Here is a 72,089-nt window from a genome sequence, read left to right on the forward strand (position 1 = left end):
TTCAACTGTTTAAAATTTCAGCATGACAGGTCTACCAACAAACCAATATTAATTACCACTTAAGCAAGTTGCAGGGCTCATGAGTGAGGTGACTTTTAGAAACAGCAGAAGATGCTGTTCGAATTTAATTAGCTATTTGACCTTTTTAGAGCAAGCAAAAGGGGGGAATACCTTGTTAAAAATATCAAAACATTTGAATGATTTTCTAATTCTAAGAAATGAATAAATAGTAAATAAAATAAATGTCCTGCACTACCTGAACAGCTGATGAAAAGAATAGAATAAATAAATAAAGGTCTTACTGTAAATTTTGAATTCATTATAGCTCTACCTGATGTTTTTGACAGACCCTAACTTGTAAATAAATCAAGCTTTTATTGATTGGGGCATAGAGGGTGGACTTATAAACAATTTGAGTTACGAACTGAGTTTGTGTCCCACGGAGGACTTATAAACAATTTGAGTTACGAAGTGACTTCGTGTCCCAACTGTGAGTGTAAGCTGGCTTCCAAGTGCACTCATTTACATGTTTTTAGCGGTGTTTACATGTCCAAGGGGCCAAAATGATTCTCCCAGCAGCCGAGTTGCAGCCCAGATGAGTGTCTGGGCACACAGCATCAAAGCAGCTCTGTAAGGACGGTTATTTGGAAGTAAAGAACACGAAATGCTGTCCCTGTAAAACTGACCTTGCTGTGTTTGAATGAGGTTACAGCTCCCAACATGCGCATACACTCTCCCCAAAAGGCTCGCCTGGCCCAGCCAGCCATATGTGGGACTCACGCTTTGCTTCATAAAGCTGCCTTGTTTATTAGTCAAAGGGATTTGCTCCAAATTGAGTACATTTGCCTGGGTTGATTTTGCGAGACTAATTCTGAGCAGATAATTCCGTAAAAAATAGAGCGTAAACCTAAGATATCGCTGGGGCAAGCATGTGCTCTTTTTGCCTCTCTGCCATGTTGTGTTCATGCTGAAAGCGACCCACTGGGCACCCAGAACAGCCCTGGGAGTGGCTCCTGCCGCTCGTGCCCTCTGTCCCGTGCGCACAGAAATTCCAGAGTAGCCCAAACGAGTTTCTCACAGGGCTCTTTATTGCCTCCGTTTCCTGCAAACACAAACAGCATTGAAAGTAGCGGAACAAAACGGTTTTGTGTTGCAGGTTAAAATTAGCAGCGGCCTAGTCGTCTGCCGCCCCCAGCCCATGCCCTCGCGGGGTCATACTGGCCACACCATCCACTGGGACATCAGATATGACTGAATTTCACTTCAGAATGCCGTAGGTTCACCTCTTAGGGCTTCCATGATTGTTTTCTCCTTCTGCTTTGTGCTCTTAAAACCATGTGAGTTAGCTGCATTTGGGTCAGATAAAGTCTCTGAAAATCAACAGCTCGAAAGGGCTATACAGAAATATAATGGCTAATACAAATACTTTTTGTATTTCAGATCTGTATAACATTTGAATTGTAAAACAAATAATTTACCTTCATAGTCTATTCTGAGAAACTGGAACAAAGCCAGCTTTATGTTTAAAAAATATTTTGTGAGGTTTTTACAGAACTTATCCCCTTAAAACTGGACAGATTATGTATTATTCAGCTCTTCTTCATTGCAAGTTACGGGTAAAAATGGCTTCTGAATTATGAACAAATCATGACACAAGCAGATTTCTAGTCTTCATTTGTTCATAAGTTCAGGAACCAGTGTACTTACATGCTTCTGTAAGATTTCCTTTACCTCCATCTCAGCCTCCAGCTCTACTTTGCTGGTCTTGTCTGACTTATACAACTTCTCTGGGTATCAGAGTCTTCATACAAATATTTGACTCTCCCGTTTCCTTTTTCGAACTGTACCTTCAGTCACATGTGGGTTCAAAAGGAAGAAGTGCCTTCCTCAATGTAGGGTGATGCAGGGATGTGAAGAGTGCTCATACAGACTTGGCTATTGCAGAACCATTGTCTTGGTCTGTCTGTTGTTCAGTTTGTTGCCATGGATATGTATGTTAATAATATCAAAGTCATATTGTGGGGCAAAAACTAAACAAGGGCAAAAATTTATACTTTCTAATGCATTGCATGTACACAGCAATCATGTTCTGTTTTATTTTTTTTTTTAATATATTGTCCAAGAAATGGGGGGTGCGGTGGTGCAGTGGGTTGGACCAGGTGCTGCTCTCCAGTGGGTCTGGGGTTTGAGTTCCGCTTGGGGTGCCTTGCGACAGACTGGCGTCCTGTCCTGGGTGTGTCCCCTCTCCCCCTCCAGCCTTACGCCCTGTGTTGCCTGACCCCGAATGGGAAAAGCGGTTCAGAAAGTGTGTGTGTGTGTGTGTCTGTGTGTGTGTGTGTGTGTGTGTGTATGTGTGTCCAAGAAATTACCTGCTATGAAATTGTACTGTAATTTACATCTTGTTTTGTGTAATTCAGCTTTAAGTAGTAAGGAAGCATTGAATTCATTGAAGTGAAAACATCAAAAATCATAAAATTTTGTAATTCTGAACTCCTTTCAAGGCCACAGAAAAATTATTGTAAACATACTGCAACGTTTTTTGTGTGAGGAAAAAAAAAAAAAAATTGCAGGTGTGCTTTAAAACTGATAAATGTTTAGAGGCTGCTGAAGATTACCTTTTTAAGGCTCAGCACATTTAGTGAGGGGCCGTCAGGGAGCCAGAGCAGTTTGACGAAACGCAAAGCAGCACAAAAAACGTCACCGGGCCCTTGAACGGCCATGTTTAGGAAAATGTATGTTTGCAGCCAAAAATGGAGGGGGCTGGGAATTTTGATCAAATTTGTTACTTGCTTAAAGATTGCCAAGTTTCAGAGAAATGACATTACATGGAGTGATAAACTGGCCAAAACAGCCTGACCGTTCATCTGGAGCATTGTGGGGAACTCGTGCTCTAGATTCTACTACATAGTGTATGTGAAACGCAGTATGCATGTTATCTACCACTTTTAGAGAGAAGGATTTTAGTACACACGTGCATGTACATACATGTATTCATTTAGCACATGTATATCTATTTCATTTTGTCCAAAGCAAGAAAAATCTCAGAGAACAACACAGAGTGCATTATATAGCTTGTCTGTCCGGTGGTGAGCATTGTGGGAATAAACACCATATTGGTTCAATATGTTTCCTTTAGGTGGTTATTGTGCTGTGTACTGTGATTATTTACTCTTAAATATGACACTAATCTGAATTGTTCACTCGGCCGCTCACCTCCTTGCCTCTGTTTTAAATAACTAACTAGTTAATTGCTTTTTATGTTTAGGATAGTTTATTAATATTGTTAAAATTGTACATATGTGTACATTTTGTATTGCATGTATTTATATACATGTGTGTTTATGCTTAAGAAAAAGGAAAGAAATATTAAACAAAAAAATGTTAAAAATATAAAAGATTGTTCTTATTTAATCATAAATTATGCTTGGAAAGAGTCAGAATTTTCCCCATAAGAAATAATGGTATTTGCCACTTTGTTTTTCAGTTTTTAAAAATTATTTCAGCACTACCTGGATAGAGATGAGTGGCCCTCCTCTGCAGATACATGAAAAAATGCCAGCACACTGAGTAAGCTGCCAAAGAAATCTGGAAAAAACCTAATGACAGAATATAGTTTAATTGAATTTGGGGGAAAAAGATGACTGTGGTTTAGAGTTTGATGTGATGGTTTACAGAATGTATGGAGGATGATAATTATGATGATTTGAAAAGCACTCAAAACATTCAACAAATGCCACATTGTTGCCCACCGCAGTGGCATCAAAACATATTCTATCCATCTTTATTTACATGAACTTCTGAGGAAGCCGAAATGTGGAGTCGGGTGATGCGAGGGTCGTCAGCAAAGTAATGTGAGAAAAGCGCATGCATCTGTGTCGCGGGCTCACTGCCATGCCCATGTATCTGCAATGTTAACCATCTACGAGACGGTCTTGGTGATGGCCAGGGAATGCAGTTGTTATGGATTTTGAGGCTCTCGTGTGTACAGCCCAGAGAGCTCAGCTTGCACGCTCAAAGTTCGATTGGTTTAGACGTGAGCATTATACAAATGTCAGCTCTTTCGTTAGCAAAGGAATTTTGTTAGTGTTCTTCATCAGGAGGATTTAAAATGGTCAGAGGCAAGAGCCAGGGAAATTCCCATTTGCATTGTGTCACATGGCTGCTTTCATTCCTGTTCATTTAACATATCTAATTTCCTCATTATTTCACATTTTACTCTTGTGAATACATGCTTTATATATGAAGAAAATCTCTGACCTTAGATAAAGTAGTGTTGCACCTTCAGACTTTACTTGTTTACTCGTAGCTCTGCTGATATTGAGAGTACAGACATTAGAGACCAAAATCAGGCTATTCATGAACAAAAGATACTGATGGATTTAAAAAAAAGATAATCCAATGTCATCATTCATAACACGTAAGATAATAAGGAATTTTGCAGCGCACTAGTGACTGTCCAGTCAGTGTGCAAAGGCACTTGGTAACATGCTAACAGTATTGCAAGTCATCCGATAAGGTGTATGTACTGTATCTCTTCAAATTTCAAACAAATTGCGAAAAAAATATATAGAAAACAGATTGTTTAAAAATTTCAACCTCATTATAATGTAAATATATTGGAGTTGATGGTTATTAGGTATAGTCAAATGCTGCTAAAAGCCTGCATCAACCACTCTGTCATAAATGATGATGCGGGGAAGCAGTGCGTATTTAGCAGATGGGCTGATCTTCATCTAACATTTTCTTTGAGATGGGTCAATTTGGCTTGACAGATAATATGTGGACTCCTTTGTCCAACTCAAATTTGTGTAAACATGATTAGCGTTTCTGCGATGATCTTGGCTTTTAAGATGAAGCAGCTCGAACTGTGAAGCACTTTTGTATGGCCTGTAGTTCTCTGTTCAACGCATGGGCCTCTCCTCTCAGCCACATACTGCTTGTTTCCGTCTCTTTGTTCTCTGGGTGCAGTTCATAATTAGATGATTAATCATTCGCTATGAATTGAGATGAATAAGGACTGAAAGAGAACAGGGCTGCACACTGGTTTTGTATGTCTAGTACCAGGACTTTTACATTGTTTTTTCCCCCATGTTGATGATCATTCTGTCAGCGTAGTTAACAGTGCAGAAGAATTTTCCTTAGTCTTTTTACCTGGTTTTTGAGGTTGAAGGTTGTCGAGAGCCTGTCCTTGAGTCATACAGCTATACATATATTCACGTGGTTGTGCAACTTTTTAAGGAAGATCATCTACTTAACTTTCAAATGGGGCTAATGTTTTTACTGCTGTTGCACTGGGATTTTTGCTGTCTGTCACTACAACCTATGGGTGTCACCCAGAGCACCGTCAAACATTTTTGTTTCAAGTTTGCTGCACACTGAAAATCCCAGGGTTTATCCCTTAAAGTATGTTGGCATCTTTAGGGAATGAAACTTTACACCGACTGAAGAGGAATTAAATGGAAATAGATCAGCTCCATCGGCTGAGAGAGAATAATTCATCTCCAAAGCATCTGGTAATATTTATATTACATAGCCAGCGTGCTTTGCTAAAATTTGGAAAAAACCACAATACCGTAGTTGTATTTGTATATTCATAAATAGATTTAAGAATTCCTGAACACCTTCTAAATAAAGGGTGATCTGGTCTGACCATTGCTGTGAATAACACAAATGGAGAAAATCTCCAATAATTTACTATAACAAAGTGAAAAAATGAGCAATAAGGTAAAAGTAATAAGGATGTGACACAATTTGGAAATGGTGGTGAAACATAGGGACCATAAAGCACTGTATGTTACACTCGGAGAAGTAATTGCACTGTCATGTGCAGTTTGCATTGGGTTGGAGGGACACGTTTTTGACGCTGTAATGATACTCCAAGATAAGCAACCGGTTTTTAGCTTCCCCAGAGACGAGCAATTTCAGATTAGTGTATAAGCGTGACTGGGCGAGTCATTCCATTGCGGCTCTTTAGTGGGAACGCTGCGAGGAAGCGCGGCGCATGTTCCTCAAGATGAACAGTTGACTTTGCTGAATCTGCGGCTTTCTGAATATATAGCTTTGCTCAGTCATGAGGTGGAACTTTGTCAGCAAGTCAACAGCATGTTGAACAACATTGAAGAACTGAATCTTGAAAGATTTGGGAAGTTCTTCTCATGTTCTTCCCCTTTGCAGACATTCAGTTGTTCCTCTCATTTTCTGGGAAAATAATCAACCATATAAAAAGATCAGACTTTGAAGCGAAAGGTTCTCGTTCATGTGTGACACTGGTTTAATCTGCATCTTGTGATTTTTCTAAAGCATTGCAGCATTTGCATGCATGCACACAAGAGCCACGGTGGGGGGAGAGTGTGCTTGAAAATCGCAAGGAGCCAGATGATATCTCAGTCAGCCTCCGTGTCTGTGAGCTCCCGCAATGAATCACGCTGCTAAGACGACTGGAGTTCATTGTCTCCTCTTTTTATAGCTTATCTGAGGGGTTTCACAAAGTCTGTCTTTTCCATATATTCTCCAGCACACATCGTTTAAAACTAACTCCACAATGCCCCCCCAGACCCGTGATGTTTTCCGCTCTGCTCCGATAGGTCATTTTGTGCCATAGAGGATATGCAGGGTTTCGGGACACTTACTTCACATGCTTATGTCAGTACCGGTCGTGTCCAGGGGTGACGTATACATGGAAGACACAATAGAGAACTGAGTGGAAACAGTTGCCGTGGCCCAGCCACTCTCCTCCCTGGAGTGTTTGGGCCAAAAAGTTCAAACCCTTGAGCAGCTATTGGCTGGCAGCATTGGCAGCATCTCCTCAGACAGTTCAGAAGACAGGAAACAGCTTGAGACAATCTCAGCGGTCAAGGCCACAAACACGGTGGGCGAAGAGACGGATTTCCTCACGAGTCACCAGTCTCTTCCACCAAAATGTGCCTCTTCTTCATCATGTAAGCTGCCCTTTGACCAAATGCTCATCTTAGGGGTCTCTGTCTGGTCGACTTTGATCATGACGAGACACAGTCCTAGCCTTATCCTGTCCATATTTTTATTACGTCACGTCCACTTTGACATGAGATGTGCCTCACGGCTGTGTTTAATGACAGCACCTGCAGCGGGACAAGTAGCAGCCTGGACGTTTTCTTAAAAGACTGACAGCGTTTGCAAAGTAAGACTTGTCTCCTGTCTCATCTACACTCTTCTTATTGAGGTAGCAAAGCAGAAGACACGTTTATAGACCCATGGCAGAAAGACTGCAGAGGGGAAAGGGTGGCATGTCCCAGCATTCCTGAAACTGCACTAAACCAGTTTCATGCCCAGGGGGCAAACAGTGTCACACTGCTTGGCTTTTGCCGTGGTATTTAGTTTTGTCTGAAGATCACGGGAAACCTTCAAAGGCTAATAGACAGACAGTAGCCCTGGTTGTGCTTATTGAGATGTCCTTCAATACCACTGCATCTTTGTACTTCTACTCACTACACACACTTAACATTACAGTAAACACACACTGCAAGTATACACAGTGCCAGGCTTCTTCAAAGTCAATGATAGCAGTTATGCACAGCAGTGATGCACAGTGGTGATGCACAGCAGTGATGCACAGTGGTGATGCACAGCAATGACACACGATATAGTGATGTTCAGTAGTGACACATGGTACAGACAATAGCCCTGGTTGTGCAGTGACGTACAGTAGTGATGTACAGCAGCGATGTTTAGTAGTGATACACATTAGTGACATACAGCAGTGACACACAATACTGATGTACTATGATGTTAGTAACAGACAGTACTGATGTACAGCAGTGATACACAGTAATGATGTGCAGTAGTGATGTATAATGATGTTAGTCATAAAAAATATTGATGTTCAGCAGTGATGAACAGTAGTCAGAGTCCTTTATTTGTCATTTACACAGTTTTACTGGGTACACTGGGCATTGAAATGCTTGTGACGAGGCTCAGATTCAGACATTGACAGTACAAGCACGTATTAGACATGAAAAAACACATTTTTAGACAAGAATATAGTGATGTTAGTGAATAACAATAGTGACGTTCAGCAGTGATGGACATTACTGATGTACAGTAGTGACACGCAATAGTGATGTGCAGTGATATACAATACTAATATTCAGTAGTTATGTTCAGTAGTGTCACACAGTAGTGACACACAGTACTTACAGTATGTGCAGTAGTGATGTTAGTGATAGAGTGATGTTCAGTCGTGACACACGGTAGTGATGTACAGTAGCGATGCACAATGATGTTACAGATATGCAATAGTCATGTTCAGTGGTGTCACACAGTAGTGATGTACAGTAGCGATGTACAGCAGGCAGGCGCCGGATTGCTCTCCGGCGCCGCGCCGCGCCTCACTGGCAGGACGCGCATTCTGAGACCCAGAAGCGCAGTCGCGCGCCTCTCCGTGTCGGCAGTTTAGCGCCACTAGAAGGAGTATCTGTGCGCGCGCACTTGATCCGCACAGCGCCGGGCTGCAAGCCGCGTCTCCACACGGGAAAGCGGAGTCAATGGACGGCGGACGGGTGTGCACAGTAGGAGCTCTCCTGCGCTCGGGCCCGAGGAAGCGCTCGGAATAATGGGGAACAGCTCGCCGAAGCCGTTGCTCGGTGCGTAAGCGCGTGGGCTCCATGTCGAACCCCCCTCGTGTCTGTGTGTGTGTGTCGGCTCCTGTGTGCTTGTTCATGTTCATGTCTGCGTCTGTGTGTTGGGGAAGGAGAACGCCGTTTCCCCGTTCAGACACGAGCTCGGATGGCTCGTGCGTGGGAGCCTCTTCTTCCCAAACTACATATCCATGTTGAAACTGTGCATCCGTCCCCGCACGGGGCATCCGCGCCAAATCGCGCTCACAGCTCTCTGGTGTCGCTGCGCTGTTCGCGAGATGTTCGCGAGATGTCCGCGCGTTCGGTACCCGTCTATGCTGGATAGACCTAACGTGGGTCCGTGTTACAGTCGGCGCTGCGCGTGCTTATTCCTCGTCTTTGAAATCGTGCGAAATAGACCATGATTTGCTGGCGGAAGCTTTTTATGTTCGCGTTTTCCTTCCTTCGGCCGTGAAATCTAGGTAGAAAACAGCACCCATTTACACAGTGGATAAAGAAGGAATTAATCAGATCGCGAACCGTGCGCGTGAATCGCTGTGCGGAATAAGATCCAAGCGAAGAGGCACGCGCAGTGTACAGTACAGCATGATCGCTGCTCTTCTTTCACACTTCCTCAGCTCCCACCGCAGAAATCCCAGTGCAATAGACTGCAGTGGATTAGGCCAAGTTTTCACAAACTTTTCTTCGCTCATTTGGTTTGTTTTACGGAAATACAGCCCCTCGTTAGACATTTATTCTGCAGATTAATGAAAGTTGGCGGCGCTTTAGCAATTTATTTAGGGACTCAGTGCCCGAATGCGCGCGCGGCTGTGTGTGTGTACGCAAATACATTATTCAGTATTGAAATAAAAACGCATAGTATGAACATGATCAAGGTATGATTGTAACCTTCCAGGCTGCCAGTCCTGTGCACATTTAGAGTGCTTTTCCACGCACCTTTTATTATTTCATATTAACTCTTTCTTCTTGTGTTTGCCTGGAAAAGACAAGAGCCAAAAAAAGATGTTCATGGTAAGGATGAGCGAGAGGCTCCAGACTGTTCTGAGGACACAACAGAGGCATTATCTCAAAGCCTGCTTCATGTTAGACACATAAGTGGAAAAAAGAGACAATTGCACGAATGTCATACTTGTCAGTGTGTAAGTCCAGAGCAGGGCTCTTAGATGAGCGCTCAGTCAATGACATGAACTTATATATAACATATTAGTGCATAACCTTGGCATGTCAAAGGTTAATGGCTTAGGTAGCTGTTCTGTTATTCTTGAACACATAACACCCAGGCATTTGTGCTTCCCTTTCACTTGTACTCTTTTAATGTTTCGGCTGCTGAACCCGACGAGTGTTTGACGTTGAGCCTAAGCCCCACACTACCTACATCAGCCGTAATGTTGTCATTTTTACTCATCTGTTATAACTTTCTGTGAGTAAGAATTTGTTGTCGTCTCAATTAATTAGTAGGATTTGCCCTAGACTGTTGATATTCAAAAAGAGAGGTTTCAATAATGAAGTACACATTATAGCTCTGTATTGGTTCCCCCAGTTCCAGAACATTAAGTGTAGCATAGTTTTACAGGAAATGTTTAAAAGAGTCTGATGGAAATACATATTTCAAAGTCTGTTACAACCACCGTGACATAGCACAATCTCATCTGCATACAGAGACAAATGCTCATATTTTCAAAAGCATATGTAATAGTAATGTAGCGGCCCTACTACTGATACTGATGATCGAAGTGTAATGTCACACTGCTACCAAAAGTTTTTAGCCAACATAAGTGGCTGTCTTTCATCTCGTATATTCAAGAACAAAATGACCTTTGCCCTGGTAACGATGACTTTCTGTGGGCCACAGAAACGCGTAAAAAATTATTGTGATTAGTATATTTTAATAGTTAGTCTGACCAGCAACAGCAGATGGTGCACACCAGACATTAGTTTACGTTGCTTGTGTGTACACTTTGTATTCATTAGTTTCAATAAGAAAGCTTGTTATTCTGCCATTGGAGACAATTTTGTGTCTGTGTGCCTGAAAAGGACGGGTTTTCTCAGCTGAGATTCAAAAAATAGCGAATTAATCCCTTATCAGCTATGGCCTTGTGAATTTATAGTAAAACCGAAAAAAACATTCTTTTTCTGGTTGTTTTTACTGTGGTTAGGGTCAAAATGTTATTTCTATGGTGTTGTTAATGGGTGAACTTAGAAGTGGTAACAAAACATTAATAATAATTTAAATTTTTTCATTTAGCTGACACATTTCTCCCAAGCAACTTAATCATGTTAAGCTGCTTACAGTGTTTTACCCATTGAAACAGCTGAGTAATTTTTACTGTATCAGTTCAGGGTAAGTGCCTTAACAAAGGTGCTACAGCAGAAGGTGTGATTTGAATCTTTTGATATGAAATGTGGTCACGCTAACCACAACGCCACCTGCCTTGATATGATTGATATGATTTAGTTGCACAGTAAATTTCATTTAAGAAATAAGTAAATGATAGAGCACCTGTAATCACTACGCTGCCAGCTGGCCTCATTACTATTATTATTATTATTATTATTACTTTAGTTATAGGAACTTTATTTAGGTAGCAGCTTATTTGTTTTTGTGCTAGACCTTTCAAATCCCAAACTACTTTACAAGAAGAGGAAATGACGTGTAATAAAAATAATACATAACCAAATAAATTCAGCAGAACCAGCTTTGAGATGTATAGCGATAACATGTGAATTGAAAGCAGAAATTTAAAATACATGTTTGGAACAGTTTTTTAAAGGTATTGACAGAATCTGTCTCTCTGATATGTGGTGAGATTTTGTTCCATGATGTCGGTGCATGGTAACAGGAAGCTGCCTTTCCAGTTATCTTATGTGTACCTTTGTGAATATGCAGTAGGTGCTAACAAAACACGATGGCTGGAACATGACACAGAGAGCCTGTGCTGTCACCACTGTTCTGAGGACGGACTGTGCTGAGAGTAAAATCCTGCTTTCCCACCTTTGCCCACATGAGCAATGGGGTAAGACCTTTCGCTGGCCCCACCATTGTCCACGGTCCTGTCCTGTGTAGAAGCACCGTATTTCATTATGTTGACTGCTGTAGTCATGGACAGCACACCTGTACAGGTACCAGACATGTTCTTACATTAGTGTAGTAGCAGTGTTAGGGTCATCTATGGCAAGAATGAAACCCTGGTCTCTTGTGCTAAGGTGGGCACCACATCAGCGACAAGCCATGGCCTTTTCCTAAAGCCTCTGAGGTCAACGCTTCTTTATTAGAGATGCGTTTACAATATTCTTGAAATTGCTTTTTCTTATGCAGTAATGAGCACTTTAGGAGCTATGATATGAAGCCTATTAAGATTTACTTCTTAGTAGGCTTCATATCATAGCTCCTTAAGTGGAACAATATTAGATAATATCAGAACAGTCATAACATGCCAGAGGTTCACAGGAGAAGATGCAAAGTTGCCCACTCTCTATGGGGCCAAAAAGCAAATTTACCCGCAAAAATCTCATCCTTCCTCTTTCTTATCCTGGCTATACTCGTCCAAGAACTGGGTGTGTTTCTGTCAGGCACAAATGATAACCCTCAACCAACCAGGTGCACAAATATAACATAGTTAACACACCGTTCTGCTGTAATGGGTCAATATATGTAGACGAGGAATTGTACTCGCAGGGCCTTGCCTTGCCTTGCAAAAGTATTCACACCCTTGAATTTTCTTGTTTTACCAAATCACAAATGGAACATTGAAATTTTGTAGCCCATGAGATCTGATTTCAAATACTGAAACTCAAAATTTCTTAGGTGGCATGTTTTTGTAAGGAAATTTTTTTAAGAAAAATTAAAAAAACTTAAATATTCTGTTTGTATAAGGATTCAGAATATGTGCAGTGGAAGTTCCAATGTTACATGCTGTACTGAACTGTTTAGAAAAGGCGAAGAGAACACAAGGTGAAGAAGTGTCTTTTTCCCAGCCTTCGTGAATGCTTTTGGTAGTTTATTCACAACATTCACATTTACATGTCCTTAGCCATTTTGTTGACCAGCCAGTATATTATATGTATGTAAGCTTATATTTACTTTAGAATTTTTTTTCCTGGCATTATCAATGTCAAACTATACTGGCCTGAAATGGTAAGATAAGAATAGATTGTTACTTTTAACAGAAACTTGTTGTGTAGCGAGTCTGGGGTTCGAGTCCTGCCTGGGGTGCCCTGCGACAGACTGCTGTCCCATCCTAGGCATGTCCCTCGGCCCTGCGCCCTACACTGCCAGGCAAGGCCCCGGCTCACTGTGACTCTGCTCAGGACAAGCGGTTGCTGAAATTGATTGATTGGTCCTCCTGTCAGAATGTATGTTATGGGTTTGAAGATTTAAGCAATATGTGAAAAAATGTCTTTCAACATTAAACATGATTTTGGATTGAGAATTTTCTCCTGGGGACACAGCACAGATATTCATACTGTAATTGTACTGGGTATTAAATTTCACAGTAAATGACTTATTTGTGGGTTTCTATATTTGAATTAACATTTTTTTCTTTTTAGCTTTGTCAGAATCATAAACACACTGGACAAATGTGTATGTGTTTGTTATTTTTAATAATTTTTATAATAATTTGTTTAACCATGGAAAATCCTATATGCAGCTACACACGTAATGTGTATTGGTTTGTACCGGGATATGTGACTGACTGTATTCTAGAATCACGTCTGTGCATCCATGTCTCTCCTTCTGTTGATGTGATAACCTTTTTGTATTGTGTGAGATTTTATGTCGCTTTGGAGAAAAGCGTCTGCTAAGTGAATAAATCTAAATGTAAACGTAGGTTAAGTTATTGTCAGATAAAATACGAGTTGAAGTTAATAGGGTAAGGTTGTCCTAATTTTGTGTGCTTTAGGTTGGTCACAGTGCCGTAACAACAGTGGCACTGCAGTTTGCTCTTCAGGAAAAGTGTGTTGTGCAATTATATCTCAGAAAAACTAATTTTGCTACTGTTTTTGAGATTCTGTGAATACTATAGACAGCCTCTTCCTCTTTCTCCATGAGGTACACTCTGTGTAAGCCACTAATATTGCTGAATAAATACTTGTAGGTTTTGTATGTTTTTGAGGATTGTAGCTTTTGGATTCTATGAGATGGAAGCTGAAGATTGTATCATATGCTCTTCTAAAAATATTGATATGTTTTTGTAATTCAGGTTTTCTTTTTGTTCAAAAGTGTTTCCAGCACATTCTTTGCACCATAACCTTTATGCAATCAGAGCCCTGGAGATGCTCTATGTTGAGCCCAAAAATGACTGCATGCTTAAAACTGCAACAAATTGCAGCAGAAAAGGAAAAGGAAGGTTGAAAACACTCCCCAAAGCTCAATGATTTTTAATGAAATTAGAAATAAGAAGCTTGAAACACTGCAAGTTGCTTTGGGGGCAGACACAAGCTAAACAAATAAGTGCAAGTCAGTCTGTGTGACACAGGTCATCCACTGTCATTAGGCACACCATGAAACTGTCCATTTTGCAGTTCTTCTAACCCTCCCATGATTGTTATGTGTAAATGTATTTTAGACCTAATTTGGTTTTCTTTGTTATAATGTTTATTAAATTACTGCACACAGACACCTCTCGACTTACGCAAATAGACCATTCTTCAATCCCTTAGGTAAATCGAAATGCATGTATGTCGGATTGCCCCACCCCCTTCATTACAGAGCCAAGCCTTCTCATTTCCTTCGCATTTATTGCAAACACGGGCACAAAAAATTACACAATATGATTCTCTAGTAAATGTCAGACATATTAAATATTGTAATAAGACATAGGCCTAGTGAATTAAATAAATTTTTTACGTTTCTATAAAGGATATATTTAATTAAAAAATCGACTACTGCATACGGTACGTGTATGGCATTGTACTGTATGTGCTTACCTTATATTTTGTAGTATGCTGGCACACAAGAGGGTGCTGTTGTTGAGTAATTTATCATTTTCCAACTCAGTTAATGCACCTTGACATTTGTTCGTTATTAATGTTGTTTTCATGCTATCTGTCTCCTGTCATGTGCTCCTTCACACATGCAGCATTCTTCACTATCCTATTCACACTTGATACGGCTACACCTGGTTCCCAAACTATAGACTATAGATAATCTTTGTCCACCTTCATACTTCCTTATTATGTTTAATTTCATCTCCGAATTGATTGCTGTACGCTTGTGAGATGGTTCTCGTTTTTCTTAAAGCACACGTTTACCACCAGGCATTGTAAATAAATCCGGATTAACGTAAATTGAATGTACATAAGTAGAGGTTTGTCTGTACATTTTGAAGGAGTTCAGCAAATCATGCTTAAAGTCATAGCTAAGTGTTCAGCACTGTAAAGACAAATAATATCAGAAAATTAAATGTAGTGAAAAGTAGAGCTACAGTAAACCAGTAGGAATACAGTAGGAATTTTTCTGTGAATTTGGTATTACTCACTCTGCTCCTACCTGTTACTCACTGCTCTCTTCTCCTTATGGCTTTAAGGAAGACTAGTGTTTGTCTTAGTGTAAATGCGAAGACGTTAAATGATGGAATCCTGGCAGCAGCTAAAATTTTTACTATTTTTATTATTTTGACAAACAGAGGTTCTTAATTCACTGCTAAGGGATCAGAGCTTTAATTCTTGACAAAACAAAAGTTATGAAAAATTATGACATTGCAGTGTGTTTAGAAGAAAGTAGAGAGAGAAACGGTAAAACAGCTGGCTGGTTTTCACTCGAAGAACGTAGTTTAGTTGCATAGTCAGTTGAATCTAAGCATTAAAGAAATCATTTTGACCCGTTATGATGATGCTTACGAAAAGTCATCAATAATTTTAAAAATGTCTGAAGAAAATGTATGTAGTAATTTACACAACAAGCTGTTGTACTTTATTTTTCTTTGTAGTCAAGACAGTGATGGTTTATTAAAAACAAAATTGTTCGAAATTAGTGTAATATTATCATTCGCTTTATTTTGTGAGTTCTGCAAAGTCACACATTATACTCTGTGGGGCAATGGGAGACATCTGTCTTGTAACGCTGTGGTTGGGATTTTGACTTTTTTAAAGTAAATTGTATTGGAGGAACTTCATAGACACCTCAACACTACACAACCATTGTCTTTTTACCCACACATCCCATATAGGGGTCTGTGTGTTGCCCCGGCAGCGCTGCTCCTTGACAGAGCATGTCACGTGTTTGCATGTTCATAAAAGCCCATAGGTGTAATGAACCAGAAGATTGTTAGATGACATGTTAGAAACGTTGTGTATTTTAGTGAAACAAAGAGTTACACAGGAGCACAAAGGAGCTGTATGATACAACATTTCTTCTCCTCAGCCATATGAGCAATGCAAGGTGGTAGAGATGTAGGTTCAGGCTGATGCTTCCAGGACAAGATCAGTTCAGGAGATGCTTCCATCTAAGCAGACATGTTCTGGGTGAACACGCTCATAAGGCTGGCTGTCCTCACCAAGCTCCTACCCCCTCCTGTGTGATGTTCAGCAAAGGCAGCACAATGTCTCACGTCTATATCGGGATCCCAGGGGAAGCCTCTTTTACAGCTCACAGGTGGAGGGAGCAGCATCGGGGACTGGGAAGAAGGGCCGCACCGGAACAATCCTGAATGGGGCCTGTGGAAACATGACATCAGCTGCCGTGACCATTTCCAAATAAGTTTCATCTCCTTCTCTGCTGTCCCCTGAGCACAGAAAGCAGACTTGGCAAGTGGGTAGACAGCGTCCTCTTCACTCTGTCACAGCTCTTTCACACCTACAGCACAATGGGCTCCCCTTCTCTGTGGGTCACTTTGTGCCAAGTCATTCTTATTTCATATTCCTTTCTTGCACACAGAAAAGGCTGCGCATGGATCCCTAACCGAATTTCACAGCATTCAAGTCTCAGAGCAGCTGCTGGTGGTTGGGGTTACCCCTATCCTCATCCTTGCCAAGTCTCCTGACACAGCTTATGGTTTCAGTGTGATTCGTAGATTCAAAGAGACACTAATTCAGAATGTGCTTTTTCACTTTTTCTCTGTCCCTTGCTGTTCTTGTTTCATTTTTCATAGTACTCTGTGTTTCTCTTCCACCCATTTCATCAGAAATCAGGATGGTAGCTTGATGGCAGTTAGCTCACGTCTCAAGTTTCTCGTAATTTATTTGCCAGAGTTGCTGCTGTTCACACGTTAGTCGGCAGCATGTGCCAGAAGTAGAATCTATGATCTGAGTGTTTGTGGAAAGAATTGCTCAAAGAGGTGACTGCCAGGATGTTGAGCCTTACTCTTTTTATTTTTATTTCAAAGGCTCCAAAGGTAAAACCACCACCACATATTTTATATTCAAAAATCACCAAAAGAAAATATGGCTCATTCATTTGGGTGGAAGTGTCAGTTAATTAGCTGCAAAATATAAACTATAGCACCACTGTTATTTTAGAGCAATTGTGAGTGTTTAAAAAACTCCAAAAAGCACAAATGTTCATAAATGTAATGCTAATCATAAGTTAGAAGCAAATGTTACAATTTTTTTTGTTATCAGTAATTTAGCATTGATCACCGAGATCACTTTAAAAAAAGAGATCACATTAATACAACTTCAGTGTAATAAACTTCTGTACATTTTTTTTCTGATACTTTTGTTAAGTACAGCAACCAAGGTTTAACAACCAGTGAGTACTGATGTCAAGATTCAGTCATGAAAAAGACAAGGAACATTCCTAGTGAGTTGGCATGTTTTATTGATGCTTTAGCCTTCTCCTTGGAATTGCTTCTGTATAATACAGATAAACTTCTACTTACGTAAATTCGACTTCCGTAAAAAAATTCCAGGCAGACAAATCATTTACGGATAGTACTTTTATTTTACGCAAAACATCTGAAATACGTTACACATAAGTCGGCTTAACCAGACAAAGCAGGAAGTTGCATCTTCACAGTTCTCACATGTTTTGAGTCGTGAATGCATCTCCTCTCCTTAATGTACTGCTTTTTCCCCATATTTTCTACCCTTTTCATTATCACAATGCCTGGTAGTAAATGTGTGCTTGAATTAAAACAAGAACCATCTCACAAGCGTACAGCAATCGATTTGGAGATGAAATTAAACATAATAAGGAAGTATGAAGGGGGACAATGATTATGGTCTGTAGCACTGAAACAAGGTTTAGCCAGATCAACTGTGAATATGATAGTGAAGGATGCTGCACGTATAAAGGAACACGTGAAAGGAACAGCTAGTATGAAAACAACAGTAATAACAAACAAATGTCAAGGTGAAATACCTGAGATGGAAAAATGATAAATCATGCAACAACAGCACCCTCTTGTGTACCAGCATATTACTAGATACAGTACAATACTCTACGTGTACCATATGCAGTAGTCTATTTTTTTATTAAATTTATGGTTTATAGAAAGGTAAAAATGTATTTCATTCACTTGGCCTATGTCTTATTACAATATTTAATATGTCTGATATTTACTAGAGAATTATATTGTGTCATTTTTTATGCCCATATTTGCAACAAATGTGAAGGAAATGAGAAGGCTTGGCTCTGTAATGGAGGGGGAGGGAGAATCCAATATACGTAAAGGGTTGAAGAACGCTCTATTTGTGTAAGTCGAGGGGTGTCTGTATATCATTTGTAAATAATGTTTTTTGTGTCAGGGGGATGTGGTGGTGCAGTGGGTTGGACCGGGTCCTGCTCCCTGGTGGGTCTGGGGTTTGAGTCCTGCTTGGGGTGCCTTGCGGCGGACTGGTGTCCCGTCCTGGGTGTGTCCCCTCCCCTTCTGGCCTTACGCCCTGTGTTGCCGGTTAGGCTCCGGTTCCCCGCGACCCCGTATGGGACAAGTGGTTCTGAAGATGTGTGTGTGTGCGTGTGCGTGTGTGTGTGTGTGTGTTTTGTGTCATGGGATGCAAGTCAGTTGACTCATCATGTCTGGCTGCTGTTTTGCATGGGCTTGTGGTTGCTTGTTGACGGCAGTGGGATAGCAGCTACTTCTCCAGTTGGCCCTGCAGGACTCAATGATCCTCTTTATATAAAGAATCCATGACTAAGATAATGCTCATGTCCTCACAGGGTGACAATAATGGCAGAGTGTAGCAAACCTCGTGGGCAGATAGAGGAAAAAGAGAAATTGTCTAAGTTCCACTTATAGTTCCAATTATGCGTACATACAGTAAACTGCAGTAATATTGATAATATCTTTATAGTTCTCAAAATATTACTGTCTTTAACCAAAACCTTAGGGTATATCTGAGGTGTTAAAATGTATTCTGAATGTATACTGCTGCACGATTTCTCTTTATCAGGGAAATTTTTTTGGCAGGCAAATTGATTAGATACAATTACAGAAAAGTTACAGATGTTTTGCTTGTTGGCCAATTGTTGTATGTAATTTAGAATGCAATTAAGAATAATGGCTAATTTGGGAAATGTGCTGTGGTACATTGAGCTGAGTGATTCTTTACAAAGATCAGAGTGGATCAGTGTGACTGACACTGCAGTAGAAATTCAATCACACTAAATCAAGCCACAATCAAGTGGGGAAACTTTGTCCACAAAGCATAACTTCGTCAAAATAAATACCACATTTGAGACCATTTAAATAGTTAGACAACATATGGTGTCTACACAGAACATTCGTTGTGCTAACATACCATTCCACTCTGTCAGTGGGGCCTGTGAAGGACCTTGATAAAGGACTCAAGGGAATAAAGGCACTGTCATGTTTGTGAGACATCCTGAGATGATGTGTAATTTCTAACACAACACATTGTCCTACTGCAAATATGCATGTGAGACAAGCTGGACTGACTATTAAGGTCCTTGATAGATGAGTATATTTTGGTACTTTGTGGTGTTCAAACAACACTTGGTTTGTGCTAAAAACCCAATGCATATGAATCAAACATTTCCCATACCACTGACCTTAGGTTGGATGGGTCCATGAATTCTTTCATTTTGTGCAAATTTCTGATCTGAATCTGGGATTTGACAGAGCAGGCAACATTATCTCTCTCACTAATCATCCGGTATTGGTGACTCCACTGGAACCTTATTTTCTTGTTCTGGGCTCGTAGTAGATGAACCCAGCTGGGTCTCCTATTGCTGTAGCCCATCACCTTCAAGGTTTGAAGAGTTACGTGCTCATCAAGTCTGTCCGTTGTCCTCTAACCTCCACCTTTAACAATGAGTTTTTTAGTCCACAGCAATGCCATCAGCTGGATGTTTTTTGTTTATCACACCATTCTCTCTAACGTTGTGAGTGAATCTGAGGAATGTGGCTGTGCCTAAGATATCGGAACAACCACGTCTGGCACCAGAATTCATACCACATTCAGAATCACTTAGATCACATGTTTGGACCATCCTTGTGTTCAGTCCAATAGTAGCAGAACCTGCCACCCCAGTCTGCATGCTTTATGTGTAACTGAGTGAAGGGGCGTGATTCGCTGTTTTGGAGGAGCGGCACACTGTTAACAATACAATAATGTGGCCGGAGAGTTTAAATGAATACTGTATATATACCCATGTCTGAAATTAACATCTTAACATCTGAAAATCAAATTGCATTAATATTAAAATTACATAAAATGTAATTTTTATTTTCCAGTGACTTTTAAGTATTTTTTGTGGTTTTCTGTGGGTCATCTGCCTAAGTTGCACCCATGTGATATTTACCCAAAAGTATTTGCTGAAGAGGCGCAGTGGGTTGGACCACAGTCCTGCTCTCCGGGGGGTCTGGGGTTCGAGTCCCGCTTGGGGTGCCTTGCGACGGACTGGCGTCCCGTCCTGGGTGTGGCCCCTCCCCCTCCGGCCTTACGTCCTGTGTTGCCGGGTTAGGCTCCGGTTCCCCGCGACCCCGTATGGGATAAGCGGTTCTGAAAATGTGTGTGTGTGTGTGTGTATTTGCTGAAGAAACTCCGATCCATCAGAGTAACTGAATAAATTTCACGTTTTTAAACAAAGGCACACATTTGAATATTTAAAATATGCACTAATAGTTTTTATGGCAGTCCTTTTGAAGGAGCTGGTGTTATTATGGACATCTGGTCTCTATCAGACAGGAGAAAAGCTCTCGTCACACAGCCTCTAATGGTTATGAACTAGGCTTTCCAATAAAATTCTTCACCGCTTAGAAAAGGGGATTTGGCCTTGTGTGAGAAATCTGTCTGCATGTGATTCCTGCTTCCAAACAGCAGTATCTGCTGTGAAGAAGGGATCTTGGGAGGTGGTTGAAAATACTGTTCAGGAGCCCGAGGCAGTGAACATCCTGGCAGCTTATCCACTTGCTTGTTGTCATTGGAACAACTGGCGCTCCAGCCAGTCTGCAAGGTTTCCTGCTGATTTCCTCATCTCATATATTTACATTTTCTTTTTTCTGTTGCATCGGAGATAATTCACTTTGTTAGTGCTTTTCACTGACAGACTGTTTTCATCTTTTAAGATTGCTTTTTTGTAATTCATTCAAATCAAGTTGCCACCAAGTTCAAGCAAACCTGAATATCACGTTGCATATTTGAGATAAACTGTGTGAAGTTATTACATTTATTTCCTTTTCTTGTCCGTGCATTAAAATTTTCAAAGCTTCGGTCCTTTAATTTTTGGGAACACCACTTTCCTGGTAGTAACCAGTGAAATTTTAGGAGGAGTACTGGAGAGTGCCATTCCTCAAAGCGACTTATTTTCGAGGGAAATGTACAGAAAAATGCCATTCACACTTAAGGTTCTGTTCCACGATGATGCACACTTCGTCATGCCGCCTGCAGAAGAGGACATGTTTTTTTAAACCAAAGTGACTTAACACAGTGCACAGTTTTATGTTCCCCCATTTATTGAGGTGTACATTTTACTGATGCAGTTTGGATTAAAATGTTTTTTTTTTTCCACACTTACAGCAACAAAGATGTCAAGGACTTAAAATGACAAAAGTTTATAAGTGTTAGATTCAGCACTTCTTTCCTGGTTCACACTATCAGTTTTCAGTGTCCTTTTTTTTGTGAAATATTTGGAAGAAAGGACTCTGCAGTCTTCCATATGTGAGAAAGGGGGTTACTGATGTGGGACTTTCAACTGTGGGAAAAAAGTGCTTTTTACTGGAATATCAGGGTAACCCGATTTGACTCTTGGAATACCGCGTCACTGACTGACTGTGCAAGATGGTGTAGTGAGTGTGGGAAAGGAAGTCAGTACATCACTGAGAAGACCACTTGATAAATAGCTGAGCTCCACTGGGCATTCTGTTTCTACAAATATGCAGGCATGATGTTGACTTTCCTCTCATACTAAAAGCCAAAGATATGAACGCAGCTTTGTATTTATGTCTTTTTTAAGAGAGGCTGTATTTGGAAGATCCATTATGGCAAATTCTGTCATCTTCTGTTTGCAGAATGCATTCAGTGAGTAATTTGCAGTAGTCTGGGCTTCCATTTCTTGATTTTGACAGGCAGTCTACCCTGCATCATCATGGAATATCGCAGAAAACAGAAAGCTCCCCTCCCTGTGGTATTCCTTTAAATCTGTAACCACCGAGCAAATACAATAATTTACATTTACATTTATTCATTTAGCAATCCCTTTTCTCCAAAGTGACGTACATCTCATAGAAAATGCAATGTGTGCATTACATTAGCAGAAAGAGAGACTTAACTGTAGATGCATGATTCTTAAATACAGTTAATTTCTTTCCAGCATATAAATCAATGTGCATCACACAAGCAGCTGTATAAAATTTTATCTGAATATCAACAATTCCAAATCATCTTCAGAGTAATAACTTTTTTTTTGGAGATATATATATATATATATATATATATATATATATATATATATATATGAGCATGAGCATTTATGTTACATTACAGAAGGAGCTGTGTAAAGGTTTATCCATTGTTTAACAGGCATGACATCAAAGTTATAGTGTATGAACATTTACACATTACATGAAGTCGAGATCATGGGTGAAGTGAGTCTGGAAGAGGTGAATTTTAAGACCCTTTTTAACTGTAGACAGAGATTCAGCAGTTCTGAGTGAGAGGGGGACGTTGTTCCACCACAGCAGAGCCAGAACCGAGAACCTTCGTCCTTAACCTTTCGTGTGTGGGACCACCCGGGCAGATGCGGAGGAGCATAGCAGTCTGGTTGGGGTGTAGCAAATGATCAAGTCTTCTAGCTATCTGGGAGCAGTTCTATGGATGCTTTTGTAGGCCATAACCAGGGTCTTTATTTGATCCAAGCAGCCATCTGGAATCAATAGCTATCAGTTTTGTATTTATGGGATACTGTGTCATTTTATGAAAGTGGCAAACCACATATGATTGATCTGATGGATCATCTATTTGAAGAGTAAAGAACAAGTTATTAAAATTGAAAGGCCAAATTAAGGTGCTAAGAACTTGAAAGATGTAGAGAAGAGAACAAAGAACCTGTGGAACTTGTGGTACTTTAGCAAGAGTAGCAAAAATACGTGAAATGTACATTGGCCTAACAGATCCTATATACTATATATAGGTATTTTGAACAAAACAAAACGGCCATGATAAAGTGAAAGGTAGACACCTTAATTTAATTACTGCCATGGTGTAGGCTGTGTATCTATAAGATGGTTCTAGATCTGCTGCATCATTTTTTACAGTAGGTTGTGTAGTCCATGACCTTATAAAACACAAAATAATGGCAAAACCCTGTTTGTACCCAAGCTTTGATGTTGAGGTGCAGTATTCACACATAAGTTTCTGGAGAGCCCTCTTCACCAACAGTGCAGCAGCAGCTCTTGCTGCATACAGTAAGATCGACTTGTTGCATTTACTCTTTGGATACTGGACGTTGCTTGGTAAAGTACGCAAAACTTCATGGTCAAGAAAACCCTGGAAGTAACACGTGAGAGATGTGTACAAACTTGGGGTACCGGGAACGGTGCCTTCAGGGCAGTGTTTGGTTCAGAGCAAGCTGTTCAAGTCATCATGTCAGGCTTTCTTTGGATAGATGAATGCAAGTTTACATAAAGGAAAAATAAACTTCTGGGACTTTGGGAAAGCAAGATAGTTTATGAGAAAGCAATATTCCTAGGGTTTGTCTAGATAAACCCATCACATTTTGGTAAAAACTGTGGAATGAAAACTCTCTGAGCTGCTTGAAATTGAAAATGGGATTCTTCTGCCTGATTAAAGTTGGCATAGTCATTAACTTCCCTGGGTTTATTTATTTATTCTTTATTCTGTATTTTTTTTTTAAAAAAAGATGTTTACAATGCTAGGAACCTTTATTATACCCAGAAGTCCATACCATGGACCTTTAGTGACTTTTGTGATTTTTCAAAGTGAAAGTTAAAGTCAACTTTATTTTCGTCCCACCTGTAGGTGAGTTACACATACAGGAGAATGAAATTTAGTTTCTCTTGGACCTCTGTGCCACATAGAACATACATGTATAGTGCAGTGTGTTACAAACAGACAAGTGCAAATACAGGACAGTGAAGTACACAGGCCAGAGTCTGGCTGCAATATACACAATATACAATATACACAGATAATAAACATAAATACTAAATAGGATTTACATGTAATGCATAACACAAAAAAGAAAACTATACAGGACATGTAATTTACACTGTAGCACTATAGACGGTGAAAGACTGGACACTAGGGACAGCAGCATAACCTAAAGTAGCAGCAATTATGAAAAAATTAGGGGGACAGTGTGTGCCATGACCATTTAATAATTTGAGTATTGGGGGGTGTAGAGCCCCCAAGGAGCAGAGGATTCAGTTGTTTGTATAACGTGGTATTTTGCTTGAAGTAGTACGTGCTTTGTACTGAATGGCATGTGCTATGTTAAAGACATGTTTTAGACATTGCTTTAACTATTCTTTGAGCTGCTTTTACTTTTTGCTTGTACTTTTGCTGAGATGTATGTCGCTTTGGACAAAAGCATCTGCTAAATGAATAAATGTAAATGTAATGTAATGCTTTATTAGAAATTTTATTTATTATTTAAGAAGAATGAGTCATTCCATTTTTTTTACCCACTTCTTAGACATAGTGGTTTTTCTTCCATGGTGGTTTTTAATTTTTTTTTCTGTGTAGCTGTTCGACAAGAACTTTGCTTACGCTCCACTGTATACCATCAGCCATTCTGCTCCTCCAGTCCAAGTCCGGTTATAATCGCTCCCTTTCTGATGTGTTTAAATTGTTAGCAGGGAAACCTGTACAAGAAAATCAATTTCAACCTTATCTTTGCACGATTACACAACCTCATCCATATATTTCCAGAAATAGAAAACGCACACAACTGCTGGTGTAAACCAAATTTGTAATTTGGCTTCATTAAAAAGAATAAGCAATTGTAATCAGTACACTGTTATCCACAAAGTCGTCATGTCCCATTAACAATCCTGAGCAAATGCAAAAGTCCATTCCAGCCACATGAATCATACTAAATTATGGGGCTGAAAGAGGGACATTGTTGATGTGACCACTCTTGGTCTGGGGTGCTCTACGAATGCTTCTCCCGGGGATGTTGAATGCTGAGTTGGCCTTCCTTAACCCAGCTGCAGAAGTGCTTCAGAAGAGGTGTACTGTCCCACTGCACTGCACTGCACTGCACTGCTGTATGTTGGACATAATGGGGCTCTTTCAAAGAGCAGTACCTTCAGAAAGAACAGCTTATGAGATAAAGGTGACCATGTTAGAACTTGCCTGTAGTGTAACGAAGTGAAGAAATCAAACCCAGTTCATGCATTTTTAAGTAGCGTTTACATGATACTGTACCAAAGAGAACAGTGTCAGTTAAGCATGTGTGAAAAGTAACATTAAGCCATGTTGTTGAAGGATTCAGGCCTCGTTGCAACATTTAGCTCTTTCTGGTGCTGTGACCCTAATGCCATGTGTGCTTCAGAAGCTGCTGTGTCATCATCTGACATTCCAGAAAGTTCAAACTGTCCAAGTCTTGAATGAATCTACAATAAGTAAACAGTACTAAATATGTATTAAATAGTAAATATAACTATCTCAAATTTACTTACAGCCTGTCCTAACTATGTGTGGCACTATTAAGGTGTCTGAATATTGTTTTTTGTTATCAAAAAATTTTAATGCAATTTTTCCCATTAAAGCTATATGTGAACTTACATTTGTATAATTACAGGACAGTAATTATGGTCATTCAGATAATGATGAAATATTTAAAAAGCTGCCATGCATTTGTAGACAAATATGTATAATGTATGTTTCAATGTTCCTTACATGCTACTCTTGCATGTTACTCTTACATGCAAGTAAGAATTTCATTGTGTGATGCACATCAGTACTAACCGTAACCCTGACCATAATGTGCACATGACAATAAACTTGACAGCTATTAGGGCAATTATTTTTTTGTTTAATATATTTTAGTAAATTGCTTATTCTTTAAAAAAAATCCTTTTAAAATAATCTTTCCCCCAATTCTAAAGGTCAGAAAAGGAAATTATTGTTTTGCCCAATACTTGTTGCTCACAGAAGGGCAGAAAGGCTCTTGAAAAAGGCTGTGGGGAAAAATTACAGTGCTGGTTATTTATGAGGAAGTCTTGGTAGCTCTCGACAGTGGGGGTTCTTTGCCCGTAACACAAAAATTCACAATACGCCAAAAAGAGAAAAGAAAAACTACTTTTAGAAAACTAAGAGGTGATGCAAACACAAGTGTTTCTCTTGGTTTCAGCCTGGTCTCCTCCTCCTTTGTTCGTCATGTAGAGAACTTAAACAGCCACAGCCAGAGTGTTTGCTTTTAAAAAAACTGGTTAACCAGTGTTGTAGTGCAGGTGCTACAGATGGATGAATTGCATATGACTTTTATTTCAACAATGTGTGTATGTGTTTTATGCTGTAAACTGCTAATTTTATAAGATTCCTTGGTCAAAGGAGCTTAAAAAGGAATAATAACAAACTCTTTGGGATAGTTTGAATTACTCTCTATACAGTATAGAGTGATGATGGACTGTGTTTATACATGACCTGCAGTTAGAATTTTCCTGTAATTAATAACTCTGTTTTCTTTAAAAATTTATTCTTTCCTGTCAGATGCAAACTTACAACACCGGCCGGTGGCCAGCAGACAGTATTATACATTGCCTAGCAGCAGCACTGAGCGGCGAGCTTCAGCCCCTCCGGTCAACATCAGCATTGAGTCACCCCGCTTCCACCCCCAAGCCAAGGGGAAGAACATCCGGCTAGACTCGCAGCTGCGCAGGGCCACACGCAAGAGCAGCTTTTGCAATGGCATCACGTTCAGCCAGCGTCCCTTGCGGCTTTACGAGCAGGTGCGCTTGCGTCTGTCGGCTGTGCACAGCGGCTGGAGTGGAGCGTTGCGCTTCGGCTTCACCAGCATGGACCCAGGTGACCTCGCCGCTTCAGACATCCCCAAGTACGCCTGCCCTGACCTAGTGACGCGGCCAGGGTACTGGGCCAAGGCCCTTCCCGAGAGGCTGGCCCTCAGGGACAACGTATTGGCTTTCTGGGCCGACCGACACGGTCGGGTGTTCTACAGCATCAACGATGGCGAGCCAGTCCTCTTCCACTGTGGGCTAAGTGTCGGCTGTCCCCTCTGGGCCATCATTGACATCTATGGAATCACACAGGAAGTGACCCTACTTGGTGAGTTGCACACTCCTTCAGATTATGTTAAAAATTCAGATCAACCAAGTGGTCCTGTATTACAGGTTTAACTAACGGGAGCAAAAAATAAAAGAATGATTCCCGTAATTCATGATTGTAGGGAGACCTACATTACAATATATAGCAAGGTTTGAAATGGTTATGTCCATTGTAAGTATACACTGGGTCCTTGTGTTATGAACCTTTGAGCATTGCATTTATTTGTTTTTTATCTCAAAAATTGTATTTTCTTCACGTTATTTTGGTGTGATTATTAGCGTGTGATGTTATTTTCAAAAACATCACACGCTTTTCCATCTTGGCATCAAAACACAAACAAACAGTATGGAATGTGTGCAGACGCTGGGAGTCGGTTATAACAAGGTGTTGTATGCTACACACATCTATGGGCAAGAGTTTGCAGAGAGTTCATAGAAACAAGGCATTTTTATTTTTAGTGATTGTAAATTAGTATAATTTTAGTCTAGCTCAATGTCAATAAAAATGTTAAAATAATCTTACAGCATTTTTATTTACTGTAGCTGTATCAGAGGTTTTTAGAGAAGTTATGCAGCTAATAAATCGACACCTCTATTTTTATGATTCTTGTATGATTTCAGTGAATAGATAAAATAAACTGATCAGACTGTATTGAACACTGCACATACTTATGTCATAAATCAGTACCACCCTTGTCGCCTGTTGTGTCATCAGTCACAGATGAGACACATACTCGGTATTTAAGGTGAAACACTCTTTAATATGTTCTCCTGAAGCTTTCTTCCATTCCTGTCCTTTCTCCACTTGTTCATTCTTCTGTGGTGCTTGTTGTGCAGGAGGAGGACAGCAGTATCTTGTATGTGTATGTATATAAGCCGAATACAGCACATTGAATATGAGGTGGTGGAGATTACTTTTTAAAATTTTCATGTCATTTTAAAGTAGACTTAACTTTAATATGTCTTTTATTTAATAAAACATAATCCTGTGATGGACTGGTGTTCTGGCCACAGTGTTTGTTGCCATGCCTGATGGATCCAGTACAGAGGAACAGAGACTTTGCATTGTATGAGCTGATTATTAAAAAAGAACAGATAAATAAAACTATTACAACAATTTCTAATTCATCACACCTTCATGAATACAGTTTATTTTACAGAACCTAAGTGGTGAATAAATTGAGGGGCATCTCAGTTATTAAGCTTTCATTGATTGTGACGCAGTTGTTGGATATATGGACAATCCTCATTACACTCAAAGATAGCACAGGCAGGGAGTCTGATTCATCACATTTACCATTGTTCAACTTCCAGTGTGTTCTACAATCCATTTGTGGTTGTGTGCCAGACAGCAGTTGGGGCACAGGGGCAATCGGGTTGGATATGAGGAAATGGCAGCTGATGGTGGTCACTATCTACTCAGGTCCAAGTCTGTCCCTTTTCTTGGATGGGCTTAACAGTCCGGAATTAGGAGTATGTGCTGATAACTGTCCTAGCTGGGAATTGGAGGAAGGGGCCCCTCTCTCGGACTGTGCCATTTTGTTGTCCGCTGTCTGGCAGGAGCCCTGACCATGTTTGGTAAAGCCCACGGCAGATCGCCCACCCCCCCAAGCATTGAGGCGTTTGCTTTGTATAGCCCTGGATCTAGACTTTTGGCAGGAATGCTCTATTATTGTTGTATATCATAAAACTAAACACATTATTCTTGTAATGTAAAGCATGAGTGTGAAACGGGTTACAGGGTTGCTCGCCGAAGGTTTAATCACATCACCATGAATGGTTTTTACAAATGTTGAGCATAAGATACACAGATCATAAAATAAAAGCAGATATCAGGTGAACTTTTTTGAAAACTGCTGCAACAAACCAAGAAACATAGATGAGCTGCAAATACGAAAAATCAATTTTTGAGATAGATTACAAATAATTTAACTCCTTATGTATATATGTTGTACACTGTATATATTGACAGTGTATTGTAAATAAAACATGATCGCTGATAGATGTACTGAACCCATAAGGAACGTGATGCCTTGTGGTGTTGTGCTGGCGGGTGTTATCCTACAGCAGATGAAGTGGTCATCGTTAAATGTCAGGATTCAAAAATAATATAGTAAGGGACAACCGTTATAAGTATGGGTTATTGTAAGTTGAGGATCAATTTTTAAATGTATTTTTCAAGCAAAATAAAATGAAACACTTTGGTGTTATATTTACTAAGGAAACTTCAGGTTTCGACCATACGAATAAAATACATTGCTTGTTGAGTATGTAAGCATGGTCGGCATATGTTCTATAGATGATGGATTGTGGTTTGATTGTAAAACATTGGGGGACAGGTCTATAATCTGACATAAAGAACAATATACAAAGGTTACTTAACACTTGTGTGGCTGTCGTCCCCTCCAGAGAGCACCTTTGCTGAAAGCATGACCTCCAGCCGTCTGAGTACCGCTCGAATCAGCGCCTACCTACCACAGAGTAACCATGACTCGGCCAACTACAGTAACAACCAGCTGGAGACCAACCAGGCAGCCGCTGCCAAGATTGCCACCCTGCAGCTCAGCAGCTACAATCAGCTGATCCCATGTTGCTCCTCCACCTCCTCATCCTCTTCCTCCACTGCGTCCCATCGAGCCATGCGGTACCTTCCATCCCCGCTGGACTCTGACTTGCACTTCCACCCCATACGTGGCTCTGACATCATCCTCTCAGCTGACCGCTCAGCAGCCTGTATCCACTTCCTGGACAGCAGCCGGACTCTGGTGTTCAGCGACAGGCCATTGCACATGGGTGAGACGCTGTTTGTGGAGGTCGGCCATCTGGGCTTGCCATACTTTGGGGCACTTATGTTCGGTGTGACCTCTTGTGATCCAAGCACCTTGCGGGCCAGTGAGCTGCCTGCTGATCCTGAAGCACTCCTTGATCGCAAAGAGTACTGGGTGGTGTACCGTGGTATTCCCACACCCAGCTCGGGGGATGTGCTGAGCTTCACATTGTTAGCCAGCGGCGAGGTCCACCATGGCATCAATGGAGTGGCTCGTGGACGGCTTCTCTGCGTGGACTCGTCACAGGTCCTGTGGGCTTTTTTCACTCTACATGGGGCTGTGAATCGTCTCCGAATCCTTGGTACGTGGTACAAAGAACCATGTGGAAGCCTTCATTTTCTCTTTAGAATTTGCCAGCTTCATAGTTTTCTTCGCTGCCCATGATAATCATCTTTGTAGTAACTGAAACAGCCTGAATATCCTTACTCTACATTAGTAATTGATGCAAGCAAGTAACTTTGCAAAGTCGCATTGTACACCCAAGTGTTTTTCGCTGAGCACTGACAATATTAACCATGAAACTTTTAAATGTAGTTGAAATTAATTTCATAGCTATGTAAAATATGTGAAAAATGTTATAAAATTTTTATTTCTTTGCTGTGCACAGGGACCGTGCAGTCCAGCCCAATGTCGACGTCCCCCTCTGGCTCACCAGGTGGAACTCCAGACGACAGTGACTCAGATCTAGCGTTCAGTGTAAATCGGTCCTCCTCCGCTTCAGAATCCTCTCTAGGTAAGTATTCATGAGCAAGCTACTGCATTTCCGTAATGGTGCAGAACCAATGGATTGTTGCTTTGAAAGGCTATGAAGTTTATAATATTGGAATAAAAACATGGAAAGCAAAGATTTTAGCGAAGTATGCATACCAAGCTTTCTAAAAGTGTTGGAAAATAAAGGGAAAGGTCTTTGGACAGCTAACCCTAACTTTAGCTTTAATAATAGAGTAAATTAATATTGACCATTGAAGCTTAGTGCACTGGACAGCAGCCTGGGCCAACCCTTCCCATAGCAGAGTGAGAAATTGGGGAAATGAGTATCAGGTGCAGCCATTGAGGCCTGAATGAAACTCTCTCAAGAAGGTTTTTCAGCAGAAGAAGGGAGGAGCACATATTTTATTTGTAGGGTTTCAAAGTTTTGTATCGGTGGTTTATTGAACAAGCTTTTTTTGCTGTATTTTATAGTCTGTCCTTTTGTTTCTGGAGCTGTCAGCAATTTATAAAACAAGGCAATAAATGTAAAAACCCAATGGAAATAGAGTACATCAGAACTGTATCGTCCTGACCTTGGGAAATGGCTCATAATATGCCTTTTGCTATGATAATATTTTTCTATGTTCCAGTTACGGCCCCCAGCTCGCCCCTAAGCCCCCCTCTCTCGCCAGCGTTGTTGCCATCAGAGCTTCCGCTGAGCAGCAAGAATGGCGAGTGCACAGTCTGCTTCGACCAGGAGGTGGACACGGTCATTTACACCTGTGGACACATGTGTCTTTGCAATGACTGTGGCCTGAAACTGAAGAAACAGATTAATGCATGCTGCCCCATCTGCCGGAGGCCTATCAAGGACGTCATTAAAACATACCGGCCGTAAGGGGGTGGCGGAGTGCTCAGTGCTTTCTTGGCACACCAGTGCTAGATTACACCATCCAAGGCCCTTTTTTCAGCTTAACACACCCCCGTCCCAATGTATGGACCTGTATCGCTCAGCTGGTCACCTTCTCTCACTCAATGTTACCTGTCTGTGTCATAACCCTGTTGAACGCTTAAAACACCAAAATGGAACAGGAGGGATGGTGGCTTTTACTCACCCATCTTCTCTCCATCTAGGATTAGAGACCTGCTAGTGCCTTTGACTGTGATCAACCACGTCTGTATTGACCTAAGAGATAAAGACATGACAATCACTTATATTTTTACAAGAAAATCTCCAAAGGTATTGGTCATCATTACCCCAATAATGCACCGTAGCATTGCAAGAATTTATTTTTAACCTAATAAGAATAATCCAGTGCAAATTCAGAATGAGCCTGGGTGTATGAAAGGGAATTTGAAAGTGAAAGTGAAAATGCATAAATGTGAATAGGAAATGCACTAAGGAAAAACTGTGTGGCAACATCCTGCTTGTAGGAAATTTGTTTTAGTTGTGGTAATGTCGAAGGCAAAGCTTATGTGTGTTAACTGGCTTTATGCTGCCAAAATCATCGTTAGTATGTGAAATGTATATAAGAAAAATACATATCTTTCTTTTCATTCAGCATTTTTTTCAGTTCCTGCATTTGGGGAAGAACTGAAACAACCATGTACACTGTAGTCTCGATGTAATGCAGGACTGATTATAACATCATCAAGTGTGGGACCCTGTTAGCTGTTCCTGCACATAATAATAAATGGATAAATGCAGTATAATGTGGACTCGCTTAAAACATGCTCAAATATCTCAGACCCTAGGTGTTATTTCATGTCTGTGGTGAATTCCTAGGTACAGCACAATACATCTTCAAAAACACACAGACACTTGTCATGGAAATTTTTTGACAAAAAATTTTGTTCAAAAATTTAAAATGTCCTGTCATTCTTGTAGTTAATATGGAAAGACAAAATACAAGCATCCCTCGATTCACGGAATTAATCCGGTTTTCGAAAAAAAGGCAGATATCAAAATTTCAGACCCTGAAAGCCGATTTCCCATTATTTTAAATGAGGAAAATAATAATAATGTGTTCCCCACCAGGGGGCATGGTGGCGCAGCGGGTTTGGCCTATGCCTGCTGTCTGGTGGGTCTGGGGTTCAAGTCTTGTTTGGGGTGCCTTGCAATGGACTGGCATCCTGTCCTGGGTGTGTTCCCTGCATTGCCAGGTTAGGCTCTGGCTTGCCACAACCCCACTCAGGACAAGCAGTTTCAGACAGTGTGTGTGTGTGTGTGTGTGTGTTCACCACTTAACCAAGAATCTCACTCCAAATATCACTTGAACCCTGTAAAACACATATAACTATCAAACCATGATTTCAGCATAATATAAAGCACTTACAGGGACACATGCATTTTTGTGGGGTAATTCCCACTTCTTTTTTTTTTAATTAAGCAGTTCTTGGTGGGATGAGCAATAAACCAAGCAGGGATCCACTAATCACATCACATTTCATGGTACACTGGGACAGCTGGTAGCGTGGTGATTAGAACTACTGCCTTTGTACCCAAAGATCACAGGCTTCATTCCCACCTCTGGCTATAGTACCCTTGAGCACAATACTTACCCTAAACTGCTGTAGTAAAATTGTCCACCTGTATAAATGAGTAAATAATTGTAAGGGTGAAAGCTTAACATTGTAAGTCACATTGGAGAAAAGCGTTTATTTTAGAAGGTTTATTGGAAGAACCTTCTAAAACTGTGCACTGTTGCTGAAGTGCGCAAACGTACCAAAAAAACCATCAGCTGGATTTTCCTGCTAATTGCTCTGCTGTCTTGACAAACATTCCATTAAATAACACACCCAGTATGGCCGACAGACACTGCTGTGGAATTTCACACACTTCAGCCTATTACTGCACTTCCACTTCACTTGCACAGTGGATGAATTTCAATATATACATTTTTTTGTTCCGTAAATTGAAAATTGAGTATCAAACCTGTTATAGCCATTATACTGAAATTTTGTATGTCAAGGGAGAAAATTTCCCTTGATGTGCGGATAGCTCATAATTCACGTTCATCTTAGGGCTAAATGTGTACCCAGGGTTCCTAGAGTTGATTGCAATTACGTGCTTGGCAGTGAGAATTATTACACCATGACACCCTGCTACTCGAAAGCTAGGGTATTTTTTGCAGGAAGCTGTATTGAAACCCCACAAAGTAAATGCTTTCTGAATACATTTTTCTTCTCATTCTTTGCACTTTAAATAATAAGCAAATACATTTACAGAATATGAGAAAGGACTGCTTTACAGTTATGATAAATACAACATGATGGTTGTTTTATAAACAAGTCCATGAGAAGGACAAGTATTTTCCACAATTAAAATAAATTTCAGTGGCTGTGTATGTATGTAAACATACAAGCTGTAAAAAAACATAAATTATGCAGTCTATTCTGTATAAATTCAGCATTTCTCCACAGGAGAAAGAGATTGCTATAGAACTTTGCGTGAAAGGGCATATATGAAAGACAGTTTCAGCAAAGTCTGATTTTTCGTCCTCAGATTTCAGGCCGACATTGTTAATGTTGTAAGTGTAATGCATCAGCCCTCATTCCATGTACTGTTCTGAGATTTAAACTTTTAGAAACTAATCTAGAGAACATTAAATTCCACACTGGGGTCATAAATGTGGACTGCTTGATTGACCTGTAGTTTTTGGGTGGCAAAAATCTCTTGTTTTGTGCCTGCAGCATGTCCTCAGTTGGAATGAGTTATACCATCGCTGTGCCTTATCTATGATGCTTTTTGCACTATTCTTGAAGTCTTTCCAGGTTGCCTATTTACATGTGATGAATCATGTGGGCTAGTTTAGCATTAACAAATGCTTTGGAAGAAGTTGTGTACATTGAAAAATCAGAAGATGCTCATATTAATTTTTATAGACCTCATCCTCCCAAATCTTGACTATGTCAAACTGACCCAAAAGCCTCCTACAGATGTGTGGGCAGATGAGTCAAAGGACAATATTTATAAATAAATGAACCGTGTGGTTTTTGTAGATTTAAACACACGCTCCCAAGTAGAAAAGGGAAGACAGTTACTGCCATTAATTATTTATACATATGTCCACAGGTGAGGCTAAATTCATATTCAGATCTGAAAAAGCCTTAATTCAGGTAAACACTAGAGGTCAGCAATGATGTATATGAATTTTGAAGATTGCTTCAAACTACACTTACTACACTTTCAGTTGGTGCTACTTCGAAGCTTTGAGTCTGTTAAACGTAGTTTCCTAAATATGAAACCTCAAATCCATGACTGCTTAGGAAAAACTGTTGGTGTTTCTTTACTGACACATATTAGAGTAAATCACTGAATTTACTGTTATGCTATGATTTAAGAAACAATATCTTTAAAAGTGACAAGTTTAACTGTGTGTGTGAGAGACTCAAGGTGTTTCCTTTTCAGAGCTGTATGTTTTCAGCACATGCTTCTTTCATTATTCTTTGAAGGTGTTCAATCTCTTTTGGCGTATTGTAGCACACAGACATTTTAAGACCGTTTTCAGTAATAAAATGAAAAAACTATATTAAAAATATTTCTGGTTGGGGATTTATCGAAGTTTAATTAACACGTTAAATAACTAAGTAAAACAAACATGAAGATCAGGATGTATTAAACAAATTTAGTTTTTACCAGAGTAAAGAATCTTGTCCCTTGGTTTGCTAATGTAACTAATGTGTTTCTGATGTTAAATTTATATATTTTGGACCCTTTCATTTGTATTACCTCTCACAGATATAATATTGTGTTTGAATTATTTGTATACTGTGACATGTCAAAATGAGGTCATGTTATATATTTTAGGTTTAATTTACAGACCCTATGCAGAATTGTATTTTGTAAGTACACATTTCTGTGAATTTATGTGTGCATCCTCTGTGATAGGAATGATACTGTATGAACAACAAAATATAATTTTTGATAATTAGTTTGATATGATGTAATGATGTAACACGGATTGAATCTAAAATCCCATTTCTTGAAGAAACCACCCTTAGCACACCCTGTGCATTCCCTTACTCTGTTAGCTGCATCTAGACAGTGCTAATTTATTTATATTTTTTCAAAACAGTGGATTACAAAGAAAACTAATCTGAGAAATGTGTGAAGAATTTCATAGGCCCATGTTGTGCAGAAAGCAAAGGTTACTTGTTCGCATTTGTGTTTTAGGTCCATGTTACAAGAGAAAGTGTATTGTTTTATTTTAAATATACTTTCCTGAGTGGTCATGGGGAATAATTAATCTTTAAGAAAGTAACAAACACAATTTTTTAGGCCTGAACAACAGAAAATGAATGCAGTGAGCATGTTATAAGCTGTAAATAAACTAATGAACAAGGACTACAAACAGCAGGTCAAAAGGTCAAATGGCTTCATTCGAAGATTATATACAGACTGAAGATTTAATTATTTAAAGGCTAATCTGAGGAAAAACAAATGTTCATTTGTTGCACCATTTTCTTTAATTTCTCTTAAAACTTGTGAATATTGTTTTCCTCTTGTTGCTTTTTTCCTCTGATAAATAAACTGATTCCACAAAATTGAACAATGCTCCTCACTTTTCGCCCATTTGAGTAGAATATCTGCTAAATACATTCATATATGTCAAAATTAGCCTGTTTCATGACAGTGATATACAGGAATAAACCTTTATTTCTTCATAACTTTTTCAACAATAAAATTTTTCTTTTTACTTAGCTCTTTCCTTCTGAGGTATTTGTCTTTTCTATCTATATATTACTTTCCAGTTACTCCCAGAGAATTTGCTCTAGTCATGTGTGCTTTTCCTCCTGGAGTTATTTTGCTCTTAAAGGAGGTAAGGAAGGTGCTACTTCCTCAAGTTCCTTGCCTTGATAGCTTATTTTTACATGTCATCACATAAATACTTATGGTGATTTCCATAGCATTTTTTCTTTGGTTAAACTAGGACAGATTAGATATTTGGTGGAAGACAGAATCATCATGATGAGAGAAGAAGGAAGAGGAAAAGCCATCAATGGACTGATCTTCTCAGTCACTCATGGAACAAATCTTCAGAAGAACAAGACTCAACAATATACTTCTTTCTTTTAAAGGCAGTCCTAATGAAAAAACAGGAGGCTAATGAACAAGGAGAGGGAGCCCTCTGCTTTCCCTCTGAGGAACATCCACATGTTTCATCACTGAGGACTGCATGAACTACATAGAAATACATCTTCTGCCAAACATAAGTATTTTCTTTTCTTCCAGGTTCACCAAGAAAATTCATTACACATGAATTGTCTTGCACAGCTCATGACAGCTCCACATAAAACACTGACACAAAGCCTAAAATTGCATGATAAAAAGCCATTTTCCTCTATCACAGTCTTTTTCAATTAATAATGTTCACTCATAAAACAGCTTAATAATAGAAAGAATTCTGTCTGATTTAAAGTCTTCTTCTTAAATCTAAATTTTATTTTACTGATCATACATGATTAATAATTGGGAAATAAGGTATATTCCATGGAATGCAAGGGGCTACACAGACGTGCAGACACTGCTGATGAAAAGCACAACCAGAAAACAGAAGGCACAGGTTCTTTTACCACATTTTATACTCAGCCCAACCTACAGCCAATGGCTGTGCTATTCAAGAAACATCTCTAACTGATGAGGGAGTGCTCATTTGGGCATATTCCTCACTCTGAAGGTAACAAGGCATTGGGCAACTAATGGTGGATTTACAGTTGTTCTTATTATTGCTTTTCCTGCCTTTAATGACAGAACAGACAAAATTCTGAACAAAGAAGTAAACCACCAAAATGCATTGGTGCTTGAAGTACTTAAAACTGAACAATAAGCTCACACACACACACACACACACATTTTCAGAACCGCTTGTCCCATACGGGGTCACGGGGAACCGGAGCCTACCCGGTAACACAGGGCGTAAGGCCGGAGGGGGAGGGGACACACCCAGGACGGGACGCCAGTCCGTCGCAAGGCACCCCAAGCGGGACTCGAACCCCAGACCCACCAGAGAGCAGGACCCGGTCCAAACCACTGCGCCACCGCACCCCCTCCATACAATAAGCTCAATAAGTGCATAATATTTACTGAACTGTTTGCAAGATGTTATTACACATCGGGTATAATTTAAGAAGGCTAGTATGTATTATAAAATATATACTGTAATAACATGTTATTTATAGTTTTACTAAATAGTGAAAACCTCAAAAATTGTACATAGATACAACCTTAAATGCCAGGACTCCTCTCTGAACGCAGAGCACCTGACACATTTTAACAAGGTCAAGGTCCAGTTTGCCAGGCAGCTGTACCTCATGTACTCCTTAGACACACAGTGACATAACCCTGACATTTCCAGTACCTCTCAGAGTATCGTACAGTATATACAGTCTTTCATTAACAATGAGCTGCACTTTGGCTATCTGTCATCAAGCCACAAGTGTGAAGCCATTCAAGACACCACAGGCAGAAGTGTTTCAACAGGACATAAAGTGTCTGTATTATGTATTTTAAATATGAATAAATTACTGAATTTACATTTGTGGGATTTGTCTGGAAGAAAACATGAAAAATCAGGAAATAAATTTTTTTTACATGGGTCTATTAGTTGTTTACCTTGCCATGCAGCAAATGCATGGATTCCTGTAAGAGATGCCATCATTGCCACAGACGGGTAGGGAGTACAATGGGCAAAATTCTGTATATACTGTAAAGGGTATAGTCAGGGTGCAAAATCACAATATTTGTACAGCACATGGATAACAGAAACAACTGTAAAGTAATGCATTACTGATGAAAACAAACAGAGACAGCTTGTAGTGCAGTGGTTAGCACTTTCTTCCTTTAGCCCCAAAGGTTGCAGGTGTGAATCCTACCTTTAGTTGTGGTACCCTTGAGCAAGGTCATCACCTTAAATTGCTCCAGTGGAATGACCCAGTCATATAAATGAGTAAATAATTGTAAGTTGCGTTGGAGAAAAGGATCTGCTAAGTGAATGAATGTAAATAACTATGAGAAATACTCCACTTCCTGATGGTTTCAAGGGGGAGTACCCCCCAACAGAAAATAAAGCAATGACTAAATGCGAAAATACTCATCTTCAGGCTGAAAGAATTTATACTGAATTTTCTCTAAATTTATGGCTGACTTACTGAACAGGAATAAAATATTTGTAAAACACATTATTTGTGATCGCTGACCCTAGTAAGTCTTATGCTAAAAATGAAAAGTATGTTATTCATAGAGGGGTCTCTGTTTCCCCTCCCTCTCCAAAAATACACTCCAGATTCTTCACTTCACTTGGAGCAATTAACCTTTCGGAAAACAAACCTATCTGAATCACATTCAAAATGTTTTCATAGCCTGTACGAATGTTCTTAGAGTACTGGTGACCTCAGCCCACAATATCTGTGTTTTAACCTGTTGAACATGCTGTGTTTTTGAATACTTTTGCACTGTATGTCGCTTTGAAGAAAAGCGTCTAATAGATAAACGGAAGTTGCTGGCTGGATCAGACTGGGTCATTCCATACTTCAAATTCTACACATTTTTAGCATGTTGACCAGTTGTATTGTTTTTGATTTTTGCATGTGATAACAGTCTTGTATAGAAAAAGTGAGAGCTAAATAAACTTTGGATGTGTGTCACATCCTCTACCTCAACGCAACAAAGAACACCTGCGGTAGATCACGGGACGGGTGCATAAAAGGAGTGCTCGGGGCACAGCCAGACACGGAACCTTGTTTAGCCTTGCAACTCGCGGTTCTCACCTCGGCTTACTTACCTCTCCTGACTTCCTAGTCCTTGTCCTTGTTTCCCCAACCCTTCTCCTGTATATCCACACCCCCCTTGTATCCCTTGATTCCTTGCTTGTTTTTCGGATTACAGCTATCGGATTCTCCCTTTAACTATGTTTGCTCATTGGTGACCCAGTACTTGTTTCTTTAACTACGACTTTCGGATTCCCCTCAGTAAAGAACACCCTGGGTTTCTGCACCTGGGTCTGATGTCTGACTTCCTAGAGGAAAGAATTACAATGTGTAATATTTTTCAGACTAGCTGAAATTTTCCAGGGCTCACCAGTCTGTTTTGATGACTCCAGTAATGTATTACCATCCATAATTTTAAGCTACATACATATTTTGTTTTTTTTTTTTTTTTTTTTACTACAGACAGTCCCCAAGTTACAAACGTCTGACTTACGTACAACCCGTACTTACAAACCACCCCCTTACTGATGGGAATTTTTTTTTTTGTTACCCTTAAGTAACAATCAGATGAAAACTTTATAATTAAGCCTATTATATAAAAAATTCAGATTACTGTATATAGAATTGTTTGTAATAACAAACGGGTGCAACTTTGCAACGCTCCTCAAAACATTGTGCGTCTACAGCAGTTTGTGGGCAGGGCGCATGAGCCCGAGATAGGACGGATTTACTTCTTTTCCCGTCTCATGTGTTACTGTATTTGCCTTTTTTTTTTTTTTTTTTTTGTTTTTACCCTTCTAACAATGGCACCAAAGTGTAAATGTAAAGCGATCACGATTGAAACTAAAGAGGAAGTAATAAAGCGAAAGGTGAAATGCCAATGAACAATTCATTATCCAGTAAAAAATTCTGGCGTTATTCCACACATAAAGCCTGTGCAGCTCCTATGAACTGTGCATGTTAACGGTGAACAGCATTTTGCTATAAAGGATAACACTTTTGTTAGCTCTTGGATACCCTGTTAAACATATCACTTCATAGCTGCAATTTTTTTTTTTTTAAAAATCCTCTTTGTTTTAACTGGATGTTTTTATTTTGCTTATGTCACTTTTAAAATGTAATTACTGACAACACATGGCATAATTCATAATTCAATCATACCAGATTCAAAGAGAATTTTTTGTTAATAAACATAATTTCAGTGGATGAGTGTAAATGTTAGTTTTTGAGGAAAAATATATAAACTGGCATAAGAAAGGAGGATGAGGAACCCAGAATGGAAAAGAAATAAAAAGAAAACAAAGAAAGAGGTAATGGCCTTTAAATGCAGTTATAATGAGCTTGAGAGCGACACACAAAGGAAAGGAACCAGATGTTCTGTGACTGCGGAGCATTTATTTCCGACACCTGTTTCTCACAAAAAAGGAATCTAAATGCAGTCAGAATCATGGCTGTAATAATACCAATTGTAACAGCATGATCACACTTCTAGCACCTTTATGGTGAAGGCTGAGGTTGCCTCCATGGGAAATCTTGCCGTAATTATTAACTACAAATGATTTTTTTTCTGCTAACAGGACAGCATGTATTAAAAATAAGGACATCAGGGCATGTGGGCTTCATGATATATGTATCTATACTTTTGTCATTGTGCATCTTCAAACTCGGTGCAATTACTGGTGCATGGCTTTTCAAAGGTTTCTGAAATTGAGAATCTGGAGAATATTTGAGATGCGTCACGAGGATGCATCTCAGGGGGCATGCCAACCTGGAAAAAAAAAGAAGGCATGCTTCATTTTTTCCCAAAAAAGAAAGACGAAAACAGAAAAATGGATTCTAAAATTGCAGGGAAAGATAGCAGTTGGTTTTTTTGTAACCCTAAAAGGAAATGACAGACAGTCATTTCAAGCTCTGGTGAAGCATTACTGGTTTTTACTGTTTGTAATATGATTTTACTGTTCCAGATGGATGTTCCAATATTTTTATGAAAATAAAACAGTAATTTAATAGTTATTATTCATATCCTATCATACTTCATGTTTTCCACAGTAATGTCATTTAGCTGCTCTATGGATTAATGATGGTACACTCTGCACAATATGTGCTGTTTAGGAGGCAATATACAACATGACAATGTAGAGCATGAAAATACCTTAAAAGCCTTTTATCATTTTGGGTTTTGTGGCCACTGTGGGAGATGCAACAAAGGCTTTTGTGTCAGTGGTTCATGTTGATCCTGCTCTGTTCCTAGATTCTTCCCAACTACACTTAAGGGCATGTGTGTGTCATGATATCTCTGTCCATATATTTTCTAAAATTTCTCTCATGGCTCTGCTTTGGAGATACTGTACAACATATATTATAATGTATATAATGTAATGTATGTAATAATATATGTCCTGTGAATTTATTGCCCTGTACTCCTGTTCTGTATTGCACCATGGTCTGTGGAGAAATGACATTTTGTTCCACTGTATACACGCTATATAGAAGAATGACAATAAAAAGAAGTTGAACTTGAACTTGTACTTGTAAAAATGCAGTTAAGCTTCTTTGTTCATCTCTGTCCAGATTTAATTATTTTGATAAATATGTGGATGGCTCAAGAGTTGAAAAAACTGTCAGTACCAGATCTGTGGGATAATTTATCACATTTTTTTCTTTTAATTTTTCAATATTCTCAGACAGGGCTATATGACCACCTCTGTTAAGTACTGTAACCCTTTGCCTTCAAGTTGTGTTATGAACTTGCATGTATTTGAAATACTCAAGTATATTGTATTTGGGGCACACTTTTTCATGATTACATATTATTTAAAAAAAGAAAAATAAAAACCAAAGAAATAAAATGATGATTTATCTGGATTTGGGATGTATAAATAAACTCTCAAAAAAAAAAAAAAAAACTGTAGTATGTTATTGTTATTGCTGCTTTATCAGCTTTAACATTGTTTAAGCATAGCAAATTTAAGTTTACAAAGCAAAACATCATTATATGCAACAAAAGTGTGCTTTCAAGACATTATTGGTTCCAGAACAGTTACAATTTAGGTTAATAATTTTAATAACGGCTTCTTGTTGCTCCTGAGGCAGTCCCCTTTGGTCGTTGCACGTACTAACAACCCACAAGCCCTGCCCTTGAGCTGTGGCTCCCTGCAGTGCTGTAGCTGCCTTGGCTCACACTGCAGAGCATCCCGTTGGATGCTGAGCTTATCTAGTCTTTAAACCCTTCTTCGACCATGTGTCTGAGGAGATGGAAACTACTGTGGATTAGCCAACAGTTTATTCATAAAGACATAATCAGCACTTTTGTTTTCTTCATTCAGATAGTGCTTAGATGGACTTCTAATCTGTAAGTACATGGGTGTATTTCTCTATGTTGTATTTAAACAATACTTGTTTTTCTGGATTGCAAAATGTTGATATTTAACTGATTGTTTTATTAATGCATTAATTAGCAAATTGTGCTTTTTGTTACAGAACTGTAAGAGAATACCATCTTACAAATAAATGATTACAGAAAAACAAATGTATGATTTATTGCAAATTTGAATATCGGAAGTAATTACAGATGGAACTATCAACAATACATCCAGCCATTTGAAGTTCAAGGTATTCATCCTGAATTAAATAAAATCATATCTAATCTTATTGCAGGAGGCATGAATTTGGAAGGTGGCCCAGTGAGAGTGAAAAATCTGAAAACATGAAACAACTTAATAATTGGTATTGGTAACCTGTTGCATCTCTTTATTTGACAGTTCGGTTGAACAATTAAAGTGGGTGTGTTGGTAAGAAAGTGGAAAACATAAGTGTTTGTCTTTGTTTTTCCAATAGAAAAAAATGCAGACCAGAGCTCTATTGGAGTCAAGAGAAAATGTCAAGAAAAGTATAATGAATGTGAACACATCACAGAATATCAAGAAACACTTTAGGAATAATCAACAAATCACGTTTGTGACTAAAAGTGTATGTATTTGAGACTGACATGGCTAATTCCTCCTTGTGTTTCAACGGGACTATCTTCAATGTGACATCAGAAGGGACCAGGTGCATTATCAACAGCACCCCAAAGCCTGACTTTGCAGATTATGACTGTCGGTCTTTCTCGTATGTCTTACTGGTGCTAGTGGGGGGCTACATTGTGGTGACTCTTGTCGGACTCTTTGGAAACCTATGCCTGATCCACATTATCAGGCAGCGGAAGGAAGTGCACAATGTCACCAACCTCCTCATTGCAAACCTCTCCCTGTCAGATGTGCTCATCTGCATTATGTGCATTCCCTTCACTGTGGTCTACACACTGATGGACTACTGGGTATTTGGTGAGACCATGTGCAAGGTCAGCAATTTCGTGCAGTGTTTATCTGTCTCAGTCTCCAGCTTCTCCCTCGTTCTAATTGCTGTTGAGCGCTATCAACTTATTGTCAACCCTCGAGGCTGGAAGCCCAGCATCTCCCAGGCATACTTGGGCATTGTCTTCATCTGGCTGGGCTCTGCCATCCTGTCTGCACCCTTTTTAGTGTTCTTCCAGCTTACAGATGAGCCTTTCAGAAACATCTCCCAGACTTTCTATCGAGGCAAGTATGCCTGCATAGATAACTGGCCATCAGAGTTTAACCGGTTGGGTTTTACCACTGTTCTGTTGGGGGTTCAGTACTTTGCACCACTCTGCTTCATCTTTGTGTGCTATGTGAAAGTGTTTGTGTGCCTGCGACGTCGCAGTGGTCTAGTGGAGCATCTCCGAGAGAGTGAGTCCAGGCTGAGCGAAAGTAGGCGCATCAGTGCCATGCTGGTGTCCATTGTGCTCACCTTTGCTGTCTGCTGGCTTCCACTTAACATCTTCAACCTCATCTTTGACTGGCACCATGAGGCTCTGCTCAACTGCCACCACAACTTGGTCTTTACCTTATGCCACTTGGTGGCCATGATTTCTACCAGCATCAACCCCATATTTTATGGCTTGCTCAATAAGAACTTCCAGAAGGACCTCAACAATATTATACGCCAGTTGAAGTGTGACTCCAGCTCAGAGGAGTATGAAAACATCAGGATGACAAACAAACACACAGATGTCTCCATGGGTTTGTTAAGGCTCAGTGTTGCCAATAACAGCGCTTGAACAAACGCTAGAAGTAGAAATATAAGATATTGTATATATGGAAACTGAGAATGACAGTTTTTGCCTTGGGTACATTTATGCATTGGTCTAAGGTTTAGTATTTCAAATTTTGTGAGAGTTCTTTCTTCAGGTTCATACAAAGCTTAATTCATGTATATATTGAAAACTTGGTCCAGTATTCCATGCTGTATCAAAAACCAAAAGAACTCAGATAAGTTCTCTTTACATGTTGCATAGCTTTAGGGCAAAGATGAATAACTGAAGCAAAATGATTAGTAAAGAGTGGATATAAATTGAGAACACCAAAGCAGAAGAAAGCATTAGCTGTTCTCTGCCACCTGTACATAAAGTCAGTTGTGATAAAATGTGATGTGAAAATAGGTAACAGAGTGTAAGGTTTACAGAACAAAAGTGACACCAGTCAGTATGAAACTGGCCCCATAACAAACACTTCCAGACCATTTAAAGAAGTGTAGTTCAATGCCTTCTCTTTTGATTTTTTTAAAAATTCCGTTTTGTGTTTATATTTATGCATATTAAGATGAATGTACTGTGTTCAGCTTACAGTATGAACATAAACCTGAAAATAGATGTTACTCAAACTACATGGCCTTCACTGGATTATTGTAATGCTACTTTCTGAAAGTAAACTAAAGATATACACTGCTGTGTTTAATATTTGTCCGCTTCGCAATTTCCTTTTTTGTGCCGCTTTTTTGCATTGCTTTATTGGATGGTTTTGAAAGTTCTAGCAGTATTTGAATTTAGCCTGAGAGGGGAAAAAAAAAAAAAGGCCCACTAGTATTACTTTTATGAAATTTCCTATGTGGAGTCAAAGATGTGAAAATGTAATTGTCCCCATCAATAACTGATTGTGTCATCTGTAGCTGCAATGACTGCAACTAAACATTTCCTGCAACTGTTGATCAGGGTCTCACATCTCTCCATGCAAAACTGCTTTAGTTCATTTGCAGGTTCTCAAGAATGTGGAATTTACCCTTGGGATTAAAGTTTCATTTATTTATGTACAGTTCTTTTCAGGTCCAGGTGGTTGACTTTTTCTTAGCACTGTCAAGCGTGAATGTTACATCACTTTACAGAGAAAAATGGGAAGACATAAAAAGCAAGATTGCAAAAGATTATACGCCACTACTTGAGTTTATTAGAAGCTCTTACTATTACTACTTGATATTGTGAAGTAAAGCTTCAGAGAAAATCATTGACTAAATGAACACATGTAAATGTTGTCAAGCACACCATTCAATTCCAGTAGTGCTTCTAGAAACATATTAATGTTTATGCAGTTATAGTATTCATGTTTTTGAACTTTGTTAAATTGTGAGCTGTTGATTGTAAATTACCTAAATGTGTGAAAATGAGCTTTGTTACTATAAACACTTAAGTGTGTTAGTTCTGTGGGCTACTGAAGCATATGCTTATGTTCACAACTGCATAAAAGTCTTGTTTAGCTGCTGAAATTAATGTTTGTGGGGAACTGATTCAAATATAGTTATTAAATGTATTGTTTACGAGGGGGTGCGGTGGCGCAGTGGGTTGGACCGCAGTCCTGCTGTCCGGTGGGTCTGGGGTTCGAGTCCCGCTTGGGGTGCCTTGCGACGGACTGGCGTCCCGTCCTGGGTGTGTCCCCTTCCCCCTCCGGCCTTACGCCCTGTGTTGCCGGGTTAGGCTCCGGTTCCCCGTGACCCCGTATGGGACAAGCGGTTCTGAAAATGTGTGTGTGTGTGTGTGTGTGTGTGTGTGTGTATTGTTTACATTTTATGAGCAGCAGTACTTGAAATAGCACTTCTGTAACTTTGTGTTGACTTGTTCTTACTTTGAGTTTATTAAAAAAAAAAGTTGACATCTTTGTTTCATATGTGTTGAACATAGAAGCCTATTGTATTTAAAATTGATGCCCCAGCAGGAGACATTTGACTTTCATCTGATATTTTTAACAAAAGTCAATCTCATAAACCCTAGTGGGAGGCAATGAGATAAAGACAGAAATCTGCTTGTGGATAGAAGAATTTAAAATAGTTTTGAAATTCATTCACCATAATAACTATGCAGTTTAATTTACAATGTGTGATATGAAAAGTTGTCACAGGTGCAGAGTGAAACAGGTTCTGTGTAAGACTTGTAAGTAAATGGATAGAAAATTGGTAAAATTGAAATGAAAATCCTTCTTATCAAAACAGTACTAATGAATAGATAGGTTCAGGCACAGAAATGTGCTCATCTGAAATGACATCTTTAATCACAGTCGTCCATAAGGGCATAGAAGAAGAATCAAACTCTGAAGACTGTTTATCTAGGGCACACAGTAAAAACCATACAGTCCGAACCTGTTTATTATGGAAAATCAATCTGCTTTGTGATGCATTTAAAACTTATTAGGACCTCCTCACCAACAGAACCCAGCGTGTGCGGATTGACAGTAATACCTCCTCCCCACTGACCCTCAACACTGGCACTCCACAGGGAAGTGTCCTGAGCCCAGTGCTATACTCCCTGTTCACACATGACTGTGTGGCCAGTCACAGCTCGAACACCATCATAAAGTTTGCTGACGATACCACCATTGTGGGTCTGATCATCAACAACGATGAGACAGCGGAGAGGAGGTGAGGCTCCTGGCAGAGTGGTGCCAGGAAAACAACCTGTCTCTCAATATCAGTAAAACTAAGGAGCTGATGATTGACTTCAGGAAACAGGATACCGTTCAGGCACCCATCTACGTAGGAGGCAACATTGTCGAGAGGGTCAACAGCTTTAAATTCCTCGGGGTCACACTCACTGCCAAACTCACATGGACTGAGCACACAGCATCAACGGCCCATCAACATCTCCACTTCCCCAGGCGTCTGAAGAAAGCCAGGATACCCTCTACAGTCCTCACCACTTTCTACAGGTGTGCTGTGGAATCTGTCCTCACAGGGTGTATTACATCCTGGGGTGGCAACTGCTCCATACAGGACAAGAAAGCCCTACAGAGGGTGGTCAAAACAGCTCGGGAAGTCATCGGCACACAGCTACCAGCAGTCGAGGACACCTACACCACACGCTGCCTCAGAAAGACGATGCGCATCATGAGAGATCACAGTCACCCCGCACGGGCACTTCTCTTCCCTGCCATCTGCAAAACGGCTTAGGTCTATTCAAACCCACACAGCTAGGTACAGGAACAGCTTTTACCCCACTGCTGTAAGACTATACAACACTAACCAATGCACCACCTTTAGTAAATAGAGTTGGACTGCTCCACCCAAGCGCATTGGTAAATTACACTGTCACATCAAACATTCTCGTTCTGAGTTCTCTGATTGTTACCATTATTATTACTACTGTTATTTATTGTTATTGCTGTCACTGCTACTGACACTGTTTTGTTCATTGTTTTGTTTGTGCAGTATTCCTATTGTCCTTGCCCATAGTCTGTGGAGAAGCATTCAGGAAGATTTTCATGATACATGTACATGGTACTTGTATCCATGACAATAAAATTGAAACTTGTTATTTCTTTTAACTTTAATTCAAAGTATCATTTTTTGTTGTGGTCCATACCTAAAGTCTCTCTAAAATGGTACAATGGACTTGATGATACTTTTGAAATATTGCTTTTTACCATGCTTTATACAGTCATGTGAAAAAGTAAGTACATCCCATGGAAAATTTTGCCTTTTTCAACAAATTTGGACATACAGACATTTGATCGGGGGGTGTGGTGGCACGGCAGGCTTGGCCAGGTCCCACTGTCGGGTGGCTATGGGGTTCAAGTACTGCTTGAGATGCCTTACAATGGCCTAGTGTCCCCTCTCCCTCCAGCTTTGTACCCTGTGTTGCTGGGTTAGGCTGGTTCACCACGACCCCACTCAGGACAAGCAGTCTCAGACAGTGTGTTTGTGTGAGACATTTGATCTTCATTTAATCACTGCTTATATGTAAAGCTGAAACTTGCACTATGTAGTCCTTATTATAATTTAAATAAACAAACAACAACAACAACAACAACATTCCATTATGGAATGGCCTACTGTAGTCAAAGCCCAGATTTGAATCCCACTGAAATTTTGTGGGGGGATTTGAAATTGGCAGTACATCCAAGAAAACCCTCAAACATCTGTTGAAAGGAATTCTGAACGGAGGAGTGGTCAAAAATTTCATCAAGTCGATGTCAAAGATGGAGACAGTTATACAATACGGCCATAAGAAGTTACTTCTGCTAAATGGGGCAATATCAGCTTCTGAGGCCTGGGATGTACTTACTTTTCCCCCCCCACACAGGAATATTACATCAGTAAATTTTTTTTTTTGTTGAATAAATTATTGAAAAATCAAATTTTCCATTGTGTTTTTGTTCAAGAATATCACCTTTATCTGCAGAAATTGTTAAAATGAAGATAAATTGTCTGCCTGTCCAGATTTGTTGAAAAAGGCTACATTTTCCATGGGGTATACTTAGCTTTTTCAGATGACTGTATATGAGGATTTATTCACAGTATCTGAGATACTGTTTCTGTTTTAAGATAGCTGCCACGCCCATGTCATCAGCGTAATCGGATACACCTGGGGCTTGACAGCTTAAAAGGCAGAAGCGAACGATGAGGGTCGTGGAACCTTGTTCGCTGATCACGCACTTGCTCTGTGTCATCCTACCTGCTGCCTTGTACTCTGCTCCTTGCTCCTTGCTCCTCTTCCCTTCTCCTGAGACCGCTCCCGCCCTGAACCCTTATCCGCTCACTCATGTTCTGACCCACTGCCTGTTCTCCCGACTGACACTGGATTTCCTAGTTTAGCTCGTTTGCAGTCCGAAGACCCTTCCTTGTACCTGACTTCGATTCCTTTCTAGCGTCCGAATAAACCCCTGTGCACTCTGCACTTGAGTCCGCCCCTTCCTTCTGGGACGAAAACCATGACAATAGCTGTGAGCCAGTATTGCAAAGAAAAAACTAGCATGTTTGAACTGTCAGTTTGCTGAACCCTACTTTTAATTTACTTAGATACTTTTCTCCACAGCAACTTCCAACAAACTATGTGGTGTTATCAGCCCACACACCTTATTCACCAAGGTGACTTACACTGCTAGATACATTACTTAGAATGGGTCACTCATCCATACATCAGTGGAACACACTCTGTTACACACTATGGGTGAACCTGAACAGCATATCTTTGAACTGCAGGAAACCAGAGCACCCAGAGGAAACCCACGCAGACATGGGGAGAATATGCAAACTCCATACGGACTAAACTCACATCCTCTTGCACCACCCAGGTGCCGTGAGACAACAGTGCTACTCGCTGTGCTACCATGCTGCCCATGAAACTGAAACACAAACAAAACATAGTTTTCCATGCATTCAACATATTACATCTCCTTCAGTTCATTATCCCGTTAAGTACCCGCAACATATTTTGTACATATTGTGTACCAGAAAAGATTAAGTAAAAACACAACCTGTTTGCACAGCATATTTCCCCATTAGGCTACTAATGATATTCTGAACATCATAGCTATTGTGAAGCTCTATTCTCATTCCGATATCATTTTGTGAGCATTCACCTAGCAACCATGTGAGAAAAGGTGAAAGTCCTGCATATAGTGACTTCCAAGGTCATCTTGGCTTTTCCAGTCAGGGCTCCTGAAAACGTACTCCACTTGGTGCCCCATTAAGGCATTCATGTCTCTCTTGGCAGAAATTATTAAAGTCATTGTCCATCCACCAAGCCAGTGGCACCCAGCAGGATTGGTGTGATCTGTCGCAGTGGGAGCTTTTTCATCACTCCACCTGCATGGTTTTCAGGCCCTGAAATCTCAAAATCTCTTCTGCTGTTTCCCGGCTGTTTTGTGAAAAGCAAAGGTCCTGAAAACCCATTTGCGCATGGTTCATATTCCACACAGCAGCCTCACCAACCCAGTGTCTCCATCCTCAGCTGGGAATATGAACATTTCAGCTTCTTTTGTGAAATCGTCCATAGACACAGTGCTTATTATCCGCCTGCTGATGGAAAACAGCTGAAAGAGCCATGTCTAAAATGTGGCTACATGGAAACGTGGGCTGTCTTAAAATGGCATTCTGTTGCCCAATATGACATAAAGTGTGATTAAAACCATAGTAACCAAACAGGCAAACCAGCTTCAACACAGCATTTCTTCAGCTCATTATTATTCCATTCTCCTTTCATCATGGCTTTGGAACTACTTGATACAGATCAGAGAGTGTGTTACTAAGGTAAACATGTAGCAGGGACAGCGCAAATTAAGAGCCTGGAGGAAGCAATGTGAATAAGCCTGCGTCCATTCCTGTATCCAGTAAACTGTGGAGGAGTGTCAATAAACTGCATGTTTGTTCCATTCATTTCTATGCAGTGCTATAAAACACAGAATCACGTGAAAGACATATCATCTTGTGCTTCAAAGTATGGTATTAAAAAACAGGAAAAGTATTTTTGTCTTTCCAAGATGGACAGTTTGCTATCAGAGCAGAATGTTTCCGAAAAAGTCACAAATTAATCAATCAATAATTAAGGGATTTTAATTAAGATAGTGCCTGGATATATTCTTTTTTCCTCAAGTTATTTTCTGACATAACAAAAGAAAAACATCTTATCTGAGCATGCTTTTAAATAATATACAGAAACCATTTCCACAAAAAAAAAAAAAAAAAAGCCCATAACACTTACTGGAATATATACACACAGACATGTACTACAAATGTATATTGCAGTGTGCACTGCTTTTGGCTCTGATACAGGAGGGGGGGGGGGAAGAGATGCAGACAGCATTCATGATAAACATTTCTTTAAACACCAGGACAAAAAGAACTGATGCTCTCAGCTGGAAAGCAACTCTTACCTCAGGGACCCACACCTTAAGCCAACCACCCACACTGCAACAGGTACTCACCACAATATAACTCTTGACAGCCCCCATCGCGGTTGAACAACTATTTTACATTTCCCACAATTCCTATCATTCACAACCATTTACAATAATCTTCTCCCACTGGAACGGTACACTCTTCAGTAATGCAGGTCATTCTGTCTGTGCTGTGGAAGTTTCTGTCACCAAGACAAATTCCTTGTATGTGTGAACATACTTGGCAATAAAGCTCGTTCTGATTCTGATTCTGATTACAATATGTATATGTATATGTGTATATATGTAATATATTGGAAAAATCGTCATGTTTGAGCACAATACATTAGAGTAAATGGAAAATTCTGATTTACTAACATCTCTCCACTGTAAATCATATACACCCTCTTTCTTTCAATTCATCAGTAACAGCCTCCAATCCATAAAAAAGTAGGTAACTTAACAAGAACTAAATGGAAAGATTCACATTTCTCCCAGCTGCTGGCACATGACCCTTGCCCTGCAGCCCGGTGTTACCGAGGTCGAGACAGGACCCCACAGGCACACAGCAGGGGTAAGTTGCCTCATAATGGCATGTGCTCTTTCCACTGCATGTCTCATAACTGTTTCCATGTATTCATGGCCAAAGTTTTTTCTAGTGCCAGTCTACAAACAAAATAGCCTTGTTACTCTCCATATTTAAATTACTAATTTGATTCTTTTTTTTCTTCAGCTTGAGAAATAATACGTGCTTAGAGAAACTACTGAAAAATATTACTACTGCAGGTGCTTGATCCTCTGGAGAAGGCAGATACAAAGTGTATAGAGGACATCACTCAGTTGTGTTTACTGTATTTACAGCACTATGGAATTTTAACACACTCGCACATTTTGGCCGAAGGCCTTCTTCAGCAAGTATAAACATTAATGGAATATGTAAATGAACAGAGAACATACAGCATTGTGTGACTCACAGTTTCATGTAAGAACGACAGAGGATGGTATTTACTGCTAGGCCACATAAGCGGACAAAAGCCATCTTGTATCAAGCCAATGGATTTGGAGAACTCACTGATAATAAGTCTGAAGTTTCAAGTTCAAGTTTCAAGTTTATTGTCATAGGCACAAGTACCGTGTACAAGTATCATGAAATTCTTCTTGAATGCTTCTCCACGGACTATGGACAAAAACAATAGATAATACTGCACAAAACATAACAATAACAATGAGTAATGGTAATAACAATAAATAACAGTAACAGTAATAACAATGAATAACAGTAGACAGCCAGAGAACTCAGAACATGAGAATGCTTAAAGTGGCATGGTAATCTACCAATGTGCTTGGAAGAAGCAGTCCAGGTCTAGTTACAAAAGGGCACATTGGTGAGTGTTGTATACTCTTACAGCAGTGGGGTAAAAACTGTTCCTGTACCCAGCAGTGCGGGTTTGAATAGACCTAAGCCACTTTCCAGACAGCAGGAAAAAGTGTCCGTGCGGGGTGACTATTATCTTTCATGATGTGCATCATCTTTCTGAGGCAGCTTGTGGTGAGATGTCCTGGACTGCTGGTAGCTGTGTGTCGATGATTCCCTGAGCTGTTTTGACCACCCTCTGTAGGGCTTTCTTGTCTTGTATGGAGCAGCTGCCACACCAGGATGTAATACATCCTGTGAGGACAGACTCCACAGCACACCTATAGAAGTGGTGAGGACTGTAGTGGACATCCTGGCTTTTTCAGATGCCTGAGGAAGTGGAGACGTTGATGGGCCTTTGATGGGCCGTTGATGCTGTGAGTTTAGCAGTGAGGGTGACCCCTAGGAATTTGACGCTGTTGACCCTTTCTACAATGTCCCCTACGATGTAGATGGGTGCATGAACCGTATTCTGTTTCCTGAAGTCAATCACCAGCTCCTTAGTTTTACTGACATTGAGAGACAGGATGTTGTCGTGGTACCACTCTGCCAGGAGCCTCACCTTCTTTCTGTAGGCCGTCTCATTGTTGTTGGTGGTGTGGTGGTATCGTCAGCAAACTTTATGATGGTGTTGGAGCTGTGACTGGCCACACAGTCATGCGTGAACAAGGAATACAGCACTGCGCTCAGGACGCTTCCCTCTGGAGTGCTAGTGTTGAGGATCAGTGGGGAGGAGGTATTTCTGCCAATTCGCATGTGCTGGGGTCTGTTGGTGAGGAAATCCAGGATCCAGTTGCACAATGTGGCACTCAATCCCAGACCTAGTAGTTTGTGGATCAGCTTGGTTGGGATGACAGTGTTAAATGACAAGCTATAGTCTACAAAGCCTTGCATAGCAGTTTTTATTGTCTAGGTGAGCCAGAGTGGTGTGAAGTGTGTGTGATATTGTGTCTTCAGTGGATCTATTGTGGCGGTAGGCAAACTGCAGTGGGTCCAAAGTGTCTGGGATGGTGTCCTTAATGTATCCCAGCACCAACCTCTCAAAGCATTTCATTGCAATGGGGGTCAGTGCCACTGGGTGATAGTCATTAAGGCAGCTCACTTTGTTTTTTCTTAGGAACAGGGATAATGGTGGTGTTTTTGAAGCAGGTGGGTACAGGTGAGCTTTTTAAGGAGGTGTTAAATATGTCCGTAAAGACAGCAGCCAGTTGCTCACTGCATGTTTTTAAAACTTGCCCTGAAATTCCGCCCGGACCAGCAGCTTTGCAGATGTTGACTCGGCTAAAAGTTTTTCTCACTTGTATAACAGAGACGGTGAGACTAGAGTCATGCAGCGCTGTAGGAGATTTTACTGGGGGGTCTTCGTTTGTGAACTCGAAACGGCTGTAAAATGCGTTCAGTTCGTCAGGGAGAGATGCAGTGGCACCTGTCAATGTCCTTGTCTGTGGTTTATAATCTGTTAAAGTTTGGATTTCCTGCCACAACCTACATGCATCTTGAGTGCAGTTAAACTCTGATTCTACCTTCCTGCTGTATTCCCGTTTTGTGCTGGTGATGGCTTTGCAGAGCTCGTACTTACATTTTTTGTACGTGTCCTTGTCTCCGAACTGAAATGTACAGGTTCACGCACAGATCTTATTTTGGATTTCGGCGGTAATCCACGGTTTTTGGTTAGGGAATGAGCGGACTGTTTTATGGGGTATGCAGACAATTACACAGTACCAGATGAAATAAGTGACCACTGGTATTCAAGGTCTGGAGTGCAGTTCTGTGAAATCACTTCCACATTTGTACACCATGCATCGTTAATAAGATAGCATACGCCTCTTCCTCTTTTTTTGATTTCTTTCTTTTTTTAATAAAGCTAATGACACAAGCTAGGATGTGTGATTCACTATTAACAGCAGAAAAATACAGAAAAACAGACATTTAAACAAGTTTGTGTTTTAATTTCATGTGCTTAAATTCTATACATTAGTGAATAGTGCACAGCGTTGAATGCTGTCCTATGTATACTCTATTTATTTCTGTCCCAAGAATGGTATTAAGTAAGAGAATCACAAACTTAATAAAACAAGTACAGGTACAACTGTGGCGTCACTCAGTCTGGTAACTCATGGTGTCACCCTCGACATGGACCTCCTGTTACTCGTAAATCTTAATTGCTCTAGATCATCGAATGCAATGGAAATAGTAGTGACTTAAACAACTAGCCATCCATCCATCAGTTTTCTTTCCCACTTGTCCTAGTAGAGTTGCGATGGCAACAGGGAGAGCAGAGATGCCGAGCCGCCCCTGTCCCCCGCAACTTTCTCCAGTTCAGCCTGGAGGAATCCCAGCCATTCGCAGGCCAACTGAGAGATACAGTATAATCCCTCCAGCGAGTCCTGGGCCAACCTCGGGGCCTCATCCCAGTTAGCTGTGCCCGGTATACCTCCAAAGGGAGGCGCCCAGAGGGCATCCTTATCAGATGCCTGAACCACTTCAACTGGCTCCTCTCAATGGGGAGGAGTAGTGGCTCTATTCAGAGTTCCACCCCAATGTCCGAACTCCTACCGTATTACAGAGGGTGAGTCCCAACTCCCTGCGGAGAAAGCTCATTTCAGCCGCTTGTATCCACGATCTTATTCTTTCGGTCATTACCATAGAATATTTAATGTTTATGGTTTTTAATGATGGAGCTAAATCAGAATGTGGCATTTCTGACATAGGTGCCTGAGTACTTTTCTTGTGGGTGTGGTATGCATGTTATTTAAACTTTGTATTTAAACCACTTTTTGGTGAAAGGTTTTAAAATCCCAGGTTCGTTTTGTCATAATGGATATTTATATTTGCTTTTAAATTCTGATGTTTATTACTTTTTCTATTAGTCATCCAGGATGTTTGGAGAAGTAAGTGAGTAAGCTTTGTCATGTTTATGCTGAGAGATGGTTTTATAATGAAATGTGAGGATGTTTTATGTTTGTGATGTGGAATGTTGGAAACTTTATTTTGTTCTTATGGTATTGAATAAAGTACAGAAATAAAAAAAATGCTCACTTCTCGGTCTTTTGGCTAAGATCAAGTGCAGTACTGCGGCTTTGTCGTCAGGGGGAGTAAGAGAGCATTTCCACAGCATAGCCCTTTTAAGTACTTTTTACAGCACTTTCAACCCATCTTTGAATTGCACCGGGGGGATGAAGCCCTCGCAGACATCGGCGGGGAAGTCAACAATGATGCAGGCAACAGGAATGAAGACGGCAACGACTACGACTGCAGCCAGAAAGAAAACAACGGCCTCGGCAGAGAAGATGGCAGCGAAGACGGCAAGGACGAAGACGACTGCTGGGGGGCAGGTGAGGCCATCTCCTCCAGGGAAGCAGCATTATACTGCTCTCCCTGAGTAGTCGCCCACCTGGAAGAGCTACCCGCAAGAAGAAGGACCACCAGGGACGTCGGAGCCCCAACGCCAGCTGGATGAGGATCGGTGGTGGAGGTGGCAGCTACAGCGAATCCGAATATTGCGGCGGAGTTGACGAGGGAGGAGACGACAACTGCAAGGGTGAAAGTGACGATGGCCTCACCTGCAGAAGAGGTGGCCAGGCCTGAGAAGAAGAGCCCTGCTGCCCCGGGAGGATCTTAAGAGGAGGAGGAGCAGTCTACTACTAATATGGCTCCTAGGATGAAGCACACCACTTGCTTCAGGTGGAGAAACACTGAGGCAGCGGAGGACTTCCTGGACCGTGCTGGATTCATCAGAGAAGTCATCTTCAGCAAGTTAGGCCTGGCCGCCGCACAAGTTGTTTGTATTCAAAAGAATCGACCCCAGCGGTTTGTCGACGTCACCGTTCTCGCTGATGAAACCTATCAGAAAATAGTGGAAATGTGCAAGAAGGAGAAGGACAAGGGGTTGAGGCAATACAAGATGGAGCACCTTTGGTGGACGGACTGAAGGATAATCACCGTCCACGTCTTCAACCCCTTTTCTCCAGTGCCACGTCGACCTCCTACCTGGCCACAGGAATATCTGGGATGAGTTTGGCATATTGAACGGGCGCAGATAGTTTCAGGCGCCCCTATGTCTCGACCCTGTCGCCCCCGACGGGCTCCATCATCCCCTGGCATATTTTAATATACAGAATAGTAAGGCTTATCTCTTTTACCCCCAGCAGCCTCCCTTCTGCAGGCTCTACCAGAGTCAGGGGCACACAGTAGAAGTGTGTAAGGATATGAAATGTAGGAACTGCTTGAAGACTGGGCATTTTGCCAGGGATTGCAAGGCCCCCCGCCCCTGCAATATTTGCAGCAGTGAAGATTATCTGGCCCGTCTCTGCCTGCAGTACGCAGATGTCCTGCCTGGAACCAGGGTATCTGCAGAAGAGAGTTGTCAGACATTAACATCGGTGGAAAATAAAATTGACGTGATGGAGATGGCAGTGGAAATGGTGGCAGGGGCCGGAAAAGCCCTTAGCAAAGCCGAAGAGCACCTGGGAGCAAGCCCTGCCCCTACCCTGGCGGAGATTCTGAAGCAGAAAAAGGAAGATTTAACATCAAAGAAAAAGAAGAAGAAAAAGTCTGGAAGGGAGGCTGCAGCATCAAAGGGGGGCCTCTTGCTGGCCGGGCCCCCTTCGGAAGAAGGCCGAGAGCGTCCCTCCTCCCTGGAGTAGATGGATGCTGTATGGGCCCTGTGCAGCTCCCCGTCGACGTCGCCGAGTCAGTGGGCGTTGTATGAGGGAGGACGGGCGATGCCAAACTCGGAGTCGTATCTGCCAGGTGGAGACTCTAATAACGGAGGGACCTTTGATTATGATAGGGCCATGGAGATAAAGGCTACTCTGAGGCGGATGCAGGAGCAGCAAGCCAAAGCCTTTCTGTTTGGGGCCAGAGTTAAGGAGGTAGAGGAGAACGAGAAGTGTACCTCCTACTTTTTTTAATAAGGTGAAGGACTTTAAACGTAAGAGAGGGTTTACTTCTTTGTGGAACCAGCAGGGTGAGTCCTTCACCAATACCACCCAGATGTTGGAGGTTGCAGCTTGTTTTCATAGAAATCTTTTTAAAGGTAGGGAAATGGACCCGGTAACGAAAAGGAGTTTTTTAGATAATTTGACGTCACGGGTTCTCGAGGATGCCCTTGGTGGCTTAGAGAGTCCTCTCACTTTGTTCGAGCTGTTGAAGGCGCTTGGTAGGATGAATCAGCGCAAGGTTCCTGGCCTCGACGATTTACCAGTGGAATTTTATTCCACGTTTTGGGATGTCTTGGGGCCGGTTTTTTTGCCCGTTGTAGAGGAGGTGCTGGGCAGGGGCATGTTTACCAAGAGCATGAGGACAGGGGTGCTCTCCTTACTGTACAAGAAAGACGATAAAGCCGATCTTGCCAACTGGAGACCCCTTACGATGCTTTGTGTTGACGCAAAGATCACTGCGAAAGTCCTGACCGAGTGCCTGAGGAAGATAGTGGCCGACTTGGTCCATCGTGACCAGATGTGTGGAGTACCCGGGCGTTCTGTGTTCTAGAATTTGCACCTGGTTCGGGACGCGATCGCCTGGGTGGAGGACCGAAAGATCCCCCTCGTGCTGGTCAGTTTGGACCAGGAAAAGGCGTTTAACCGAGTGGATCACTGCTTCCTATTTAACCCCTTGAGCAGATTGGGCTTTGGCCCTAATTTCCTGAAGTGGGTACATGTGCTCTACACTGAGATAGGTAGCCGAATTACCATCAATGGCTCCCTTGGGGGGTGGGTGCTCCAGCGGAGTGGAGTGAGGTAGGGTTGTCCGCTCTCCCCACTCCTTTATGTTCTTTACATTCAGCCGCGGGCAGTCACCATTCGTGCCCACCTGGGGATTGACGGTCTGTTCCTGCCTGGTGGTGCCAGTGAGGCAGTGAAGCTGGCCAAGTACGTGGACGACGCTATGTTGTTTCAGTGCTCGGACCGGTCACTCTGTCAGGCGCTCAGCCCGGTGCGGGCGTTTGGGTGTGCCTCAGGCTCGGCACTGAACCTCGTCAAAACACTTGTCAAGGTCTTCAGCAGCTGGAAAAATAGAGAAGACTACATCGGTGGTTTTTCCTGATGCGACGGTCCTTTCAAGGTGTTGGGGGTCAACTTTCTTACAGAAGGTGCCACCAGGGCTAATTGGGAAGAACGTTTGACCAAAGCCAGACGGAAAATGGGTTTATGGAGGACAAGGTCCCTCTCCTTAATAGGGAAAACACAGGTGCTGAAGGTGCACATCCTCCCCACATTGCTCTACCTTGCGCAGGTGTACCCCTTGCCCCACACAATGTGGAAAGGCCTCACAAAGGACGTTTTCAATCTCGTCTGGGGGGGGAGGTATGAGTACGTGAGGAGAGAGGTCATGTACCTTCCGAAGGAGGAAAGAGGGAGGGATGTGCCTGACATTCCTCTTAAACTGGATTGTCTCTACCTCTCCCAGTTATGTAACCGACTGGCAGCTCCGACTGAGCATCCCCACCAGTACTTTGTGCGTCTTTGGTTGGCCCTTCCGATGCGCCAGTTGGTGAAGTCCTGGTCCAACACCGGGCCGAATGCCGAGACACATCCTGCTCATTACAGCCATGCTGTAAAGTGGAGTAAGACCATGGCAGCTGGGGTCGAGGCAGAGACCCTCCTTAAGCACAGGGCCTTGTATAAGGCCTTAGTCGAGAGGAGAGGAACTCAAATTCTTCTGGGGCTCGAGGAGGGCACTTGGGCCAGGATTCAGCCAAAGAAGCTTGACCATCATCTGCAAGATTTGAACTGGCGTTGTCTACAAAGTAAGTTGCCGGTCAAAGTAGTCCTGTACAGGCACAAATTGACTGGCCACCCACTCTGCCCGCAACTCCAGTGCGACGGGAATAAAACTCTTGCACATGCTTTTTGGGACTGCAGACAAGTGTGGGAGGTCTGGCGTTTGATGACTCGCCTATGCAGGAAGATCGACCCGCAGATGGTTTTGACATACGACAAAGTCTTGAGGGGATGGAACCCTGGCGCTCAGAAGGCAGCAGCCACCCGGACATGGCTGGTGATCAGCGTAGCCAAGCAAATGCTCTGGAACGCAAGAACTCAGCTGATCCAGACAGGGGTAGACTTGGGCAGACTTGGGCGTCCAGGGCGTGCATCATAAAATCTGGGCCGACCTAACGTTTAGGATGGAGAAAGATGTCACTTAGTGGGGTTACTTAGAAGCCAAAGAGAGGTGGAAGGGCCTCTTTAGGCTGTAACCCCACAGGTTTGTGGCAGATCCTCAATCCTTGGGTAAGCAATACATTTCCTTTCACACTTACAAAATACCGCAACCTCTATTTTTGGTGAATGTAAGTGTTGTGTTTTGTGGTGTGTTATGTGTTTTTATGTTGGGTGTAGGGTTGTTATATCTCTTTTAACACACTTTATTTAACTGCACATTTTTATAACTTATAGCACTTATTGCACTTTTAAGTAGTCACTTAAAAATGACTACACCTGTGGTGTGCTTATATTATTTTCCATCATTGTTATTTATGATGTAGTTTAGATTATTGTTTGGGGGTGTTTATCAATTTTCTTCATTGTGTATATGTATCATTTATCTACTCCACTAAAATATCAATAAGGGAAACACCCAAGAACAGTAGGTAGGGTGTATAGTAACACCCAGAGAACAAGCCAGAAAACTGCCCCTCTTGAGCAGTGGAATTACACATAAGTTCTAGTTCAGGGAAAACCCCTGCCTCAACCCTACTCCCTGTGGTTTCAGCTAGACATTCACATGAGCTCTCTAGAGTTCCCCCAGGTCAGTCTGAGCCTCCCCTATTCCATACAATGGTTAGGGCATCACCTCTTGAACCCCCCAGAATTCCCCAGTGGCAGACTAAGCATCAGCAACATAACAGCCAATCAGAAAGGAACAGAGGACTATGCACATGAATAGACATTAAAACCAATTATTTATATTAATCCACACCAGCCCTCCGACAGCCATTACAATATTTTAAGTCAGTTTAAAGTAGATGTATCTGTAATGTTGCTTCAAGCAAACTCGAAAGTTAAGCACTGATCCTTGCCTCACACGGAGTATTTTCAGGACAGTCTGTGGAACACAGCAACCAAGCACTGGATGAGCAGCTGATGGAAAAGGAATAAATAATTCAATGCTGTGACCACAGTTAATTTAATGTAACAATATTAACTTTATAATAATAAAAACTAGGAGTTTAAAGGGGGGTTGCTGGTATGAGAGTGGTCAGAGCTGCTTCCTTGGGACCCAAAGGTTGCAGGTTCAAATCTAACTTCTCCCAACATACCTACCAAACTCCTTCAGTAGAATTAGCCAGGTGTAAATGGGTGAACACTTGTAGGTAGCCTACTGTATGTGTGTATGTTGTGTTGGAGAAAAACGTCAGCTAAATGTAAACTTTACTATACTCAATTTAGTAGGGATTTTCCACAGAAGCAAACCTGTGAATAAATGGAGGGAAGCCTCAAGGACTGCGACCGTGTAGTGGCTTTTATAACACTAACAAATTTGCTTAGAAAGCAGAGCAGAATTGGAACTAACAATGGCTAACGAACAATTCGAGTTACAATCAAACTGAAGAGCCAGGGTCAACGTAAATGCATTGTACTGTACAGTACTGTACTCTGCTGTAGTGTACTGTACTGTAATGTAATGTAACGTACGGCACTCCGGTGTACTCCAGGGTAGCGCGCAGTCTTGCGAAAACGAGGCACCGATTAAACACGAGGCGTGTAGTAAATACTCCACGCCACACGGGGGCGCTGAGCGGTTCTTTGGCACTGAAAACTTTCAGTCAGTCGGCGCTCCCTCCGCTGCTGTTCCGCTCGGCCTGAGACACAGTGGCAGTGGTGCGGACGCCTCGCTACTCGACTCACGTATTATAAAGAAGCAAGTACCATTATTTATAACTTATTTGTCGTGTCGTTTTATTTTCAGTTATTTTTATGCTGCTTTACCCTTTGCGGAAGTGTCGCTGCTGGTGCTGTGGCTTACAAAAATGCAAGTAAATATACATGTGAACGCTGCCAGCATACGTAAGAGAAGACAGTGTTTTCATAAAAGTTGATTAAAGCAAGTTCATTACGTCTTCGAGAGGCAGTCGAGGTGGCTGCAGTGTTTCCTACTATCTCCGTGGGGACGGTGTCGTTAGAAGGAACGACAGTTCGGTTGTTCTGGGTTCGGTCCCGGGTCACGGAGGCTTCCGGTCTCTCACGTGACCCCGTCTAGTGGATACTGCTAGTACTGCAGTGCAGACAGCTGATACCCTAGTGTTTAGAGCTGCTGTCTGTGTAGACTCCAAGGATTTTAGTACCCCGAGCAAGATACTTCCCTAAATTGGTCCAGTAAAATTACCCAGCAGCTGTAACTGGGTAAATAATTGTAAGTCACTTTGAAGAAAAACATTAGTTCGATGAATAATGTAAAGAAATTTGGCATTCATGTTTGCTTGATCCCAGAGTTAGAACAAAACACACTTGCTGTTTAATTATATATTTAAACGAAAACATTCCTCAGTCCTACATGGACTGAATTTTGTATATGTTGTTCCAATTCTGATCTGTTTTCTAACCAAATTGTAAGTGTATGAAAACCAAATGGGAAATTTACATTTACATATTTATGAGATGCATTTACATTTATTCATTTAGCAGACACTTTTGTCCAAAGCGACGTACATCTCAGCAAAAATACAATTTATGCATTACATTAAGAGAAGGAGACATAGCTGCAGACATGTGACTCAAGCAAATCTAGTTTACCTGCCACTTGCTGCACTGAGGTTCATCGTTCAAGTAGGTGCATAAAAAGGATATAATTGCTGTTTTCTTCCTTTTTTTTAAAAAAAAAAAAATTAATAATTAGACACTTTTCTCCACCTTCGTTTACAGTGTTAAACTACTCACAGTGATTTACCTTTTATACAGCTGGGTAATTTTTACTTTACCAGTTTTGGGTATGTATCAAGGGTGTTACAGCAGGAGGTGGGGTTCAAACCTGGGTCCTTGGAGTACAAGGCAGCAGCTGCAACTGTTATGCCCCCTGCTGCCCTTATTAACAAATGTTTACTTACATCACATTGTCTGTGTTTTGCGTTCAGGATGCAAGGCAGCCAAGACACCGTTCCTGAACAGCCAAATTATGAATGTGCCAGAGAACAGGGTCCCCCAAAGCAGCATGGTGCAGGATGGAACCCCAATGGTCTACCTGCAGAAGACAGCAAACACTCAAGTAAGGACACAATTTTCACAAAATAACCTAAGAGATTAAAAGAAAAAGCTTTTGTAATCCTTCTGTGTCCTAATGTTTCCCCCCTTACCTCTTCCCTGTGAAGTTTTGACAATAGATCTGCGAAGCTTCAAGAAGCCAGGAGAGAAGACGTATACGCAGCGCAGCAGGCTCTTTGTGGGGAATTTACCAGCGGGGGTCACCGAGCAGGATGTGGAGAAGCTGTTCTCTAAGTACGGGAAACCTGCAGAGATATTCGTAAATAAGGAGAGGGGTTTCGGCTTTGTGAGGCTGGTAAGTCCGCGTTGGACCTCCGGACTCCTTCGTGCTGTTTCTGCCTCGCTCCTTTGTCTTTGCATAACCCTTCTTTGCCCGTCTTCAGGAGACCAGGATCCTGGCGGAGATTGCGAAGGCTGAGCTTGACGACTTTGCGTTCAGGGGCCGACAGCTGCGTGTGCGCTTCGCCGCTCACGGGGCAGCGCTCACCGTGAAGAACTTGCCTCAGTTTATCTCCAACGAGCTGCTGGAAGAGGCTTTTTCCGCCTTTGGCCAGGTGGAGAGGGCTGTCGTGGTTGTCGACGACCGGGGGAGACCCACAGGGAAAGGTGTCGTGGAGTTTACCAGTAAAGCTGCTGCTAGGAAGGCCTTGGAGCGATGTGCAGAAGGGGCCTTCTTGCTCACCGCGTAAGTTCTAGTGCAGAAGAGCATTTTCATACCATTAATTCAGTATGTTTTTGGTAACGTTATTTTTCAACATTATTGTTTTTTCTTATAGCAAAATAATTACTTAACCTCCACTTGCATTTGCTGCTTCTATTTATTATGCTACAGCTGGTCTTTTACTTACAACTGTTTTGTTTTGATGACCTCGTCGTAAGTCACAATCCACCTTTTTCTGTACGAATCATAAGGATATTTGAAGAATTAATATGCATAGATGCTCGCCAATTTCAGTGCAGTTTTACAACCTTATTTTCTTGCTACATTATTATTTTCACTTTAATTCCTAAGTCTCCTTTCTTTTGCTTTTTTCCTGCACCACCAGAATATTCATATTGTTTACCAATTGGTCCTTTAAAAAAATAACTTGAATGGAATCACAAACAAAATGTTCTGTAAGTAAATGTTTTCGTAAATAAAACAGTCACTGACACACACACTGAGTCAATTAGAAATACGGTGCTTTGTGGCGGTGCAGCCAGTCGATGGTATGTTGCAGCAGATGGTGCGATCAGTGTTAGACATTATAACCAAACATCAGGGCTCAAAAATAATATAATGGGGTTGATGGGCCAACCGTTCATTGTCATAAGTCGAGGACCACCTGTATAATCTATACTAATTCTGCTGTATTATTTCTTTTGTATTTTGCAGCACTGTATTTTCTGTATTTGTACATCACTCGAAGAGTTGCAGAAACTGAATTTTGTTGATCGTGACACAAAAGGTGAATTGGAAATAATGTTGTTATCGTGTGAGTAATGAGTGAGAGAAATATTTTTCAGTTACCCACGTCCAGTTAGAGTGGAACCGATGGACCAGCTCGACGAGGACGAAGGGCAGCCAGAGAGGGTCATCAGCAAGAACCAGCAGTTCCACAAGTTAGTCTCAGGCTTTACCTCAGTTTCCATGTTACTTGTCATTGTGATACTGAAACTGGAAATAACAATCTCTTCTTATTTAGGACTCTTGCAAGATGTTGAGCACAGTGCTCTGTGGAACCTTTGTCAGGCTCCATAGCTGCACTTTCTGAAATGTGCATTCTTACCTATGTTGGCATTAATATTTGGACAAAATGGAGCCTCATCTAATAATGGGAATATAAAAATGCACTCATTCTTTGCACCAAGTCAGCTACAAAGGCAGGGGTCATAGTGGTTAGAGCTGCTGTCATAGGATTTGAAGGATCCAGGTTTAATACCACCTCATTCTGTAGTGCCCTTGAGCATGGTACTTACCCTGAATTGATTCAGTAAGAACTACCCTGCTCTGTAAATGGGTACCGGTTCAGAAAGCACTCAAGCTCTTCTGTAGGCACTTATGACTCTACTCCAACAACTGACTTAAGAGTCATTTCTCTTTGTTTTTTCCACCCGCTGCAGACTTTCGTCTGCTTTGTGCAGCAGGGTCAGTTCTCTAAAGGACTCTGTGGTTCTGTGAAATTCTTACTGTGGTGTGAGAAGGTGTGCAACCTGCTGTCATGGTGGGAGAGGAATGTAAAGATAGGGCGGTGCTGCACTGGTGTTGGAGCACTGTGCCAGTGACTCTGGGGCAGCTGATAGTGGAGTGGTTAGAGCTGCTGCCTTTGGACACAAAGGTCACAGGTTTAAATTCCTCCTCCGGCTGTAGTATCCTTGAGCAAGGTACTTATCCTAAATTGCTCCAGTAAAGTTAGCCAACTGTATAAAGTGGTAAATAATTGGAAGTAGTTTAATGTTGTAAGTTACTTTGCAAAAAAGCATCAGCTGAATGAAGGAATGTAATGTAAATGTACAATGGCGTTTCAGGGAGCGGGAGCAGCCTCCGCGTTTTGCACAGCCTGGCACCTTTGAGTATGAGTATGCCATGCGCTGGAAGGCCCTGCTGGATATGGAGAAGCAGCAACAGGAGCAGGTGGACAGGAACATCCGGGAGGCACGGGAGAAGCTGGAGTCGGAGATGGTGGCAGCGCAACACGAACACCAGGTTATGCTAATGAGGCAGGGTATGTCGGGGGAGCCAAGGGCAGTGATGCTGAATTTCTAAGCTTTGAATTCACTGGTTTTTATTTTAGATGTTATGAGGTAGACCTTATCTCTGTTTTGTGTGGCTCAGTGGATGTGTGGTGCTGCAGCTGTTTCCACTTAGGTGCTGATGAATGTAGAAAAAATGAATGACTTCATGCAAAATATGCTTTAGAAGCTTTTTGTCCCTTGCATTTGAAGTGTCTCCGTGTAGCAGGGCAGAATTCTTTGAAATTAATTTTTTTTGCAGTATTATACCGTGTTTGGTAGCATGTAGTACATGGATGGCAGGTGGCATAGTGGTTAGAGTCTCTGCCTTTCAGCTCAAAGGACCCTGGTTCAAATCCCACCTGCTCCTGTACCCTTCAGCAAGGAATTTAACCTGAACTGATAAGTTCTTTAAGTGGGTGAATCAATATAAATGAGTATCTTATGGAGGATGGTGTCAGATAATGTAAATATGAATGTATTCATACGATATGTAATGCTTAAGTACAGGTACTGTTAGTTTGCTTCACGTGGAAGTGAAGTGTTGAGTGTAGTTAAATAATAGCGGAAGTCTCCCTGTGCTGTCAGACCTGCTGCGGCGGCAGGAGGAGCTGCGCAGGATGGAGGAGCAGCACAACCTGGAGGTGCAGAAGCGCAAACAGGTAGAGATGCGGCAGGAGGAGGAGCGGCGGAGGCGCAGCGAGGAGGCAGCACGCAGGCAGCAGGAGGCCTTTGCAGAAAATGTGAGCATCTCTTTACCACACAGGCTTGTTTTGTAGTAATACGATCTGTTTGCCTTCAACGAGGGGCTACTTCACCCTCTGCGCTATGAACATGCTGTGTACACATAGGGTACTAACTGAAGTTTATTTAATAAACTTCCATATTTCATTTTTTTTGCAGAGTGAGAAAGACATGAGAATGCACATGCCAGGTGAGCAGTGTTTTTTTTTCTCGGGGGGAGGGGGGTTATCGGGAATATGAACTGTGAGGTAACACATGTTGTTGCAGGTCAGGGGATGGCAGTGAGCAGGAGCTACATGGCAGGAAGCAATTTGCCTGCAGGACCGGTCAACATGCCAGATGTGGAGAAGCCCTTAATGGTAACTTTGCACTTTCAGTGTTTCTGTGTCTGTGTGGATCAGGGCTTCAGCTACGGTGGATGTTGAAATGATGCTTCCATACCTACTATGTGTATTTTATACTTTCTGATACCTTGAATTTGTATGTGGATGTTGAATGCCATGAAATTCCTGTTCATTTATCCTTTTGAAAAAACGCCCTGATGAGGCTGCACGTGTGCCTATTGTGAAGAATTGAAGGGTGCGTCAGCTGGTTGGGCTCAGGAACAGGGGCTGGCAATTACCTTTAAAAGATGATTCACTATTTATCTACATAGATAAATCTGTGTGTAAGTTCTCTGTACTGAGATTAATAGTCGTAATTATTGTTCAGACTGCACTTTTTCAGTATGTAGAAGCATAAAATGGAGACCCCTTCATGAACACCACTTCAAATGTTTAGTGTTTTTTTGGCTTGTTTTGTCTTTCAGGTAGGGGTGATACTTTATTTAAACTGATAAGAAGCTGATGAGAACATGTAGAGAACACTCAAAATGCACGCACTCTTGAGTGTTCTCTCGTAGTTCCCAGGGGTACTTTGTATCACGTCTCGTATCAGTGCTTGGCCCAGAAACACTTCCAAGGAGCCCTGCTTTCAAAGCAGGTCCTTGTCCAGGTGACTGTAGTAAGTGTTCTCTCACACGGTAAATCACAGTAGAGTCTCAAAAGCAAAGCGGTGAAAGTCTTAACAACAGCCTAGTCAAAGTCCTGACCTCAGTCTGACTAAGAATCTATGGCCCTATTGCGGTCCGCAAGGGTCGACCAGTCAACCTGCCCAACGTGGACCAAACATGCCTAGAAGAAAGTGCCACAGTCACTGCAGAACAGTGTGCAAAGCCACTCCAAACCTACCCTGAAAGACCTAAAGGGACTTAGGCAGACAGGTATTTTTTAACAGAGGAACTCAGCATACGTGCTCAGAGGTACGACAGCAGAAATGGGATTCAAACCCAGGTCCTTTGTGTCCAAAGCAGCAGCTCTAACCACTGCACCACCTGGTGACATTGAGAACCCTTTAGTCTGTGGTGTCTGATTCGCCTCCTGTACAAACTTTGGTCCCACCTTTACAGGCAGCTCTTAGAGAGCAGCCTTCCTTTTCACAGTCGCCTTTCTGGCAAGACTAGGTCTGCATTATTTCTTGTCATTTTGTCACCTTCCTTATTTAAAGATAGTTTGAGTTAATGTGTTCCATTAATTGTAATTTAATCAAGAGTTTGAATAATTATAAATTACTGTGGATGAAGATGTGAGTTAAGTAAAACTACATTGAGGAAGTCATTGCTCTTGATATAAACAAGTAAGAGATTCGCACACGGGGGCGTGGTGGCGCAGCGGGTTTGAGCGGGTCATGCTCTCTGGTGGGGGTCTAGGGCTTGAGTCCTGCTTGGTGTGTCTTGCAATGGGCTGGCGTCCCCTCCAGGGTGTGTCCCCTCCCCATCCAGCCTTGCGTGGAACAAGCGGTTTCAGACAATGTGTGTGTCAGATTCGCACACATTCTCAGTCATTAACTTTTCTCACATTGCCCAAGCTAGACTTTAAGAAAAAGGCATGATTATGTGAAATGAATCTGATACTTTAACTTAGATACGTCTGAACAATTGAAAATATTTTTATCTCTGGGCTACTCGGCTGTGTTGCCAGTGTATGATGTAGTGGCTGGAGCTCATGTTTTGCCTTCTGTCTTCATCCACAGCACGAGCGCTTTGCCGTGGAGCAGGCTGTGAGCGATGCCATGCTGGGGGCCATGCCGCCCTTTCCTAGAGGCCTTTCCACACCACCTGACTTTGGGCTCAACAAACGCCGCGGCTATTAAGGATCTCACAAGCTTTGCTTGGCTATATTTAAAGTAATTTTTATATATTCTTTCATACTGTCTTTTAAATGTCACCTTTTGGTGACATTTAGTATTTCATTCTCTACTTTATGAGAACGGTGTAGTGCCTGTTTCACCACCTTATAGTAGTGTGTTAGTTTTCATCTGAAGTCCTCTTTGATAATTTTATGGACCATTTGTACTTTTATAGTAATTTGGTTGTTGTGAGTTTTTGTTGTCATATGACTTACTTATCACAAATTACACTTAAGCATTGCAGTTAGTTGCTCAGAATTGTCAGTTTTCTGGGAAACATTTCACAAAATAATGTAATAAACACTGGATGGCAGTAGTGATTTATAAATGTGTAATGTTTTTGAGCCTCCCCCCAAAAAATCTAAATTAATCCTTTGTAAACTGAATAAAATAGAGAAATATTGTATGTGCTCACCACAAATGTACAGGAAAAAAACTGATGCCTCCAGGGAAACTCAAAGCATTATTAGGGCAGCACTCACAATAGTCACTTTATTAACAAAAGGTGTCCAGTCATCTTCACTGTTGTATGTAATTATCATCATGACTCAGTTATTTACAGTATGTCTTGCTTCTATTAACATTCCCACACGCTGAGGAAGGCCTATGGCCAAAACGCGTTCTTTCTTCATGTTTACAGTAAGTGAATGAGTACAGTGATTGAATGCTGACCATGTAATGTGTTTTTTTTTTTTTTTTGTGGACTAAACATGTTTTATTTGTCAGGTCTTCAAATTACCCTTGTTAATCTGGCAATGAGCAGCTCCATTGGTCACTGAGCCAGCACCCCCACCCAGAAACTTCTAGAACTTACAGCTGTGCCTGCCTGTCGTTCCCTTCAGTCAGCAGAGGGTATTTTTAATGAGATTACAAAGTGTGTTATTACAATGTCTCTGTTCCCTATTGCTGAATAAAATACTTACAAGTAGTTCTCCACTTATGACATAAGGGTCTTACAAGGACCCAGACTTACAACAGCCAACTTGTCAACCTTACTGTATTATTTTGGAGTCCTGACGTTTGCTCGTAACATCTAATGCCAACCACTGCACCACAACAATAGCTGGTCGCACTGCCACAATGCACCGTATTTCTTGTTGACTCAATCTGTGGCTGACAGTGACTGTGTTTTATTTACAAAAACACTTAACAGAATTTCTCATTTGTGATTCCATTCAAATACTTTTTCAAAGGACTAGTTAGCAAACCTGTCCTGAGTGTGTCCCCTCCCACTCCAGCTTTGTGCCCTGTGTTGGGCTCCGGTTTGCTGCGACCCTGCTTGGGACAAGCAGTTTCGGACACTGTGTGTGTGTGTGTGTGTGTGTGTGTGTGTGTGTGTGTGTGTGTGTGTGTGTTCCCAACCATCCTCAACATAAAATTTAGAAACTAAACACAAATCACTACCTAGTTATTTCCTTCTTCAAAAGATTCTTTAAACCTGTTCATATCTTAATTGTTAATAAAGCAGTTCTGATTTTTATACTTTAATTTCCTGAGATATTTACATACAGCAACATCCACACAAACTTTTTGTCACGACCCATGGGGATAATACCCCTACTGGCCAGAGGAGGTGCCACTCAGTGCCGCTAGCCCAGACCCATGCACCTGTTCACAATCTGGTAGTTGCTGAGGTATTAAAAAAAAGGAGCAAGGGGCGGAGGACAGAGTGTGGATTCTTAAGCAGTGCTTCTATTGTGCGCGCTTAGCGATCATTAGTTATCCGTTTCCTCGGTTTTGTTCCATAGGTGTTTATGTTTCAGTCCCGAATGCCTATTCTGTCTTCTTCTGCCTCTTGTTCTCCAGTCCTGGTCTGGTGTTCCAGTCCTACTCAAGTTTCAAGTTTATTATTGTCATAAGTACAAGTACCGTGTACAAGTATGAAATTCTTCTTGAATGTGTCTCCACAGACTATGAGCAAAAACAGTGACAATAAGTAATGCTAATGGTAAATAACGGTAACAATAATAACAAATTACTCACAGATTCACTTTTCACCTTGTGCGAATACACTGTGTGTGTTTGTCCCGCATTCATTGTTTCACCTTTACCCAGTACTTACAGTTTACACTGTGTACTTCTAATATCACTCTGCACGTTGGGGTCATTTTACTTTTCGTCAGTGCTCGGACGTAACAGCAATGCACATCCGTGTCGGACTCCCGTCCGGATAAAAATCAAAATAAAAAAAAAAAAGAAAACCTGTATCTTAGATGAACAGGATTTAAGAGACTTAGTTTCTTAAGTAGGTAGGCGAAAACCCACCTTTTAAAGTATTTACAAACATTTAAAATGAGACAGTTGTAACGCCAAGCCCTTGTTGGCAAACGACCACACCTGCTGCTGATCAGCATTACCAGGTATAAAAGGAATGCTGTCAGGCCCTTGGCTGGTGGAATCTTATGATGCTGACCTTCCTGGTTCCTGAGAGCCACCCCACCCCGGATAACGATGTCTGCGCTTCGGAAAACCCGCGCCTGTCCCCGACCTCCGTTCTCTGTCTCATCCCGTGACTGCACCAAAATAAATGTACCCGCACTTTGGTCCAAACTCCTGTCGCTGTTTGTGACAACTGTCTAGCATTGAGCACAGACAAATATATGGGAATATAGATGTCAGTTTAGCCTAGACAGACCTCTCTCACAGTGAAGTTAATTTTTTTTGATAATGTATCTGCAGTGCACTTCACCATGTAAGAGTTTTCAGCTGAAAAAAACACAGTGGAAGGGGCCATAACTTTGTTTAGAAGTCCATTCACTGGACTTCTGTCCATGTGATTAGTGTGGTAAAACCTGGTGAGGTATACCAAACCTCATTTTGGATTAATAGCTTTACTAACAGTGCAGGTGGTGACAGTTCAATGTATGTCATACCTCTGGGCATCTGGTTCAATCAGTAACATTTACTGTGGTTACATAATGGTCTTTTTTCCTATGTGTTGAGCTTGTCAGTGTACAGAAGGGCACAGTGAGTAGCACTGCTGTCTCGTAGTGCTGCTGTCTCACAGCGCCTGGGTGGTGTGAGAGAACATGGGTTTGATCCCCACTCGGTCTGTGTGGGCATGTTCTCCCCGTGTCTGCGTGGGTTTCTTCCGGGTGCTCCAGTTTCCTCCCACAGTCCAAAGACATGCTGTTCAGGTCTCCCATAGTGATGCAAAGAGAGTGTGTTCACTGATGTATGGATGAGTGACCCAATGTAAATAGTGTATCTAGTAGTGTAAGTCACCTTCATGAATAGGGTCTGTGGGCTGATAACACTACATTGTATCCATTGTAAGTTGTTCTGGAGAAAAGCATCTGCTAAGTAAATAAATATAATGTA

The 72,089-nt window shown here is 41.3% G+C and overlaps 3 protein-coding genes across 5 annotated transcripts; all 3 read left to right on the forward strand.

The window, feature by feature from the left end:
- Window positions 1-8,381: 8,381 nt before the first annotated feature.
- Window positions 8,382-32,831, forward strand: neurl1b (neuralized E3 ubiquitin protein ligase 1B). 3 transcript variants are annotated; one of them, XR_001965621.2, is made up of 6 exons: window positions 8,382-8,618; window positions 26,691-27,263; window positions 29,672-30,391; window positions 30,698-30,823; window positions 31,431-32,535; window positions 32,567-32,579. XR_001965621.2 is itself a non-coding variant. In XM_018741272.2 (5 exons), exons 1-5 carry the CDS (start codon window positions 8,588-8,590, stop codon window positions 31,676-31,678), a joined length of 1,698 nt encoding a protein of 565 aa, XP_018596788.1. In that variant the 5' UTR covers window positions 8,382-8,587; the 3' UTR covers window positions 31,679-32,831. The 3 variants fall into 3 exon arrangements, 2 of the variants coding, with proteins under 2 accessions (XP_018596788.1, XP_018596909.1); XM_018741272.2 differs by having other exon boundaries at window positions 31,431-32,831; XM_018741393.2 differs by having other exon boundaries at window positions 29,672-30,055; window positions 31,431-32,831.
- A 10,210-nt stretch (window positions 32,832-43,041) lies between these two features.
- On the forward strand, window positions 43,042-44,611 carry LOC108928577 (neuropeptide Y receptor type 6-like; the record flags this gene model as incomplete). The annotated part of the gene is made up of 2 exons (XM_018742602.1): window positions 43,042-43,066; window positions 43,560-44,611. Coding segments are annotated over 2 exons (1,077 nt in total), but the record flags the coding sequence as incomplete, so codon positions are not given.
- A 17,036-nt stretch (window positions 44,612-61,647) lies between these two features.
- Window positions 61,648-69,942, forward strand: LOC108929019 (non-POU domain-containing octamer-binding protein-like). Its single transcript, XM_018743336.2, has 11 exons — window positions 61,648-61,749; window positions 62,960-63,090; window positions 63,194-63,381; window positions 63,470-63,771; window positions 64,593-64,688; window positions 65,595-65,791; window positions 66,387-66,541; window positions 66,702-66,732; window positions 66,810-66,901; window positions 68,613-68,765; window positions 69,495-69,942. The coding sequence occupies exons 2-10, from the start codon at window positions 62,961-62,963 to the stop codon at window positions 68,730-68,732; spliced, it is 1,311 nt and encodes a 436-aa protein (XP_018598852.1). The 5' UTR covers window positions 61,648-61,749; window position 62,960; the 3' UTR covers window positions 68,733-68,765; window positions 69,495-69,942.
- Window positions 69,943-72,089: the final 2,147 nt, after the last annotated feature.

Source organism: Scleropages formosus, chromosome 13, assembly GCF_900964775.1.
Source record: "Scleropages formosus chromosome 13, fSclFor1.1, whole genome shotgun sequence".
NCBI lineage: Eukaryota > Metazoa > Chordata > Actinopteri > Osteoglossiformes > Osteoglossidae > Scleropages > Scleropages formosus.

Coding starts and splice junctions, on each gene's coding strand:
- neurl1b (XM_018741272.2), top strand. CDS start 8,588: ATGGGGAACAGCTCGCCGAAGCCGTTGCTCG. Junction 8,619..26,690: donor CTCGCCGAAGCCGTTGCTCG/GTGCGTAAGCGC, acceptor CTTTCCTGTCAG/ATGCAAACTTACAACACCGG. Junction 27,264..29,671: donor ACAGGAAGTGACCCTACTTG/GTGAGTTGCACA, acceptor CGTCCCCTCCAG/AGAGCACCTTTGCTGAAAGC.
- LOC108929019 (XM_018743336.2), top strand. CDS start 62,961: ATGCAAGGCAGCCAAGACACCGTTCCTGAACAGCCAAATTATGAATGT. Junction 63,382..63,469: donor GTTTCGGCTTTGTGAGGCTG/GTAAGTCCGCGT, acceptor GCCCGTCTTCAG/GAGACCAGGATCCTGGCGGA. Junction 63,772..64,592: donor GGGGCCTTCTTGCTCACCGC/GTAAGTTCTAGT, acceptor AATATTTTTCAG/TTACCCACGTCCAGTTAGAG.